Raw genomic sequence first — 72,089 nt, forward strand, 5'->3', positions numbered from 1 at the left:
TCTTACCTGAAGGCAGGTCGGACAAGGCAGAATCAGTTTCGTCCCTGGTAATCGGCTAGTCTAACTCAGTGGCCAAGGAGGAGGGGATTGTAGATAGCGTGACATCCCTCAAGAGCGGATGTTCTATCTCTCGGGCGATTGGATCTGCATGCGTATAGGTCTTGGTAAAAGGCAACAAAGGCCCTTAGGATATTGGGGGGGGGGGAAGGGTGACAAGCAGTGGTCTTCCTCGTCCACCAGTTGGGGTACTATTCTTGAGACCTTATAATGGGTGGCGTGCCCATAAAGGAGTTTCCCTAATTTGTCCCCATGCTCATATATATTTCTCTTCTTGTCCACCAGCATTGGCATGCCTACTTGAGCTGAAGCTGACATAGTTGGCCTCTGGCCAGCGAAAGTGGCTGTGCCTGGTCAGGGGCGAAGCATTCTGGAGCCCAAAGCTCCAAATTGTGGATCTGGGTCTCTAGGGCAGTAATTTGCACCAACTTCTCCTTCCCGTTCTTGCAGACAAACTCCTTTGCCAGTCCCCTAATCATAGCCTTGCCGGCCTCCAAAAGGGTTACCCGCAGAACCCACCAACACCTAATCTTGAAATATGAGTGAATCTCAGGTTCTAGGCAAGTCTCGAAGTGGGGGTCAGTAAGATACCAGGCATTAAGACGCCACACGAGTCTCTGGGTCTGGTGGGCAGAGCCAATCGTTATGGTAAGGGAAGCGTGGTCGGAGATACCCCTCCGAAGGATGGTCACACAGACCACCCGGCACACATCTGTGGCCAACAGCAAGAGGAGATCAATCATTGACTCCATTTTATGTGATGCTGAAGTGTGCATATAAACACACTCGCAGGGGTGCAAGACTTTCCACACATCGCAGAGCCCCATCCAGTCCGTAAACTGGAGATGTGGCCCTTGGGCGGGAGGTCCAGTTGCAACTAGTTCCGGGTTGAGCACTGTGTTAAAATCTCCACAAAGGACAGATACACCCACTGGCAGACCGGTGAGCAAGGAAGTCAGGAAGGACAGTGCAGCAGTGGGTTCTTGGTTAGGTAGGTAAAGTAAGAGGACGTTATGGTGGAGGCCTTGAGGAGGCCCTTTATCCCCACGTATGTCTCTTGAGGGTCTATGTGTGTGTTAGTGACTACCCGGGGGAATCCCCTATGTGATGGAATAGCCACTGCTCGAGAGCCTTGAGCGAACCCCACATGGAATACCCTGTTGTTACTGTAGCACCGGAGAAAGGGATAGTGGGTTCCCAGTAGTTGAGCCTCCTGCAGAGTAAGAACTGCGGGCTAGAAGCGTTTGGCAAAGTATAGGACTGTAGTGTGTTTAATGCGGTCCAGGAGTCCATTCATATTCAGGAAATTAGTTTAAATGAAGGCATCTTGGTTGCTGGTGGGATTGCAGGGCAGCAGCAAGCTGAGACTTGACCAGGGGCATGGGTAGCACCAGTGGAAAGGGGATGCCAGTGAGCCACTTGTGGGGTGCAGCACAGGTGTGAAACAACACTTTGGCGGACGTAACCTAAATAAAATATAAACCAGTGCAGCAAACCATTCATTTTAAACATCCCCCTCCATCTCATCCCCATACTTCCAGCCCTGATGCATCTGTCACCTAAACTGGATCTCAGCAGAGGTGGACGAAAAAGAAAAACAGATAAAGGAACAGGTAAGAAACGCAGGAAACTGAGAGGACCTCCTCCAAGTAGGATACAACACCAGCGATAACAAAAATAAGTGTGACTTACAGTTACCATGGGTTGCGATGAACCCCTTTGGGGTACACCCCCCCTCCCCATCAGCAGCAAATATATGCCTACGCATGCTCGGCCAAGGAAGTCTGCTCCCCTGGAGCCTGCACCTGGGCGCCTCATTCAGCCGTCCGTTGCTCCCCGTCACCCTGATTGCACGGGGTTTTGAGTCTGAGCTCGAGGAGCCCATCTGGCCACCCTCTAAGGTGTGGGGCTTGTAAGGTCTTGTCTGTCTCCTCCTCTGCGGCCACAGGAGCTGACCAGCAGCACCTCATGCAGCCTGCCACCAAGACCTGCACAGTCTGGGGGTACTGTCGTACGTGAGTTAACGCACGAGGCCGGAGGGACAGAGCTAGTCTGTCTTCTATGTTTAGACGCCTCATGACGCCACGACCAATCTGTAACGAGGACGGTCGTGACGTCAGGGGGCGGCGCGGCGGAAAGGCAGAGGCGCGAAGAAAGCGCGGTGTTGCGGCCGGCCGGCTGCTCGTGGGCCTTATTTCTTGTGGCAAGAATAAAAGATATTAACATGAAATCTGCCTCCTTCGCATCCTTCATACTTGCCACTACAAATGGCGACGAGGGTCACAGCTTCTACCAAGGCCCACGAGTGTAGCCCACCTTACCTGGTGTTTCGGGAGGCCAGTGGAAAGCGCTGATATCTCTTCACTGGGACTACGTGCAACCCCTAAGGCGCTGATGCTGCGGTCTCCACACGATTGACTTCGACGACTCCTACCGTTCTGCGCAGCCCAGTAGCCTCCCGCTTTCCGGCCATGTCGCAGACAGGTCATATCTGCGTACCTCCTCTCTTCCTGGACTCTCCCGGTAAGCCATGCATGAAGTGGAAAGGATGGCTGCGCGCATTTGAGAACTATATTATCTCAATTGATGGTCAGGGGTATAGCCCCGAACGGAAAAAGTCGTTGCTATTCGGACTGTTGGGGAAGGCTGGACAAGAGGTTTTCGATAGCCTGCCGGTATATGTGAATCCCCATGGAGCCACAGCTCCGCTGAATGAGTACCAGGAGGCTGTGCGGCGGCTTGAGCTGCAGTATGCAGAGGAGTGCAACATCATGGTGGGGCGCCATAAATTCGCACTGCGGAAACAAGAGGAAGGAGAGACTATCGAGGAATATATTGCATGTCTACGTGTCCTAGCTCAAGATTGTGAATTTGCAGTGATGACTGATACGTACATTAGAGACCAGGTGGTGTTCTACTGCCATTCAAAGAAAGTGCAGGAACGTTTGCTTTCACGCAGGAATCCTTCGCTGAAGGACGTAATTGCCATTGCAAAGGCAGTGGAACGCTCCATGGTATCTTCCAAGGAACTGGCGAACACTAGTCAGGCTTCAAATGTGTTCTATGTACAGGACAGCCGTAAACATGTGCCCGGAAATTCAGAAAGGGCAGCGAGTGATAGAGGGGGAGGCAGGAGGCAGCTCGTCTGTTATAGATGTGGGTCAAAAGATCACTTAGCGGATAGCAGGGCCTGCCCTGCCGTGCACAAAAGCTGTTCTAAATGCAGGAAGTTGGGCCACTTTGCGGCAGTATGCAAAGCAAAAAAATATAATACGGGCATGAAAGTGAGCTCGGTAAGCGAGAATGATACTGATGCGGATGCGGACATGGTGTTGTCCATTGATGGTGAGGACGGTAGAGTGAAGGGTCCCATTGGCTCCGTCATGATTGGTGTGATAAAATTGCCATTTACGGCTGATTCTGGTTCCCCCCTTACCCTGATCTCTGATAGGACATTTGATTCGAAGTGGCAAGATGTACGACTGCACGAGACGGATGTGAGTCCAAAGGCCTTCGGGGAACACGACATAGTGATGAAAGGTTACTTCTGGGACTCCCTCACCTTTCGAGGGCGCACTGTGAGAACAAAGATATATGTGGCTGAAAATGGGAGGAGCCTTGTAGGATGGAAGGACCTGGCGAAGCTAGGTGTGATGCTAGTCCCTGGGGCGGAAGATCCCATAGTTCTGAGAGATAACTGGGTCAATTATGTGCAGCCTGATGATTTACATGATGGATTAGCTGAGGTCCTCGAAATGTTTGACTCCGTTTTTGAAAACAAGGTAGGGTGCGTAAGAGGATTTGTGCATGCTATACGGCTAAAAAAGGGTGCCCTACCCATAAAACACAAAGTCAGAACAATTCCTCTTTCAGTAAGGGGGGAGCTTAAGGCTGTTCTTGATAAGCTGAAAAGGGAAGGAGTAATAGAGGAAGCAGGTGCATCAGAATGGGTGTCCGCAATCGTGGTGTCCAAGAAGAAGAGGACAGGGGACATTCGGTTGTGTGTAGACCTGCGATCACTGAACAGAAATATCCTGGTGAACTGCCATCCACTGCCCAACATTCAGGAGATATTGTCGGCCACAGCAGGATCGAAGTTTTTCACCCTGATAGACCTGAAGTCTGCATACCACCAAGTATGTCTCACGGAGGAATCCAAGGAACTTACCACCTTTATTACCCCGTTTGGAGCATACAGGTACATCCGTCTTCCATTCGGCCTTGCATCGGCCTCGGGCGTCTTTCAAAAGCTAATGGACCTCCTCTTCTGCGATATGAAGGGGGTTGAAGCATTTCAGGACGACATTCTGATACACACGGAAGACGAGAAGGGGCACTTAGAACTGCTGCGCAGAGTGTTGGAGGTGCTACAAAAAAGGGGGATGACAGTCTCCAAAGACAAGTGCAAATTCATGAAAAACAAGATAGAATACTTAGGGCACGTGCTTACCCCTAATGGCATCGCGCCGAAAGATGATTTAGTGAGGGCCATACGAGATGCCCCTTGCCCAGGAGACAAAGACACCTTGCGATCGTTCCTGGGACTCAGCGAATACTATTCCAAGTTCATGCAAGGATACGCAACCACTGTGGAGCCTCTAAGGAAACTGCTATGGAAGAACGAAAAGTATACATGGACACAAGAACAAAGCGCTGCCTTCGAATCCGTCAAGCAGGCAATCGCCGCGGCCCCAGTATTACGACCGTACAACAAGGACCTCCGGAATGTAATCACGGTTGACGCCAGTGCCAAGGGAATCGGTGCAGTATTTTGCCAATTCCAAGGGAAGAAGGAGAACACTGTTGCATTCATATCGCGGTCATTGAGCGAAGCAGAGAAGCACTACAGCACCATCGAGCGGGAGACGCTCGCGTGCGTCTGGGCCGTGGAGAAACTGAGAAAATATTTGTGGGGCAGGGAGTTCGAATTAGTCACCGACCACAAACCCTTGATATACATGATGGACGGTGAAGGACGTGGCAATGGCAAAGCCAGCTCTAGGCTCCTACGTCTACTGTCTAAGTTGCAAGAATATCACTTCACCGTCAGACACATCAAAGGGGGCCTCAACTGCAGGGCGGATTGCCTATCTCGCATACCGATCCCGGACGAGGAGAATGATTCCCTGGACGACACGGAGTGCGTTGTGGCAATGGTTGACGCAACAGCCATGTGCGAGGGATCCATATCAGAGGAAGAATGGTTGACGGCTCAGGAGAAGGACGGGACTATGCGGAGGGTGATGGACCACATGAAGGCTCATTGGCCCCCTATCCGGAACTTGCACGGGGCACTCAGAAGTTTCCAACAGATTAGTCCCGAACTCACCATCGAAGGCGGCTTTGTGAAGAGACACGAGCTGTTTGTACCTCCGGAAAGCTTAAGAGACAAGCTAATCAGGATTGCCCATAAAGGCCACCCGGGCAATACCGCTACAAAGAATCTCCTCAAGCAGTACTACTGGTGGCCAGGGATGTGCAGCGATGTCAGCAGATTCATTGATCGGTGTGGACCGTGCTTAAGGGCCGATAAGCACTGGAAGACGACAAAAGGAGAGTTGCAGCTGGTGGACATACCTGCCGGCCCGTGGAACAAGATTGCCATTGATTTTGCGGGCCCATTTACAAGGCTACCTGACGAGTGTAGACATCTCATCGTCCTTACGGATTACTTCTCCAAATGGATTCACTACAAGTTCGTCAGGGAAGTTACCACTGAACGAGTGATCAAGGCATTGACGAAAATTTTCGCGATTGAGGGACAGCCGAAGATCATGGTGTCGGACAACGGCACCCAGTTAGTGTCCAGGCGGATGACGGATTTTCTGTCCAGGTTGGGGATTAAGCAAGAGAAAACCCCGCTGTACAGCCCGAAGAGCAATGGGCAGGTTGAGCGTATGAATAGATTCCTCAAAGAGGGCGTGCAACAGGCGATCGCTTCCAACATGAATGTGAAAGCGTTTCTGGCGGACAAGGTGAACACTTTCCACAACACGCCCAGTGAGGTTACTGGACACACTCCGTTTTATTTGATGAGAGGGAGAAGATGCATGAGTGAGCTTACCCCCAAATTAAATAAGTGGTATGACATGAACCGGGAAATTGAGGCAGAATCTGATGAGAGATTGAGAGTCAAAGCAAGAATAGTGGCCAAACAGGAAAACAATAAGAGGTACGCTGACATGGTGAATAGAGCCAAAACTAAAAATATAGCGCAAGGGGATTGGGTATTGGTGAAGAAACCCAACAGGGTGATGAAGGGGGAGTCTGTGTTTCAAACCCCAGTGCGTGTGCAAGGAGTGACAAGAGGGGCAGTCTGCCTGGAAGGAGCGGGGTGGCGGAGCAAGGACGACATAGTTAGGCTCAAGGCTGGGCAAGAGAAAATCATCATGAAAGATGTCCGTGTGGATGGGGCCGAAGGCACGGATGATGTTGATGAGTGGCAAACTCACGAAGCCAGGGATGTAGTCATTGATGAGGAGGAATGTGTGAATACGCCTTCCAGGCCAGGAATAAGTGGACAGGCGAGTGCGGAGCGATGCGAGAAGGCATGGCGTGGCTTGACGGCTGCCTCAGGACAGAATGGCTGCAGGCCCGAATCTGTGGAGAGCGACAGTCACAATGTAATGGGGTCAAGCCTAGAGGATGCGTGCGCCGTCAAGGCGAATTCACTTCAGTATGTTACTCCGAGCAGGCCAATTAGGCGTATCCGAGCACCCAAGAGGTTCGAAGATTTTGTTATGAGGTGAAGTTCCTTAAGTTTCTTGTTATGTTGAAAAGGGAGATGTCGTACGTGAGTTAACGCACGAGGCCGGAGGGACAGAGCTAGTCTGTCTTCTATGTTTAGACGCCTCATGACGCCACGACCAATCTGTAACGAGGACGGTCGTGACGTCAGGGGGCGGCGCGGCGGAAAGGCAGAGGCGCGAAGAAAGCGCGGTGTTGCGGCCGGCCGGCTGCTCGTGGGCCTTATTTCTTGTGGCAAGAATAAAAGATATTAACATGAAATCTGCCTCCTTCGCATCCTTCATACTTGCCACTACAGGTACACACGTATTTCTTCTCCACGCTGCTGTACAACATGACTAAAACATATTGACAAAGCTAATGGCAATAAATACCAGCAGATTCGATTTAGACAGGAGACTCATTTTTTAGGCCAAAACAGGCTTTATTTTAGCTGTCTGTAGCCTAAAATAGCCTCTGAGTCAATATAAGTCTATGAGGAAAATGCATTCCCCCGATTCTTTTTTTAAACTCCCTCTTTCCAGTATTAAAATGTTGTCATGTATGCAATAGCTCTCACGTGGATGAGACCTATTGGCTTTGCCACTGCTTGCTCTATCTAAAATCCGCTTTCTCTGTCCAGGCTGTGCTCCCTGGGGGTGGTCTCCAGGAAGTCCTTCAGGAAGAGGGTCGGTCCAAGGGCCATTTCCTTTGGCTACAGCTGGTTTTGTCCTTTCGCTCCAGGTATTCATAGGTTTTTGCCCTGGGTTGCACCCTCAGGCCAGCAGTTTCTGCAATTCAATAATACTGCTTTTCAACCCTTCTTAAAAATACTTGGGGAATTTATATTTTTTTCCCAAAATATATCAGAACTGCAGTTAGATTAGTAAATAAGCCTCCTGGAATATTTAGGGGAACGTTGTTCTTTCCCTCACATATTCTAGGCCCATACATGGCAACCTTTCAGAAGAGGAAAAGGGGAGTTTTTGATAAAAACTAAAAGTAATCGGGAGAATACGTTCCCCCCCTTGACTTCTATTGAAGGACAGGAAGTTTCAGGCGGGAGACAGCCAACAGAAAGCCATTTTTTGTTTCCAAAATCTCCCGCCTGAATCGGCTCCATTGGCAAGTATGTAGGACTGGAGTTAACATTGTAAATTTGACTTTCCAGTGCCCACCACGCCTGCTCCTACACTGAGGCCGCAGTGTGTGGCACTTCCTAGTCATTTCTTTCACTTATTCTCAGGTGGTGGCAGTGATTTCCGTTTCCGGGTCAGCGTGAGCAGAGACAGCAGTAGTCCTGTTCCAGTCTCTGCTTCGGCATCCAGCTGCTGCGGGGGAAGAACGAGTTATTTTACCGGCCTGACGATGACGTAATTCCGTTTCCATGTCAGCGAGGGCAGCGACAGCACCAGCACTTGATGCAGTCAGTTTCAGTCTAAGCTTCTGTGTGAGGCTGCGATCTGGAGATGAATGAAGGTCTCTGTCCAGGTAGGAGTCAGGCTCTCTGCAGGGATGAGTCAGATTCTGGAGACGAATGAAGGTTTCTGTCCAGGTAGGAGTCAGGACCTCTGCAGGGATGAGTGAGAGTCTGGAGATGAATGAAGGTTTCTGTTCAGGTAGGAGTCAGGGCCTCTGCAGGGATGAGTGAGAGTCTGGAGATGAATGAAGGTTTCTGTTCAGGTAGGAGTCAGGGCCTCTGCAGGGATGCGTGAGAGTCTGGAGATGAATGAAGGTCTCTGTCCAGGTAGGAGTCAGTACCTCTGCAGGGATGAGTGAGAGTCTGGAGATGAATGAAGGTTTCTGTTCAGGTAGGAGTCAGGGCCTCTGCAGGGATGCGTGAGAGTCTGGAGATGAATGAAGGTTTCTGTTCAGGTAGGAGTCAGGGCCTCTGCAGGGATGAGTGAGAGTCTGGAGATGAATGAAGGTTTCTGTTCAGGTAGGAGTCAGGGCCTCTGCAGGGATGCGTGAGAGTCTGGAGATGAATGAAGGTCTCTGTTGAGGTAGGAATCAGGGCCTCTGCAGGGATGCGTGAGAGTCTGGAGATGAATGAAGGTTTCTGTTCAGGTAGGAGTCAGGGCCTCTGCAGGGATGCGTGAGAGTCTGGAGATGAATGAAGGTCTCTGTCCAGGTAGGAGTCAGGGCCTCTGCAGGGATGAGTGAGAGTCTGGAGATGAATGAAGGTCTCTGTCCAGGTAGGAGTCAGGGCCTCTGCAGGGATGAGTGAGAGTCTGGAGATGAATGAAGGTTTCTGTTCAGGTAGGAGACAGGGCCTCTGCAGGGATGCGTGAGAGTCTGGAGATGAATGAAGGTCTCTGTTGAGGTAGGAATCAGGGCCTCTGCAGGGATGAGTGAGAGTCTGGAGATGAATGAAGGTTTCTGTTGAGGTAGGAATCAGGGCCTCTGCAGGGATGAGTGAGAGTCTGGAGATGAATGAAGGTTTCTGTCCAGGTAGGAGTCAGGGCCTCTGCAGGGATGCGTGAGAGTCTGGAGATGAATGAAGGTCTCTGTTCAGGTAGGAGTCAGGGCCTCTGCTGGGATGAGTGAGAGTCTGGAGATGAATGAAGGTTTCTGTCCAGGTAGGAGTCAGGACCTCTGCAGGGATGAGTGAGAGTCTGGAGATTAATTAAGGTTTCTGTTGAGGCAGGAGTCAGGGCCTCTGCAGGGATGCGTGAGAGTCTGGAGATGAATGAAGGTCTCTGTCCAGGTAGGAGTCAGGGCCTCTGCAGGGATGAGTGAGAGTCTGGAGATGAATGAAGGTTTCTGTTGAGGTAGGAATCAGGGCCTCTGCAGGGATGAGTGAGAGTCTGGAGATGAATGAAGGTTTCTGTTGAGGTAGGAATCAGGGCCTCTGCAGGGATGAGTGAGAGTCTGGAGATGAATGAAGGTCTCTGTCCAGGTAGGAGTCAGGGCCTCTGCTGGGATGAGTGAGAGTCTGGAGATGAATTAAGGTTTCTGTTGAGGCAGGAGTCAGGGCCTCTGCTGGGATGAGTGAGAGTCTGGAGATGAATGAAGGTTTCTGTTCAGGTAGGAGTCAGGGCCTCTGCTGGGATGAGTGAGAGTCTGGAGATGAATGAAGGTTTCTGTTCAGGTAGGAGTCAGGGCCTCTGCTGGGATGAGTGAGAGTCTGGAGATGAATGAAGGTCTCTGTCCAGGTAGGAGTCAGGGCCTCTGCTGGGATGAGTGAGAGTCTGGAGATGAATTAAGGTTTCTGTTGAGGCAGGAGTCAGGGCCTCTGCTGGGATGAGTGAGAGTCTGTAGATGACTGAAGGTCTCTGTTCAGGTAGGAGTCAAGACCTCTGCAGGGATGAGTGACAGTCTGTAGATGACTGAAGGTCTCTGTTCAGGTAGGAGTCAGGGCCTCTGCTGGGATGAGTGAGAGTCTGGAGATGAATGAAGGTTTCTGTTCAGGTAGGAGTCAGGGCCTCTGCAGGGATGCGGTGGAAGGAATTGTATGGGCTATTGTGCGTCACTCGCCCTCGGACCTTCAAAATACACCCTCCCCTTCCTGTCCTCTTCCCTCCTCTATACTTGTCAAAATAAAAATGAGGGTGATATTTACTTCACGTTGGTAAATCCCCCGGCCTGGTGGTTGTTACCACGATGGAGGTGTGAGACCCCAGAGCTGCATTTGAAGGCACTTTTATACTTAAGAGTTCACTTTACAAGGTCGTGGGGAGGGGGTCTTCCCCAGGGAGTTTTCGGTAGCTCCTGCGAACCCTGCAGTCTCAGGCAGAACCGGCCTCTGCCTTAGTCAGAACAGACAGGACTCATGTTACTTTAGAAGTGCAGCCCGATGAGGTCCCTCAAGAATGTTTGATATATTTTGCTGGAAATTCATAAATGTCAATATTTCTATGCATTGGGCCACCAACACTGCTCAGATGTGATGTGTGTTAAGTACCAAAACGCAAGGGGCTTCAACTATTTCCCCTGAAGGAACCCGAGATTTCCCTGACAAATGTGGAACACGCTTCCTTATGCAGAGAAGAGGAAGAGGACGTGAGCATTACTTTTAGGCATGTCCTGCTGAAAGCAGGCAGTGTACGATTTCCTCACGAGCACAGAACAGACTGTTGTAGTTATAGCACTTAGAGTCGTATAACAGCACTGCAAGCCTCACTCACATTCACCAAAGATGCTTTCCCACAGTAGTGGCCACTAACAACACATTCCTTCCTTGTCGTCTCAGAACAGATACAGCACAGCCATTAACAATGCAGCCTTCCCTTCGACAGACAGAACCAGTGCTCAGAGACGTTTTAAGGCCTGTGCAAAGTGGGTTTTGGCCCAGGCCACCAGCCTTTCAGGCCCCTTCCCCGCCCTGATAGCACCAGCTCTGTTCTGCAACGAGTCCTAAATAATTCTTTAATAGATGTTTTAAATCGTTTTCCCTTAATTTATTTTTAATGTGGGTGATGTGTGTGAGTCTATTACAGACATTTTGCTGAGAAATGTTGTTTATGTTTCATGCAACATCCATAAAAAAGTTTATTTTCAATCAAAACATGACCTCAAGTATGCAAAATGGGAGGGGGTCGCAGAGATTATTTGCAGTAATATTAGGGAGCTGCTGTTATAATACTGAAAACACACATCAGCATACCTGAATATTAGATGTAAACACTTTTAGAATTTGGGCCAGTGCCTGTGCAGTGTTAGTGACCTGGTCAAAGTTGGCATGAAAGAGCTGAAATTGGATCATAAATTTAAAGCTGTTCCGAACAAGGACCCACAAAATACGTTTGGCCCAGCACCTTCAAAATCCTTTACTTGGCCCTGCCAGTGCTTTCTGTGCAGTGTCGAAGATAGCTCTTCTAAAAAAGAAGACATATGCAACGAGAGTAGCACATGCACCATAGATATAGATTGTGCAGCAGTGATGCAAACATCCCAGGTATATGACCAGGGGCGTAGCTTCAGGGGGGTATTTAGGGTGTTACACCCACCTACTAAAAGTATTTTCTGGAAAAAAGTTGGGTACAGATGCTTTCATTTGGGTATGGTGAGGCGTATGTCAGATTTCACAAGAAATTTTTACATAAACACAGACGAAAATGCACACAAACTCTCCCCCTCTCTGCTTTGAAAATATTAATTTTTTTTGTGTATTTTACAAAGTATACAGTTTTCTTTACCTAGTATCCCTGCTAATCCACCTTCTTCTCCCTTTTCGCTGTCTCTTCAGTCCCGCTCATGGGACCTGCTTGTCGTAAAATATATTTAGACATTGTACGCCATCGTGATTGTTGGAAAGTCTAAAACTCACACCCGACCAATCTTACTGACCAAGCTACGCCCCTGGATCTGACACTGACAAGAGCAAGCCTTAAGATGCAAAACACATTAAAACACATCACATGCGAAACCGATAAAGAAGAAGTGAAGTGCCTTTAGCCTCTATCTCCTAGCCTGAACATACATGCACATATCATGGTACATTTGTTTTCCACATAGTTAGGGCAGTGACCACTAGCTCAAAGCAGACGGTGAGTATCTCTGCCATACCCAGAGTACTTGTAATTTGTGCTTAGTTCCTAATAGGTCATACTGCTAAAACTGGGGGGCGTGACCCGCTTATGTTAAACTTAAACAGTCACTTTGTGCAGAAATCACTGATGTTTTATTTGGTGGGGCTAGTATAATCTGAAATAATCAACTGCAAAAATGTTATGTCATCAGCCTAATCCCACTAGGTATGATTACTACCCATACTGTTGGGGAGGAGTCAGACAACTTAAGTCTTATTCCTGGGAAATATTAATAAGCAAAGGAACTTCAAGATGGTAACTATACCTATTCCTTTTATCAGCAGTGCTTCCAGCAAAGACCAGCTGTAAATGCGTTATTTCCTGCAAAAAAATGCTGGTCCGTTCACCGTGTTTCTCAGCATGCAAATGAGGCCCTTTAACAGGAACACAGAATCCAGCTGGGCTTACCCAGCCGCAGTGTAATGTACATCACAGCTAAAGATGATTCGTGTTTTTGTTTTCTTTTAAACCAATAGCTTACTCACTTTATTTGGAATAAGCTGGAAGTTGTTTAATGCACCTCAGTATCCCTAACCTGGTCCCTCCCATCCCCAAACACGTGGTTTTAATGAACTGTCTCTCTCTCCAGCTCAGTCACACGGCTGCACTGTACTTTGGCCCTGCAAGCCAGGGTGCTGCAGGGACACAAGAGCCCCCCTTCTTGGGGTCCCCCCTTCCTCACCATACTTAATCTATCATTGCAAATCTTCAAGCAGGAATAGTACTGATGACTACTCACACCTCTCCTACACGGAAAAAGCTCAGTGTTTGGCACCATCTAGTGGTGGGGAGCCGTTAATACCGATCTGAACACAAATACATGGACCTAACCCTATAGAATTCAAAAATGTTTTGGTGCATGGGAACCTCTGAAGGTCTCTGTCATATGGAGTGCTGCAGGGCCTTTCTTTGAGCCCCAGTCCCTTCAATATCCGTATGGCCCCACTAGCCTCTGATTGAATCCCATAGACTGGTGACCATCTCTTATGCAGACGATACCCAACTGCTTTTTTACTTCTGAACACTCCGTCATTGATAACATTTCATTTTTTGTCATTTGCCAGAGAGATGTTCTTTACTTGCTATCTTCCGTGCAATGAGGACAAAACCGAAACACTTTTGTTTGGTAGGGCCAGAGACCAATGGACAAACTATAGTTGGCAGAGGGATTTTCTTTTACCACCTCGCCCCTCCCCCCCACAGTGGCAGCTAAGCAACTGGGAGTTGAAAAAGGTGACAAGTTATCTATTGAATCCCAGATTGTGTTAGTGGCAGGGATTTGTTTTGGCTTGCTGCAGTCTATAAGGACATTTCTTGAATTCTTACTGTTAGGTGCACATTGAAGAGTAGTCCATGCATTGATCACCTCCAGGCTGGCCTGCTCAAATTGCCTTTATCTTGGGTTTCCAGAAAATAAGATCAGAAAACTCCAGATGGTACAAAATGCAGCGGCACGTTTCAGAGTTTATCCAGAAGGGAATCTGTCTCTGCTCCCCTCAGGGAGCTCCATTGGCTTCACGTTGGGCAGAAGATTCTGTTCACAGCACTGACCATCATCCATCAGACTTTTCACAGTCAGGGCCTCAGGTGTTTAATTGGAAGAACTCTTCATTACAATCCTCCCAGATCCCCATGTTCTGCCATGGCACTGCTAGTAAAGATACCAAATTCTGCCTGGCTAGATCTGCAGGGCAGTTCTTTTCAGTACAGGCTTGTAATACTTGAAACAGGCTTCATTATCACTTTGCTCGATCCACAGGGAAGCCCAATTCAGGAAAGTATTTAAAACGTATCTATTTTTTTTTGAGTTGACAGTGAGTTGTGAACGGGGCCTTTTTGCAGTTTTATGGCAGAGGCTATGCCCCCCCCCATGTTTGTAGCTGTGTCTGTGTAGGAGTCCAGGTGAAAAGTGTGAGAAAGGTATCCACCTACATGCATGGCTATGTCCTATCTGTTTAGGAATGGTCTTCATAGGATTTGGGCGTAAGAGACACCCAGAGGTGAAACAATGCTTCCCTTGCACTGTTCAGTCTTGCAGTCTTTCATCACCTACTGCATGGGTACTCAAACATTTTCCCAGGTACAAATAGTATTGTCTGCGGCATGACGTTAGACTGCATTGAGCATTAAGGCTTGGGAAGGGGGCAGATGTATGTGGCCTAATGCAGTGGTTTTGGTGTCATGAAGTACATTTTAGGGGTTTCATCCTACTCCCCCACATTAGATCTGTCAGCCTGATGGTGACCTTCTCCCAAAGTTTTGCCTTAATGTTTCATTTTTGCTGATTTCATTTTTGTTGGCCTTAGAACTCTGCACACTTTACCACTGCTAGCCAGTGCTGAAGTGCTTGTGTTCTCACCCTTAAACATGGTAAAATTACCGTACACCCAACTGACACATTTAATTTACTTGTAAGTCGCAGCCCTAGTAAACTGGTACTACCTGTACCCAGGACCTGTAAGTTAAATGCTACTAGCAGGCCTGCAGCACTGATTGTGCCACCCACTTACTTAGCCCTTTAAACCTGCCCTAGGCCTGCCATTGCGGCTTCTGTGTGCAGTTGTAAACTGACATTTCAGCCTGGCAAAATAAATCTTTCACCAGACCTAAACCTTCCTTTTTAATACATATAACTCACCCCTAGGATAGGCCCTAAACAACCCATAAGGCAGGGTGCAGTATATTTAGAGCTGGACATGTACTTTTAAGTTGTACATGTGTTGGTAGAGAAACTCTTAAATTTTGTTGTACATTGCTGCAAGCCCTACCTCTCCCATAGGATAACATTGGATTACCTTATTACATTTAATGAGTGAAAACTTTAAATTGGGAGCAGGTAGGAATGTGGAGTTCTGTGTCTAAAGACTTGTAATTTAAAACCCTCTTTAATAGTAGAGTCAGATTTTAAGTCACAATTTTGAAAATGCAATTTTTAGAAAGTTGGAATTTTCCTGCCTCTCCCATTTGGTGCCTGCAGCCTGTATCCTGAGTCACATGACTACTTGTACCTGGCCGTAAGTCTTTGTGTAGTGCTCCCAGACAGTGAGACCAGGGGCGATAGGTGTTGGCTGGATGAGCCATCTCTGGCTTAATAGGGAGCGGAGCGGTCACCTACCACACTAACACATCACAAGGAATCTGCCTCAGCACACTCACACAAACTTTCACACTAGGCTTTTGTAGCCCCAGACACACTGGGACTATACACGGAGGCAGGAAATTCCAAACTCCTTTGGGGGTGGAATCCTCTAGAAATGTTTCCTACTTCAAAACTGGCACCAAAGATAAATAGTAGACCCTCAGGCCCAACTTGTCGGATCACTTCTGTACCTGTGGACTCTTCCGGGAAGAAGTACTGCTCAGTGTGAAGCCTGCCCTGCTGGCCTGCTTACTGACTGCTATGCTGCCAAGGCATGCTGTTGCTGCATCAGGGCTCTTTTGTTGCTGTGAGCCACCCTCCTGAATCCAGCCTGCCTGTGTAGACCCATAACTCCAATAAATCTCCAAGGGTCAGTTTCCAGGCTCCCTATTCAAAACCACACGGACATAACGGACTTCTTCTACATTGACGACGCAGGATGAAGTAGCCAGACATCCCATGTGACCCAGCTCATCCTTCACGCAGATGCATCTCATCACAAGTCCATGCAAGCTACAGCGGGTTCTTCAATGCCAAGGAAGCCTAACAGCAGCCCAGTGGGACACATTGCAAGTCGCCATAAGCCCCACCAGCTTTTCTGATGATGGCAAAGGACCTTGCATCGCAGCTCCTCGTCGATAGTCATCAACTTTGCTGCTGCTCGATGCATCTCTTTGAAATAAATTAGACTGCAAGATCTAGGGCAGTGTTTTGCAAAGTCGGTCCTGGAGAGCCGGGTCCATGCCAGGTTTTTAGCATATCCACATTTAGAAAAAAGATGTTTCAGAAATCTACATTTTTCTAAATGTGGATATGCAAAAAACCTGCCATGGACCCTGCTGTCCAGGGCCGACTTTGCAGAACCCTGATCTAGGGGAAGTAAGCACACTGGAAAGAGGAGGTGGCCAATGCTGATTTTTAAGTGCAAATGGAATATTACTGAATAGAAAAAAATGGACACCCAAGAACTGAGAAGATTTAATAAATGCATTGAACGGAAAAGCTTCTCATGATAAATGGCTAATCAGGAAGCTGCAAGAGGATCATCGTAAAATGCATGAATATCTCAAGAAGTGAATTTTGTATGCCAATTACAATATTAAAAGGAGAAATAATTATGATAACTATATTTGAGTTATGTATCAACTCACAGGGACTCATAAACAGTTTATTTATAAGCAGGTCATAAGGATGGTAATACGGTAATAGCAGAACAAACAAATTGGGTGTGAATGAATACGAACAATCAGGTATATGAAGAAATTCACAATGCTTAATAAGGTATTTAATCTCAAATACTCCACCAGCATGGGACTGATTATATTAAATAGTAAATAGATCATATTGTTGAGGTACATCACTGAACTACAATAGATATTGGGAACTATTCACAAATTCCATTTTGAAGTATCTTTAGGAGTACCACAATAATACTACTAATGTAAAACAAAGTGCTATTCATTAAAATATTTTAAGGTTTTATATGCAGTGATCTCCGTGGACTTAGGTATATGTTGTAGTAGTAAATCTGGCGGGGACAGGGGAGTGGCTGGAAAATGGCTAATGCTTACTGGAGTTAAGGGGGCATAGGGAGGGGCTTACGGTGGAATATGCACCCACACACGAGACAATAAGCCCACTCCTATTAACAAACTGTACTTCTATACTTACCACAGTCAAAAAGTAGTAAATGTACAGCAGCTTATTGCTGGAGTAAATCCAGCACCACAGAAGACCAGCCTCTGGTACTGCAACACCCTCCGAAATAAAATAATGGAGTTATGGACTTAAAATATAAACCTGTAGGAACTAGCATTAACTTAAGTTACCTTAGTTTATGTTTTAGGAATATAAATACATTGAATGTTTTCCAAATTTTATGTAGATAACACATAATTAGTGTATCATATGTTAATAATGTTTTTAAATGTAAACATCAAAATAGTAACTTTATTTTTTAGTGAGTTAATTAGTTTAAATTCATTTTATACATAACGTTTAATTCTTTTTACTACCTCATAAATAAATATAAAATGTTTACTGTAGGTAGGACAAGTTTTTTATTTAAACCAAAAGAAAAGTAGTTGTAATTTAATGTTTCAAAAATAATGATTTCAAAATAATTAAATATTTAATTCTAAAGAAGTTAATGCTATGGCACTTTAAAAAAATTTTTTTTTAATTTAAAAGAAATGTTTTTAATGAATGTACAATAATATTGATCTTAAACGTATTTGTGCTAATTGTATTTTAACTTTAATAAAGTTTTAACTTTTCCCTATACTTAACACCAAGGAGATCTCTTCCCCTCTGACGAAAGTTCTCTGCCTATGTGTGAAAAGTTACTAGGATTAACTTTACATTCATAAATTAGACTCGTCCCCTGATTTCAGAAGGTGAAGACATGTAAGCATACACTTTATAGTAATACACACTTGTAAATGGTGACTAGCATAAAGTAGTATAAGAGTAGATTGCACGTGTAGATTTACTCATGTGTAAGTTTGCCTTTGTAAACATACAAAATAGGAATAGTGACTGCAACAAAAAGGACAAGTATGTGAATGAAATTAAGTTTACATAAGGAGATTAAATGGAATCATCACAGAGAATATGAAGGAACATGTGACATAAGAACATACTTTTACATGACAAGATAAGAAACGTTAAGCATAAACAAAGAAAAATGCACTGAGAAAGATGAAAGGTTGACATCTGCTGTACTCAGAGGACAGGTGACAAAACAGTCATTTGACTGTAGGAACAGACAAGGTAAGATTTAGGAGGGATAAGTGTCAAAAATGACTTAGGTGGAAGCTTTTGCTTTTTATAAAATGAATTTATTTTCATGGTAGCAGCTCAAAAAAAGGGATCAGCATCATGCCTGCTAAATTCCAGCACACAGGGACTTGAGAGTGTTGTTTTTGGGAAAAGAACACTTTTTTTTTTTTTAATTAACACACGTTAGGAGTTCATAAGTGCATAGAATGGTGATATATCAAATTATCATAATATCAGGGGGAAAAAAGAACATCCGTTATGCTAGAATAATTGTGGAATGCGCATTCATACTGGTTTTATGTGCCTTTAATTAGTTATTCTTGTTGTGTGTTTTAACAGTATTATTCTTGCTGTTGTGGCATTATGGGATGCGGAGGGCTACTTTTAAAGATATATTTTTTACTTTGAGGGAATTTCCAGATTTTCTGCATTCTTTGCCGCTTTCCCCACAGATGCACCATTTTGGTTCAGATGCTCGTTAGTGGTTTGAATCTTGCTTCCTTTTTCGGCAAGAGGGCGTGGAGGACTACTTTAAAAGATATATTTAAATTCTTTTTCAGCATATAAGCGGGGCCAAGTTGCAGACGTGCAACGGTTTTTAAGTACCGGTAATTGGTTTTGCTTGTTGTATGCTTTAATTCTTGCAATTGTGGCATTAGGGGTGTTCAGGGATACTTTTAAAGATATATTTGTAACTGTGAGGGAAGTTCCTGATTTTCTGCACTCTTTGCTGATTCCACCATAGGAGTGACATTTAGGTTCAGACATGCTCTAGTAGTTGGAATCGTGGTTCATTTTTCAGCAATTAAATGGGGCCATGCTGTGTCTGGATCGCATCTAGTAATAGCCATGCTGCTGGCAGGCCTTGCCTGAGCTCCTCTGTACAGTTATATTCCTGGGAAGAAATGCATTATTTTCAAAATTCACTGTGTGTTTGGCGGAAGGGGTTACTTTGTCACAAATGTGACAGATATCCCATCCGCCATATTACCATCCCATTATAGCCCAAGGAGATTGTAATACGGCGCATGGGATATCCGTAACGTTTGTGATGGAGTAACCCGTCTGCCATTCATGTTCCTTATGGAAATATGAGTTAGGGACTCTACTTTACCTGACATTGCACTAGTTGTTCCCCCCAGGGTTTGTAATCCAGCATATTAAAAAGGGCATTGGTATGGCTGTTGTGTATTGTGCTAACTTTTCCTGAACAATTTCTAAACTGTGGAATATAGGTACTCTTGAAGTTTATCCTTCTCAATTGTTTTGGATCCCTCTTTCACTTTGTCGGGCCCTAATTTATAGATCGTAGGACGGCCCTAATGATTTCCCCTTTTTACTTACAGATCATTTAAGTCAGCTAGCGTTCTTCTACTCTAATTTCATAGTTTTAGGGGATTTTCATTTACAAGTATATGAGGCAAACAGTACAACTCACCCATTCAGCCAATTTATGTGAGAATCTCTCAGATTTATTTTTAAAGAAGAATCAAATAATTTATCAGTTCTCAACTCAGTGTGTAATTCCTCATATAGTGGACTTTAGACCTTCTTCCAGCCTTCTCTTCACTAATTTTAACCCTTTGTCTTTGAAGGATTCCACTGCTGAATTAGTTTAATGCAGATCTGGTTCCCTTCTTGATCAATATCCCCCTGACATTTTAAAAATGGCCTCCACTTATTATCTTATTCTGAATAAAATGAAGAATACTTCCTTGGAATCTGCATTAGTTCCAAGGAGTTGAAATAGGCTCTCCTACTCCCTTTACTAAAGAAACCTAATGCAGACCCTAATATTTTAAGTAATTTCAGACCCATCTCACCTTTGTCTGCAGTGGCGAAAATGCTGGAGAAGCTAGTTAATAGACAACTTTCTCATTTTCTGGAATCAAATCATCTGTTACATGATTTGATTCACAGTCTGGCTTCAGGTCAGAATTTAGGAGCAGTTAGGTTACAGAGTGTATTAAGGATAATCTTGATCAGAATTTGTTGGCGATGGTGGTTCTACTGGATTTATCTTCAAGGTTTTACACAGTTTCTCATTCTATACTTTTAAACAGGATCAGTGAAATGTGAATCCAAGGACAAACCTTGGCCTGGTTTATATCGTTTCCTGAAGATAGAACACAGGCTGTGTTTCTCTCCTTTTACTTCATCCCCAAAACCACTCAAGTGTGAGGTTCCTCAGTGCTCTGCTCCGAGTCCCAACCTCTTCAATGTTTACCTGGAACATTTAGCTAGCCTTGTTAAATTTTTGGGTTTACGTGTGATTTCCTATGCTGATGATACTCAGCTCCTTATGTTGTTTCAGGTGAATGATGTGAAAGCTTTTAGCTCCTTTAAACTGTGTTATAAATCAGTTGGTGAGTGTATGAACCGTAACTGTCTTAAGCTCAATTCTGGTAAAACAGAGATTGGTTTTTTTTTAAACTAAATATTGCCCTGATTTGTGCAGTTGGTGGCCTTCTGAGATGGGAGCCCCCTCCTACTTCCTCTATGACTGTAAGGAACGTGGGTATCAGATTTGATTCAAATCTCTCTTTTGAACCCCAGATTAAAGCAATACCTACTAGCTGTTTGTAACACTCAAATCTTTAAGGAGGATATTGCATTTGGTGCCAGAGGATCTTGCAAAACATTGTTCATTCAGTGGTGACTTCAAAGTTTTATGATTACGCAAACAGCCGGTATCTGGGCTTCCCAGAGTATTTGATTCAGAGTCTTGAGATTATTCAAAATCCAGTGGCTCACTTCATCTTGAAAATTCCTGTGCTGCCTGTAATTAAACCGATTCAATTTAAGGCTCTAACCTTTGCTTAAAGTGCTATTGAGCGGAAAGGACCCCTCTGTTTAAGGAAGAGACTCCAGGCCTATTGTCAGGCTGGAGCCTTGAGATCGAATAGTCTAAAGCTACTTCAAACTCTTCGGACTCGTAAAGTAGTGAAACTTTGTGTATCTTACTGGCCAGTGGCGGCTTAGGAACTCTCTTCCGTCTGATCTTAGTTTAGCCCCTTCTGAAGCTATTTTTCGAATAATCTTTAAGGCATTTATTTTTTAATTTCTGCTGGTAATTCCCCATCTAAGGGATTGGTCTCCTTGTTTGCCCCACTACTGGTCACACGCAGCGAGCACTGGGACGCCTCTTCGGAAACTTCTAAAGATGCCCCTTATAAAAGTTGTGTGTTTTATAAAATGTTATTCTTTTAAGGTGTGTAGCAGTTCTCAATAGAGATATTGAAACAGGTGTATGAGTGATAATATGAGTTTGGTGAAATCGATGGGAAGTAAATGTTGCTGCGTTCACATTTGGTGATATAGTTAGCTTTTTGCTGTATTAGTGACATTTCTGTTAGAATTGTAGGTATTAATTAATTATTTCTATTGAGGAAGCTTTAAGCAAAATCCATTATGAAAATCTTGACTACCCTCAGCTGGGATGTTTAGCTTCTCACAGTGTATGGAGGATAGAAAAAACCGATTCAAAGAGGGAAATTCTGTGATTTGCTAGTTGAAGACATGAAAAGAAAGATTATGAATTGATGGAAATAATCAATATTGAAAGATGATAATTGTTCTTTTGCTTTCACTGTTGAAATTTCGCAAGTAGATATTGTAGTAGATCGAGTAATATATCAGGGGGAGTGCTTGGTGCTTACCCCAGTAGGCCGACTTTGCTTGTGTATGGACGACTTTGGCTTTCTACAGGTTCATTAGTGTTGAAAATGCAGGGGATCCATCTGGATCTGGTAGCCTTTATGTAGCCGGTAAAGTAATAAGTGAGTATTACTACCCAGAGGAAGCATTTTTAGCAACCTTGGAATAATGAAAGACTGAGAAAACACAATGATTGTTCACTTAAGCCTTGCGTTTTGCATGTGTCTCCTTAATGGTGGTTCATAATTATGTGAGTGACATTTTAAGGATTATAACTTGTGACCCAACACATAAAGATCTCTGCAACAAAAGCAGTGCCCCACTGTGGTGTCTGCATAATATACAGATCTGTAACATGCATGTTGCACACTTTTTGCAGCAGGCACATTCATCCTCTATGGCATTTTATGATCAGTCAGACCAGTGACTATGCTGTACACAGATCTCTCCAGCACGTGCATTAACAACAAGGGTTGTCTTCCTGTTATTATACCCTGGATAATGCTCCGTACACAAAGATCTCTGCAGTAGGAGCATAACCACATAAGATACTTTAAAATGTTGCCTGTTTGTGCCAATTAAGTAAGCTAGAACTGAGTTATGATCACATTAGTCTTTGCTGCAGTGTACTTGGAGCACATATTTTTAAAAATAATTGCCAGATGTACAATGCGCTTTTGCAAAACCATGGGTTTTTCAGAATTTACTTCCCTTTTGTGAGTCATAAAATCTTTTCAGACTTGTGTGCACCCTTTGGAAGATGTTTCGACACTGCCCTGGATAGCGGCTAGATCCGGTTCACTTTGCTGTTGGGAGGTTTGGTCATACTCCTGGAAACAATATATGTTGGAATAAGTCTCTTGCTGGATGCAATAATACTCTAATCCTGTTGCTATATGATACCTAAAAAACTCAAAGTTCTTAAAAAACAATATTTCAGACTCTTAAAAACGCTTCTGCAATCCTTTCCGATTTGCAAATGGGGGGATTCGGAAAAGAAATGTATCAAACCGTTGATAAACTACCATGTTGGGGTGATAACCGATTCACAATGGGGATCGTGAATCAATCATGGATTTCTGAATCGTTTAAACATCATTTGGCTGCAGCAGGTAGTGGTCCAGAGCTCCACTTCCTCTTTCTCTTTTGTCTTCCAAAACAGTTTTGTTTGTTTTTTAAATGCAGCATCAACACAACTCTCAGCCCAGTAGTAATGCGGTGAGCAAGAACGAAGCGATGGAACCAGAAACCATGGTATTTAATTCCGGCCTCCCCATGTGAACAACTTGGGCGATTACTTTTGCAACATATTCCTCTGCTCCAATCTTTGTGCAAATGTAGCAGGTATTTGGATAACCGCTGCAAGAAAGGTTATAAGACAAAAGGGAGAGAACCAAACACTCTGGTTTTTCTACATGGGAAGGTAGTGCTTAATGTCAGTGGTGTAGTGGGAGAAGGATTGGACCTTTAAACAATGGATCTTGCACTGACGGTTTGGTATTCCTACTTCACCAAATTATTTTATTGTGCTCTTATGCATCTTACTGTTCTCTGCCATTGCAGTATGTGACAAAATCAAAACCTGCTCAATGCAGGAAGAGCAGCAAGGACATAAATACAATTAAAATATCCCCGGGACAGCCCCTCAGTGCCATTTTAGACCTACATGCTTATGAATTACTGATAGTGCCAAGGATTGACAATCTTTAAAATGTCACAATGCTATTGATTCTCATTCTGTCTGTGCTTTTAAATAATGAATTGCCGCAGAGCAATTCGGAAATAGATTAATTTGGTCACAAACTTACATTTTCCTTTTTTTCAGGCAGTAAAACTGGTGAAATCTGTTTTTGTCAACAATCCCTGGAAAGCACTTTAACTCTGCTTGCCTAGCCTCCTGCTGGTCTGTTGTAGCTCCCCTGCTGGTTAGGGGCCTCTGCCCCACAGACAGTCTCATGGAAAGGTCAGGCAGGCCACATGGAGCCCCTGGGCCATACAATGGAAGACCCTGATCTACAGCACATAGTCTGCTCAGAAGAGACAGGAACAACTCTTCTGAATGGGCAGTTTACAATGTGTCATGGTATATACTTCAAGGAGCCCACCCAGGAGTGGTATGAAGCAACCCATAGGAATGGCATTCTACAGCCATCCATAGTATATGTTTAGATGGGGTGGAGTGATGGCGGGTCAACCTCTGTGCTCTTAGCCATCGCGTAGGCCTAAGGAGGTTACCCTAGTTGTGCTGAGAGCAGATTATAGCAGTGGACAATACAACTTGATTTGGCAATGTTAAGGATACCAAGATAATGTGTCAATCAGTGAGGCCATGAAAGGAGTGTATTTTGAGTATGAACGAGGGGTTGAGGCCAGACATCAAAGAAAGATGAAGGAATAGGATGAAACGGCAGAAGGGGTGATATTGGCCATTTTAAGGATAGACAAGGAAGATGCAGCAGTGTGGTCCCTTCACCTCTTCACCTTTCACTTGAACGCCGAGAGATAAGAAGCTCTGTCACTGAGGGCGAAGAAGGGACTGAGACGAGGAAGGGTGGTAACGAGGAGAGGGTTTCTGACTTCACCGGATTAAGGATTTCATATAGTTTGAGCCAGGGTAAGAAGGTCTTTAAGCAAAAAAGGAAACTGGCTTGATAAATAGCCAGGAAGTTAGTACATCCCTACATTGGTAACTTGTTGAAGAAAATCAAAGCTTCACAAGTGAGGACATACCCTGAAACAGCAGACTGCACTGCCAGACCTACTCCAACAATACCAAACAGCAGTGTTCAGGCAGATTTGCAGGCTCAAAGTGCACTGCGTGTGCTGTGAACCACTTTAGTCTTGTCCAGCAGGCAAGAAACTGCCTTAAATGCGCGACAGACGAGGCTTCTGCGGCGGCAGAGGACTGAGATTACCTGCATGCAGTCCAGGCCACAGGATCCTGCCTCCTGCTTCCAAACATTGAATGCTTTTGTAGCAAACTGAAGGCTTCAAATGTATTCATTGTTCATAGAAGTAGTCTGAATTACCTCTCTGAAATGTAATGTCCTTCTGGAGATTTACTGATCAAGTGCTAGTTGTGATTGTCACTACTTTTAAAACTGAGAGCCTGATTCAGACTTTGGCGGAGGGGGTTACTCTATCTCAAACGTGATGGATATATCGCCTGCCATATTGCCATTTCCATAGGATATAATGGGATGGTAATATGGCGGTCGGGATATCCTTCACATTTGTGACGGAGTAACCCCCCCCCCCCCCAAGACTCTAAATCAGGCCCTTAGTTTCATCCTTCAAAGTTGTCATCTGATTTAATGGTGGGAAGTCTGCACATAAACAACAATTATTTTAATTCCTACAATGAAATTGAAATATTTATTTGTTAAATGATGTCCCCCCAATGTATGAATAGCACATTTGCATTTTACTCTAAAACTATGGAATCTGCGGCACCACCTGTCGCAAAACATTATTATCAAGCGTATTCATAGGTCAAAGGCCTGCTTTCTCAGTCCCTGGTTAGTCATCCTCTGGTCCTGCAGCTATCACTATTTTTCAATAAGATGATGTAGAATGTCCGCACAGCCAAAAACTGAGCGTTTGTAACAAGTCTTGATGCTGGCATGTGGCGTGTACCTGGGAACATAGATGCAGTTCACTGCCATACAATGAATCCTGCACACAAAATGGCATTCACTGGCATGTGACTGGGACATCAGAGCTCATGACCAGCATTTCATGGATATATCTGAGCCTAAATTGGGAATGGCTGTCATTTAACATTCCTTTTATACAGTATTCTGTGATATATGGACACATGTTAACACTAACTAGCGTATGATAGCGAATACTGCGTAGATGATGACAAAGACTTGCACAGGAGGGGGGGGGGGTGTTCTGTGGGTTTTGTGTAGTGTGACTCTGGGAAGGTAAACCACGTCCTGTTACTAGTGGTGCCCGTTCGAAGGCGCTCTTCTGGGTTTATAGTATTCTAACTTAACATCTGTTGCATTATCCCAGAGCATGTCTTAGTAACAGGGTTGTGTCTTGCAACCTTTCAACAGCATTTGCATGTTAAAAATGAGTTACCACTCTTTCAGATGCATTTTATGACACTACAGAAGTTATCTGAAGTATAGCTTCTTCTGGTCATTCTCATATGATCTTGAAAAGATTGCTGCCTGCTACCCCATTTTTAATCGTTTTTTCAGTTTCCCTTGTAAGTGTGCACTATACTCCTTTCTCTGTCTGTTTATGTGTTGTCTGGGGGAATGGTGGAAGGCGTTGCTATTGTTCAGGTAATTTGGGCCATTTCTGTGTAGTCCCATGAAGGTACGGGTGAGTAGTTTGAACTGAACGTGTTTCTGTATCAGTAGCCAATGGAGATCCCTCAGGTTTGGTGTGATGTGCGTTCTGTGTGTGAAGTTCAGGGTGAGTCTGCAGTGTTCTGGATGATTTGAAGTCTAGTGGTGAATTGCTTGCTGATTCCAGTGTAGAGGATGTTCCACGAGTCAAGCTTTGCTGGTGACAAGGTTGTGTATCAAGGTCTTTCTGGTGTGTTTTGGAAGCCATTTGAAGATTTTCCTCAACATCTTCAGGGTGTGGAAGCAGAATGCTGTGTCGGCGTTGACTTGAGTTTTCATGTCCAGTTTGTTGTCAATGATGATCTCAAGGTTCCTGGCAGCTGTGGTGGGTGAAGGTGTGCGTCCAAGGTCGGCCTTTCACCAGGTGGAGTCCCATGGTGAGATGTTCTTACTGAAGATCACTACTTCTGTCTTGCCAGTGTTGAGCTTGAGACAGGTGGACTTCATCCAGTGATCGACTGTGGTCATGGAGGTGGTGAATTTGTGCCTTGTGTTAGAGGTCTTGTCCAAGAGACAAAGTATGAGAGTGATAGTATTGCATGTTGTCAAAGTAAGAGAGGATTTTGATGTCATGGTGTGTGGATGAACTTGGCCACAGGGATCATGGAAGCGTTGAAGAAGGTTAGGCAAAAGGATGAACTTGGCGCAGTCCACAGAGGGCTTTGCTGGCATCTGAAGCATGTGGGGCCGTGCTGGCAGCTTGGGTGCTATCTGGTAAAAAAAAGAGCAGATCCAGCAGAGAGAGGGACCTTGGATGTCAATTTCATGTGGATGTCAGATGAGGATAAGGTGGGGCAGGGTTAAATGCTGCAAGAGAATGAGGGCCGCCATTTCTCTTCTGTCCAGAAACATGTAGATGTTGTCTGTGGTGGTAAGGAGTGCTGTTTCCATGCTGTGGTTGGGCTTACGATGGACTGTGTTATGTTGAGGAGTTGGTGGCTGCCTAGGGAAGTCTTGAGGTGTCAATTGATCAGTTGCTTTAAGACTTTGTGTCGCTATGGTAGCAGGGGGAATCGGTCTGTAGTTGACGAGTGTGGATGGGTCCACAGAGCTTCTTAAGCTGGGGAATAGGAATAGCGGTGGCATGTTTCCAGGCATCCAGGAAGGTAGCTGAGGTGATGGAAATGTTAAGGATTGATGCAAGAGCTTTGCTGATGGGTTGTACTCCTTTGGTGATGGGCAGGGGTCAGACGGGGTTCCAGAGCGGATGGACTCCATGGTAGCTGCAGTCTGTTTGTGGTGATGGTGGGCCACGAGTTTAGAGTCTGGTCTATGGCCAAGATGTGAAGTAGGATAGTGAGGGGGACATGCTTCAGTTGAAAGGGTCGAAGTTGCTCTAAATGAAGGTGATATTGTTGCACAAGAATTGAGAGAGTTTGTTGCAGGTGACCTCTAAGTGGTGATGTAGGAGGTGGCTGCAGGCCCTGTAAAATCTTTAATGATGGAGAACATTTGTTTGCTGGTGTTGGTGCCAGCATTGATACTGTTTGTGGGTGCTTTGCATATGCTGTTCTAGAACTGTTGGTAGTGGTGTCTCAGGGTGGATTACACCATACACAAACTAACTCATGCAAAAGAGTACTGATGTTACTGTAATATAAACTAGCCAAATTGCACAACAGCTCACATGAAGACAAACCATTCAATATGTAATGCACTATTCTGCACTACTATAGCACACTTACTACACATAACAGTAATTTCAACGCCATATATGGTGGGACTGTCCCGTGATCAGCCCCTTCTGGAATGAAATTTTAGCCCATATCAAAACCATGTTGGCATAACCGATCCCCTCTATGCCAGGTTTCACTCTTTTGGCTTGGGGGGTGCGTCGCTCAAGCATCAAACCTCAGGCAATCACTCTATCATGTGGCTATGCTTGGGAGTGGCCAAGACAACATTGGCGACTTCTTGGGAAAAAACAAGAGGCTCCCTCAGTCACTCAGTGGTATTCTAGGTTGTGGCAGGCCTTAACAATAGAACAAATGGCTGACAAACTTATGGATAACTATACAAATGTCAAATAAATTTGAGGCCCCTAGTCTCCGTTAATCTCCCCCTCACAACTTGCCCAATTTGTACTGTGGCTCTTCACCTCTTCCAGATATAGTATCATATGAGCGCTCTATACCCACATGCTTATAAAGAAGGTCCCAGGGACCTGGTTTCACACACCCACCACACCCCAAGTAGCTAAGGTATCCTCACTCATGGTTTCTGGTTTGGAGTTTTTGTGGGATGGGAGGAGGGGATTTTTGTTGGGCACTTGTTAAGACTCAATGCCATGGAACATTTGAAGACTGCGCTTTCATTACATCAGTTGATTACGAGGGAGAGGTCATTACAAATGCTAGTAGTACAGAACGTTTCCACAATGTAAGTTTTCTTCTGACATTCTTGTTGTGTTTCAATGACCTTGTGTAACACAGTGCCTTCTGGAATAGAAACCAAATAATGAAAGTTTGACGAAAAAATATTACACTATCTGAAAATTGCTGCTGGTTCTAAATCATATATAAACATTTATACTTCAGTTTCTCTCTGAATCTAGTGCAGCACAGTCCGAGTAGAGAGCTCGACCAGCCCAGAGTCAGGGCCCTGGAGGCCTGGAGTCTTTTCCTTGCTAAAGATCAGACAAAGCCTGCAGGTAATGCTTTTGGCAAGTGCTACCCTGGGGTTAGAGCCCTCACAGCAACCTGAGAACGCTGCCAGCCCCACACAGCTTGATGTCCTCCATCCAAATGTCCTGCAGTGTCTCATGTACAAATCCTGACCATCTGTCTTGGTCTTTCATTACATCTGTGGCTAGCTTAGCCGAGGCTAAGTGCAGCTCGAGCACTAGAAAGCTAAAATCCTTTAAAGCAAAGAGTATATGTTCTCTCAAACAGAAAACATTCCCAAGTGACTGCCAGTCAAGTAGTGAAAGTAGTGAGACTGACTGAGACGCCTAATCCAGGTAATGCAGGCAGGATGACCACCAGCATCTCTCTGTATGCCCCTAAATGCAGAATAACTGTAAGAACATACAGGGATTAGCAGCTCTGACCTCAGTCTTACATAGTGGTGTGTTCTCTACTCCTAGCACTGAGCACTGTTAGGTGCCTGGGAGTTATCAGAAAGAGCCTTTATGCATCTGTGGGGATATTGACAATTTTATTATATGATCATTTAGAATTTCTTACGGTTTCATTTACAGATAAGGCCAGGCTCTGTTAATCATTTTATACTCACAAAGTTTCTCCTCCCATTATCACTGTAGGCTTTCCACGATCGCCTCTAGAGTGGTGCTAGGTCTTTCCGGGCGTCTGGAATAATCTTGCCTCTGGACAAAACACACAGAAGGTAACAGCAATTAAGTATTCTAATGGCGAGAATTAATGTTTATTTCTTCCTTTTCTGTCCCTTTTTACATTTTCTTCCCTACTGCCTATGATTCCTCTCAGCTGTCATCTGTTTTTCTCGTGTTTATTAAGTATTTCTACCTCTCTCCCCCCCCCTCCCTTTTCTCCCCCTATATAGTCAGTCTGTTTGATATCCGTCCGGTTTTCTCACTCATATGGAGGGCATATTCAGTGCACCACAAATGGTGCTAAAATGGGCGGTGGGAACAACAATTGGCCCACAAGAGGAGCTTGAAGTACTTGATTAAAGCTAGTCCCCCTCTCCCTGCTTTTAACCTACAATCAGTCTCCTTCCATGCCCTAGTACGAATTGTTTGCTTGAATACATTAATCATTTCCCCTGTCAGCTTACACACATCACTTCTAGGGTTTCTGATTTCTACGAATACTTATGAATTGGTTCTAATTCCACTGTGTTCATTGTGCCAGAGGGAGGCCCAGGAAATATCTCAAATACCGAACAGCTTGTGGGTCCCCCACGTATTAAAGGCATCCTAGGTGCCCACAAACATATGTGTCAATGTCGTGCAATTCTCCTTTTTGCAAACTGCCCACTTATCATTATAATCATGATCCAATGCCGTGGTTCCCAACCTGTGTTCCGGGCCCCCCCCGGGTGTCCGCAAAGCCTCCTCTGGGGGTCCGCAACTGCTTAGAAGTTTGAATAATCTTAACAGATTATATCCCAAGATTTTAGTAATAACTCAGTGGAGGGTCCATGTATTCCAATAATGATTCAGTGGGGGTCCCCGGGTTCCAGTAATGATAACTGGGGGTCCGCAGAAGTCAAAAGGTTGGGAACCATTGATCTAGCGCACGCACTCGTCTAAAATAATTCTCCTTCAAATTGGAATTTCAGCTGGTAAAATATATCTCATAGCACAGGGTCTTTTTTAAAAGCCCTCAATTTGGCTTTCGATTGTCCCCGACTAGCACTACTGCTTTTTCATTACATGTGTAATACACAGGATATAGCTCTTAACTGAGCCAACCAGTTACGGAACCCCTGTCAGGAGGAGAAATGGTAAATGAGATAGAATTGACATGTCATTAATGTTTTTTGTTTTGTTCATGACTTGTTGCTAAATTATTTCTTGCACCATCCCTTGGATTTAAACAGTTCCTCGCTTTGAAATCCTGTGTCGTATTTACTGCAGATGTTCTTGTGTTTACAAGCCATACTAAGGTTTCTGTATACAGTTGCTGTTTTGATGCATTATTGGGATGTATCATGCTTGTGGTAGAGGCCTGTGACTCCCCCACCCGATCTACCGCACTGCTGCTATAAGTTCTCTGGGGGTTGCATAGCGGACACCTCTTTCTTTCTCCAGAAAATGTTCCCAAACCCCAAATCTGGCCTGAGAAGTATCTTTAGATGCACTCATAGGTTTATTTAAGTCACCCACATTATGATAAGACCAGCTGACTTATGGAATATTTCGTCTAAAGCCCCATCTGACATTTTTTTCATCTGTTGTTTTTGCTTTTGTTGCCCCAAGTGCAAAGGGTATGCCCAGACGTGGGTCCCGTGCTTGCTATGCCACCAGATTTAAGTTAGCCTGGCTGATGAAGGGTGATACCCTGAAACTGGTCCCAGGATGCTTTTTTCTAGTCCAGGGAGGACCTGGCCTGGCAGTTCAGGCTGGACTGTTCCCATGGGTAACAGGGTCAAGACTGATTTGCATATGGCTGGGTCCAAACTGGAATGGCATGGCAAGCAGAAAATGATGGATTAAACCCAGATCTGTGACTGGGGGTGAATGTTTGATTTGCTCTGCATTCCGACCATCAGCTGTTGTGTTTTATTTTTTTGTACTGACTTGTATAAAAGGTTAAATAGCTGCGATAGCAAGTATCATTCCTTTCAGTGTACTGTTTAGGAGGATCCTTCTCCCTTCCTTATCAAACTGTGTATAACGTTTCTCTCAGGCTTCCCACCCCAGCCCTTCACCCCGAGTACCCACTGGAACCCCCAGCCGAACAGAATTCAAGTAAGTACAAAGTTGCAGGATGAAAGGGGCACTAAGAAGTTTCCCTCATGCACCTCTAATGTCCCTTCCATCTCTGATTAGCTATTAGCTGTGGCATTGGGATGTGATGCAAACACCTGCGAGCCAATAACATTTCTATTCCTCACCTCCTTAGCACCACAATGCCATTCTGCTTCAAGCCTTTCTAATGGCCAGTAATGTAAGGCAGTAGTTATGTACAGTGTTATACTCTTCCCTTCATCTTCTTATCTCTACGTTATCGTGGAGCCCGTCCCGGACCAAAATTCCTACAGTTCAAGCTGACCCCAACCCCTTTATCCCTTAATGTCCGAGCAGTTTCTGGTACCACCATAATCAACATTGAGGAGATGTATTCTCCCTGGAGTTAATCAGGTCTGCCTTGGATGCAATACTTACTCTTTCCAATTGCTCAGTCACTGCTTCTTTCCCAGCCAGTTTCGAATGTGCTCCTCCCGTATCCCTCAGCTCACATCCTGCCCACACAGGTTGACGTTGTGGCAGAATGTACTCCTCTCTTCCTCTCGATTCTTGCGTTCGCTTGCTTTCTTGCTCAAGCCCCAGGATCTCCTGGGTTTCATTTGCTGATTTTATGGACCACTCCTTCCACCTAAAGTGTAGGCTGAATGGGTGACTCCATCTGCCCCTCCCCACCAATGACAAGTCCTGAAATAATTTCAGTGAAGCTTCATTGAATCATATGTCTCTCCCCTGCTCTAGCCTTCAACATAATACATTTTTGTTGTCAGAATAATGAACATGCACTATAATATCTGCAGGCAACAAGTTCCTACGGTGCCATCATGTAAGTAAATGTACTGTATCAATTTGAATTGGCAAAGTCTCTTAATTTTACAAAATGACCTGAAGCATCCATTGGGTACAGGCCTTGATGTTTCCATCCTCTGCTCCTTTACGGACACCTGTCACATGGATATTATTGCTCTAGGGTATGTTCTGCAAGTCCTCTTGTTTCCCCTGAAGGATCACATTTTGTTGTTCCAACAAGAAAAGTGGGACTCTACATGTCTCTTGGTCCATAGTGCATTCATCTATGGTTTCATCAGAAGAATGGACTTTGGTGCCTAATTCTGTCATCCGTTGTATTATCTTTGAGGTTTTAACTCTGCTCCTCTCTACAGTCACTGTTCTAGTTTTTTTTTAGTTTCCATGCTGTATAATGTATTTGGTCACCACACTGTTAGCATCATTCGTCAGGACATTTTCCTCCTTTCTCTGGGCCCCACCTCTGTTTATTTGTTTTGAGGCCCCTTCTTTTTTCTTGCTTCGTGAATTTGCCATCATCAGGGTAGATGCTTCCAGATGCTGCAGAGGCCACCCCCTTCTTACATTTCATACATGGACAATGTATCAGGTGGAAGGCTGGTTCTGTCATCAACATCTGTCAGAACCATCAACATTCTAATCACAGAGTTAACTCATGAAAACACACAGCCTATGTTGCAATGTCCCCCTCTAGAATAGTGGCCCATCCTTGCTGTTATGGCTCTTTCAGCCCTTCTTGTAATGTGTAGCACGTACTGTGCAGTGGGGGCTTCTCTACAGGGGCAGAAGAGAGTTGCCCCCTTCTTTGAGCCACAACTCCCCTGAAATGTTCATTTCTTGTGTAGATTTGTGTTTGCAGAACTGCGTACCATGGCAGGGTTGCAGCAATTACTTACATTGTTGTTGTCAGTCATATGCCTGAGGGAGGGGGCGTGGCTGTTTCCAGGGACACAGGGACAGTTGTGCTGACTGTGCTACGTAATTAAAAGTGTGCATGACAGACTGACCGGTCTCGGGAATCGGCTAGCCTGACATGCATACTTTAGGCTTCTGAGCAAGAACCCACTCTGGCTTGAAGGCAGGGGCGTGGCAGCAAATGCAACCCTCCAAGTCTTCAATGGGGCGCTGGGTTGCCTTGTCCATGCAATCCCGGCGCAGTGCTCATGCTATTTAATGTAATAAACATCATAAGAGCTGCATCAGGATTGGCTGTTAGGCACAAGGCAGCTTCCAAGCTGACGCACAGTCGAGCATGACAGGGCAGGGGCGTAAATAGCATACAACATGATCAGCTATGGTGCAACTTTAGCTTTTTTTTTTATTGTCTTCATTAGGTTTTGAGAATAACAATCAAAAACAAAAGCCAGCTGATATAGTTCACATCACTAACACATCTACGGAGCGCATTAGCGGGACAAGAGATAATCACAGGTAGTAATACAGTAAAAAGCAGTAGCCATACATGATAACACTAGGAGTATGTGGAATATGGGTGGCTATGAATCGGTATGCTTGTGGGGAGAGAAGATAAGTCTAGCTCAAGGGACCATGAACAAGGGTGCGGACGTAGTCTCCAAAGGGCTGCCAAATGTCTATAGGTCGAGACGTGGGGGGTTGGAAGAGACCATAATTGTCACTAACTCTGTCGCAGTATGTCATGCCTTTGAGCCATTTCGAGGTAGGTGGAACTCTGCAACCTCCCCAATGTAACTAGATCCCTTGTTTTGCTAACAAAAGGGCCATGGAGGTGAGATGACGCAGCAAGCGTGGGGCATTCCTTTTTGTAGCCCAGGAGAGCAAAAAGAGGGTTGGGTACCAACTCGATATCCAGCATGGCAGAGACATGCATGAAAACAGAGGTCCAGAAATCTCTGGAAATGTCCGGATCAAATGAGGGAAGTCTACACCCGGAAAGTAACACTTAGGGCAGTGGAGTGGTCAGTCTTATCTGGATCAAATTTAGCAATATCTGATGGAGAGAGGTAACAACAGTGGAGGAATTCAAAATGCAGTAGTTTGTGCCTATAGTAAATCGAGATATGCTGAATTTTGGTGCAGCAATATGTCCAAATCTTGTCGGTAAGGGGAATGCCCAGTTCCTCCCCCCATACCTCCCGAACTCGAGTTGTCGTGTCATGTTTCATGGTGAGGCATAAATGGTATATCGTGGAGATCACACAGTCACCCTCTGCATCTGTTACCACCTGCGTCAGGGGTGGGGCGTCTTCAAGAGCTAATGGGTATGAAGGGAGAAGGTATTGGAGATTATTATAAAGTCTTCGAAAGACGAAGAGATCCATGTTGGAGACATACTGTTGGTGCAGAGCAACAGTAGATTGCACAACATGGCCATCAGGAAATAGGTCCCCCATAGTGTGTAAATTAAGATGATGAAGTGTGCGCAGTACCAGTGTTTCCTGAGTGAGAGGGAGCCATGGGTTATTATGCAGGGAGAGAGCAGCAGAGTTGAGGAGTCCACCACCCAATCTGTCGCAGTCTGTGCAATGCCCAGCAGGTTGTGGACACAGTTTGGATATCATGGGGGTCCAACGGAATGCCCTTTGGTAACAGTTGGGAATGGAAAAGCCCATCCACCTGATCCTGCTCAGGCTTCAGGTACGGTACGCGGGCATCTGGGTGATACCACCAATGTGAGTATTGACACTGGGCAGTGAGAAAATAAAGATAAAAGTCGGCAATGCCGAAGCCACAATGGTCAAAAGGGAGGGTTAGAGTATCCCAATGGGCAAGGGGGCGACCACCCACCCAAATCAAGCGCAGGAGATGACTACGTAGTGTACAAAGAAGGCCAATGACAAGGCTATAGGGATATAAAATGGGGAAGAACCACTATTTTAATAATGGCCATCTGCCCTGCCATAGACAGTGGGTGTCAAGGTGTGCCATCGCCGGGCCATAGTTAAGTTGTATGATTTGATTCTTGTCCTTGTGGCGTCAAATGCTTAGAATTTTGGTGTCATCTGCAGCCCATCTGAAAGAATACACAGCAGGTACAGGTTGGGCAGTGTCAGTTAATGGATAGAGCTCAGATTTAGACCAATTGATCTGTAGTCCTGAGGGCATACCACAAAGGGTTATCTCCTGCATAAGTGGGGCGAGGTTGTCCACAGGATAACAAATGAAAAGCAGGATGTCTTCTGCATAAAGGAAAAGCAATAGGGGGGCAGTAGTAAGTTGGAGACATCTATGAGCATGGCATTCCTGCAGATAATGGACCAGCAGGTCTATCACAATAATGCAATGGACAGGTGGGTCTATTGCACCCCTGCCTAGTGCCACACATAATAGGGAATGCGTCGCTAAGCGAGATGTTTACCCGGCTGGGGGCCACCGGGTCAGTAAATAACAGCATGATCAAAGATGTAAAAGGGGGTGGGGATACCAAGCTTACAGAGGACAGCTCTCAAGAATGGCCACTCCAATTAGTGGAAAGCCTTTTCGCCATCCAGTAAGGCTACGATAGCTGGGATGGATGGAGCTATCCTGTGTAGGACTGCAAAGATAGTGCATAGATTGATAGAAGTCGATCGATAAGGGACAAAGATGGACTGGAAATGCGAAATGATCTGCTCCATCAGGAGAGACAATCTGGTGGAAGAATTTGGCTAATGTTTTATTATTGATTTTTAAAAGAGAAAGGGGGCGATAAGAAGCGCAGCAGAGAGGATCTTTCCAGGCTTTAACAATCGAGTGAGGACAGAGTCACGGAGCGTGGAGGAAAGTGTGCCAGGGGCCGTGGATTCATTGTACAGTGTCATGAGTTGAGGAGCCAACTGATGCTTAAAAGCCTTATAGAAGGCCCCGGTCAGACCGTCTAGTCCCAGCGCTTTGGAACAGTCTAGTGCCTCTATGGCCTGAACCACCTCATCAAGCTTGAGAGGTTCACTAAGAAACTGTTGCTGCCCATCCGTTAGCCAGACCAGTGCTACCTCGTCCAGATAAGAAGAGTAAAATGTGAATCCCGGGGTAGATGGGTTTTGGGTACGGCAAGTACACGCAAGTCGTAAGTGGCAGAGAATGTTCCGGGTATGAGGTTTATCACTAGGTTGTGAGCTACTAGAGTCAGTGTGCAAGCATTGTGGCATGTTAAGGTCACCCCCAAGCATCACATGATCAGTGTCAAGCCATCTCAAGTGGTCCTTCACCCCCTGAAAAAATTCGGGATTATCCACGTTAGGGGTATAGATGTTAAGTAGCAAAACACGCTTGTCACAAGTATGCCCTGTAGGAGAACATATCGACCCTCTGGATCACAGTGACTGACCTGGAGGGTACAGGGGATATTTTTGTGTATGAGAATGCAGGTGCCCCTGAGAATATGAGCTATAGCAAGAGAAGTAACAGTGTGTTCCCCAGGCTTTGGCAAACTGAGTATCAGTGCTGGGGAATAAGTGCGTTTCTTGGAGAAAGGCTAATCCCATGCCATGCCTAATTAGGTAGGACAAGACCTGTTTCCCTTTCCGTGAGTTAATTCCACGTATGTTCCAGAAAAGGAACATAAGATCGAGCACTCAGCTCATATTGAGGATGTAATAGCAGTGGAGAGAGGTGGCGCACAAAGGACGTGTTATATGTAGTGATGAGTAGGATGTGTGATGTGACGCATCAAGAATGCATAAAGGAACAAGTTAACATCAACTGAAACAAATCCATAATCCCAATCCCCTACCCACACCAGACAATAAGATATCAAGGGCATCCCAGAATATAGAAACAAGACAAAAAACAATCCCACTGAGACAAGTTTGGTGCTCACCATAGGGGCGTAACAACAACTCGACGAGCAGCGGCCTATCAAGAAAAAGAGACATGCAAGAGAGGTGCAAATCAACCACCATCTTACCACAGTAACAAATAAGATATATGCATGAACATTTAAAGTACCAAGAGATCAGAGCTCAATAATAAGATCATAGACAAGCAATGGTCATGTAGTGACAGAACAGTCCCCACAGTCATGGGGGGTCCGGAGAAGGTGACCGCTGAGAGGTCCCTGGGCTGCTGCGCTCAGAAGACCCCAAATGAGACGGCGATCTGGGTGGTGGCTTTCTGCAAAAGGTGACTGGGTCTGCAGGCGTTTCAAAGATTCGAGGTTTCCCATTATGTTCCACCCGGAGATGCGCAGGATAGAGCATGGCATATAGCAAGCCCAATCTCCTGCAACTGTTCTTAACATTGATGAACTTCCAAAGGGGCCTCCTGCACTGTGGGGGTAAAGTCAGGGGATAGTGACATGTTTGCTCCCTGGTAGTGTAGTGGGCCCCATTCCCAGGCAAGACGGAGGGCGCTGTCTCTGTCTTTATAATTTAAAAGACGAGCGATAAGAAAGCGAGGTGGGGTGCATTCAGGGGGTCCAAGGAGCAATGGGCATGCTCCACAGCGAAGGTGGAGGAGCAGTTGGAGCGATCAAAGAGGTCTAGGAGGAGTTTCTCCACGAAGGTGTCGGGCACGCCCATGTTGGTGGTCTCTGCGATGCGAATATTATTTCTGGGAACGGGCCTCCAAATTCTCACATTTGAATGCAGCTTGTTTCAACAGGCGTTCCATTACGTTTCTGCATGGTGGTCATGCCATCCTCCCGACTTCAGATCCTCTCCTCCACGCCGTCGATCCTCACCCCCTGACGGTCCAGGCGTTTTCCCATTTTGTCGATGCGGCCAGCAAGGGTATCAAAACGCACGCCCATTGCGTGGAATCCCTCCTTGAGCTCTGCCATAATGGTGGACAAGTCATTGGATTAGGCAGTTACAGTGTCGCAGTCAGTAGCTTCATCAGTGTCGTAGGGGGGACCCCGAGTCCCAGGCGTTCTGTGTCTGCCGAACGTTATTCTCCACTGTTTAGGATCTGATCTGCCCATGGTGGCGGTTCAACCAGTAGCAGCGAGAGTATCGGGTAGTGAGCCCCCGTTACACTGGATTGGAGGGTCCATGAGGAAGGCCTCCTGTCGCTAGGGTGGTATGTAGTCCGAGCCTGGAAGGCAGTACAGCCACAGTGCCTATAGTGGGGAACAGGCTCCCTTTGAATAAATGTGGAATGGCCTGTCAAAGCAGTGGATGAACCGAGAAGCCACAAGCTGTATGTCTGAGTTGATGGCAAAGTGGCAGCACAAGGGTGGTTGTGCACGCTCTACACACATGAGAAGGAGAGTCGGCAACCTCCAAGGCTCCCATGGGTTGTGCTCAAGTACTTTCAAGGTCAGGGGACTACACTGGTCAGTCATCATCACAACACTGGGCCAGGGGGTAATCTTCCATGCAACTGTGGACCAATGCAGCTATGTATGCGGATGGGGGGCACCCCAAAGACAGCCCAATAGCGTTTGCCCCCTCCCGCCCACCCCTGTGGCCATACAGGTAGGCAGAAGCGAGATGGGGGACTCTTGCTGATGAGGGGGTGCATACCATTGTTTCCAGAAGCTGCAGTGGAGTCACCCCCGTCGCAGACCGGTGGCGCGGGGCCTCCACCTTCCACGCTGCCAGGCCTGGCATCCAGCCACTTGAGCACCAAGAGTAGCCCACAGGTGCCGTGGCTCGAGCACCTGCAGCAATGTGTAGGAGATCCTGGCTGCAGAGGGCGATCACAGTGTGGGGATTCAGTAACACTCACCAGGATGGCTGCCGGACCCCGTGGGAATGCAAGCAGCATACAGGGGTGGGTAGGTCCCGGCACAACCCCGCACTGCCACCCATAGGGCGGACAGGAGGCGATCGGTCCAGGGGATGGAGTCGGCAGAGAGCAGTCCCCGCTCTGACTATGCAGGGAGGCTGAGGGAGGATGGCACAGCACCGGTGAGATCGGGTGATCTCAGGTTCACCCGTGGCCCCTGTCGCCGCAGGGCTCCAAGGTAGTGCTGGGCCATGAGGCCGCCCAACACCCATGGCGGCAACCTCACTAATGGTTGAATCCCTGCACTCCCCCGGGCCTCAAGAGCACTAGCAGGTTATCACCTGCATCCAGGAAGTGATGATGGCTGTGATTTGGTCGATAGTAAGACCGCCGCCGATGGAGCCTCACAAGATTGCGGTCATCTTGGTGGCGGTTGTGGCCACGCCCCCGGTGCAGTTTTATCAATTGACCATGTTTTTTTTTTATTGTCTTCTGACGGGTCTTCCGGTCTTCCAGTAGTGAACGCAAACATATGGAGCTTTATTCCTTGTGTGTGTGTGTGTGTGCACGCGCACCCCCGCCTCCCCCCATCCCCAACACTTCAGCTAAGTAAGGCGCCTGCAGTCGCTGCACTTATTTTTTACCATAGCAATAGTTGAGCTGGGTCCCCAGGCTGAAATGATTGCCAATCACCAGTTGTAAATTAAGGTGCTATCCCCAGAGCTTAATTTGTTAAAGATTAAGGGCCTCATTATGACATTGGCGGTAGATACCACCTACCGCCATGGCGACGGCCGCCAACATACTGTCACCGTGGCTACCAGCCGGCAACCACATTATGACCGTCGACGGAATACCGGGAGAAGGCTGGCGGTATTTCATTGACAGTCATGGTGGTGGACGGCGGTAAGGTGGCGCCACGCCAGCAAATCACCTCCTACCGTATCATGAGCCATGATATGGCCTGGCGGTGTATTGCTGGAGACGCTGCTGCTGGCAGCAGCGCCACGTCCAATCTCCTGCCTGAGGACCCCCTGCAAGCAAGCAAGTCAGGTTCTCCGACAGGAGAGGGGGTGTTGTGTGCGTGTGTGGAGGTGTTGTGTGTGGGGGGGGCAGGTGTCTGTTTTTGTATGAGTGCATTCAGGTGTGAGTCGTGTGAAATGTGTGTGTGAATGAATGAATGTGAGTGTACGTGCATGTTGTGTGTTGTGAATGCGTGTGTGCTACAATGTATGTTAGTGTGTGTTGCGGGGTGTGGGTATGTATGTGTGCATGCGTGGGTCGATGTGGGTATGCATGTGTGTATATGTGTGCATGTGTGGGTGTGTGGATGTCGGGGGGGCCGGGAGAGGGAGGGGCGGGGGAGGCCCCTATCAGTGCCAGGGAAGGAATTTCCTGGCACTGATAGTGCCTACCGCCATGGTTTTCGGGGTGGTAGCTTTGCCACGAAAACCATGGCGGTAGGAGGGGTCATAATCCTGAGGGTGGGACTGTGACGGCTGCCTGGCTGGAAACCGAAGTCTCCAGCCCACAGGCTGTTACCACCCTGGCGGACGGAGTGGTACATTGGCGGTTTGGCTTGAGCCAAACCGCCAATGTCATAATTTGGGAAAAAGTACCGCCAACCTGTTGGCAGTACCTTTCCCCAAATTACTGCTGTCCGCCAGGGTCGTAATGACCCCCTAAGTGCTGGGGCCCAGTGTTTTTTCTCAGAAGCCCACAGCTAACACTATTTGATATCTGTCTGCTAAATAACAAAACTGTGTAGTCATGATGTAGCCTCTTGCCTCTTTAATCCACCACCTGGCACTTTCAGCCCCTTTATCTCATTCTTTCAGGTTCCTGCTTTTTCCCTCTGAGATGTTTTTCCATCGTTCTGTTCCTGCTTCTTCCCCTTTTAGGTTTTTCTCTCTCTTGCTCTAGGTAAAAGTCTGATGAGGAAACATAAGTGCCGGTCCCCAAAAATGAGTGCTGGTGGGCCTCCCCTGCACCCAGTGGCTCAAATTGAGCACTGGTTATCCTCCTTGGGTGTTGGGGTTGTTCACAGTAGACTAGCCCGGGCGATGGGATAATACAGTGTGAACCAGCTGAGGGGTTCACACAGACTGGGTGCTGTAACTGCTACTGTGTTGGGTTCATTATCTGACAGCCACCTACCAATGGCAGGTCATACAGAGAGATGCAAAGTCCTAATGGCCCATTTTCATGCACAAAATGTGCTGTAAAATGCACCTATATGCCCTCTAATTTTCAGCATTTTCTAGGGAGAGATACCCCAGTAGCTCCTTGAAAGCTGGGCTGGGGTGCTTCACTCACTAAATCTAATACAGGCCATGTACTTATGCCCCATAATTTCTACTATGACCCTGAGTAGTGCACCCTTCAGCACTTCAGGGAGACATAGCTTTGGTCTTTTCACATAGGAACAAGCCTCGTCCGCCAGTCAGGAATCAGCTACTCCCACAAGAGCCCCTATAGACCCACACTCAACATACTTGTCATAGTAACATCGATTATTAACACACTGAAATACGTAAATACGCCAGTCCTCTTGATGGCATCTTGGGATGAAATCAGCGCCACCTGGTCACTGCCTTGGCTAATGAATGTCCTAAACTTTGAAATAGTGCACCCAGTTTTAAATTAGTCTTTGTGTTTTGGTTTTTGATTTGAGAAGTATTCTATTGTTTCTGTTTTTCAGACCGCTATATTGTATTTTGTTTTATACATTATATTTAGTGGTTTTCATACAAGCGTTATTCTTTCCTAATATATAGACGTGTTAAAGTGGAGATGTCTTTAATAATGGTCTTGCTTTCCTATAGGATTCAAGCTGTACCTCTCTAACAGGGCCTACCATGGGCAAAATAATTTTGGTGTTGCTTTTGTTCCTATTTAGAGGGGGCATGGCCTGGCAATTCAGGCTAGATTCTTCCTATTCGAGGAGACCAATGCTGACTTGCATAAGGATAGCCACTTTCTTTAGTGACACAGTGAACAAAACAATGGAGTGAATTCTGCTTACAGTTATTAACAGTGCTGAAAAACAGAGACTTTACTGAAAGTTATCGCATTATTATGTCTGCTGTGTCTTCATTTTTATGCAGCTTTTACATTTATTGATTACAAATCTTTTACATCCGCAGAGTGCAGATTCATAAACACACAATATGATGAATATTGAAGAAAAAAATGTTAACTGTGGAAACCTAACCGATATTCAAGAAAAAACAGAAATGATGCCATACAGTAATTAGAAACAGAACAACAAAGCAGGAGAGTAAAAACCTCATACAAGAATATACACATCCTCCAAGGAGCATCAAGCAAAACCCAGTGGCTTCAAGAGGCTGAGGACCACCATGTCACTGCACCCATAACATCAAAACCAGATAAAATCACAACAACAGCATTGGCACGATGTATCCAGTGTTATAAGACTCCAGATAAAACCATTCCTATGAATGGGTCTAGTCCACCGTAAACCATGCTTTAGCTGTGCCATCAAACCACAGAATAAAACCAAAGTGTAGAAAACATGAATTGTGAAACACACAGCGGGGTTTTCAAATAAAGAAGGGGTTGGCTGTTTGCAAAGCTGAACACTATCCGAGCGTATGCAGATATGGCAATGGGGCTTATTCTTTGCATGTTTTTCGTAAATATTGGCCCAAATTGAAGATACAGATGTCACCAGATGAGCCATGAGGCAGCAACGAGGCTATTGCTTTGTTCATATATTTGAAGTTTTTAAAGCATGTTGAAGACAAAAAATCCTAATTGAAAAACCATGCACTGGTTATCTGTCTTGCAATAATTCTGGCAAACATTCAGCATTACAATAACACATGGAAACACATATATTGGAAATATAGTACATATCTTGTAAAGACCACAATATAGTTAGAGGGTCAGCAGTCAAGACATTGAGCCAGAAAGCCCTTTAATGTGATGTATGTCAAAATATAACCAACCCTTAGACATGACATCCCAGAGAAAAAAAAAACTATACGCCCATCAAACATAAGAACAGCTCAGTACTAAAGCAGCTTCAACAAAAATGCACAATGGAAAAACCTATAAAGGCAAAGTAAACGTGGGAGGATTGTGCTTCAGCCATCGCAACTAAACGTCCTCTCGAAAGAAAACCATACATGTACAATGCATGAGAGCTTTATTCACTCAGTTCACCACAAATCATCAGCTCTAAAGATTTAATTAATAAAGACCTTCATAAGATGAAGAAAACACGGGCACTGATTGTGAAATAACTTTACATGTTCATTACTCTAAAGGAGCCATCACCAAACGCACTGAGGGGGAAAATCCCACAGATGTCATGAATGTGGAAAAAGCTTTACTTACTTGTCAAAACTAAATATCCATCAGTGAACGCACACAATGGCAAAACCATACCTGTGATGAACATGCAAAGAGCTTCATTATAACCAAGCATTTAGCAAGCCATAAGTGAATAAGTACAGGAGAAAAACCATACACATGCAGTGAATGTGGAAAGTGTTTTACTGTGTCATCAAATTTAAAGATTCACGAGCGGGTGCACATGGCAGAAAAATCACACATTTGCAGTGAATGTGCAAAGAGCTTTAATGGAATGTCAGACCTAAAGAGACATCAACAAAAACACACAGGAGAAAAACCAAACACATGTAGTGAATGTGGAAAGAGCTTCATTCAAAAAGTACAGTTAAAAATTCACCAGCGAACACACACAAAGGAGACACCGTTACCCATGCAGTGAATGTGGAAGGAGCTTTGCTCAATCATCAAGTTTAAAGCGCCACCAACGAAGGCACACTGGTGAAATACCATATAGTTGCACTGAATGTGGAAAGAGCTTTGCTTACTTAACCACCTTAAAGATCCATCATAGAACACACACAGGGGAAAAACCATACACATGTAGTGAATGTGGGAAGAGCTTCATTCAAAAACAGCAGCTAAAAACCCATCAGCGAACACACACAAGGGAGAAGCCATTCACATGCAGTGAATGCGGAAGGAGCTTTGCTCATTCATCAAGTTTAAAGATACACCAACGAAGGTCTCCCAGGTGAAAAGCCATACAGTTGCACTGAATGTGGAAAGAACTTTACTTACTTAATCACCTTAAAGAGCCATCTGAGAACACACACAGGGGAGAAGCCACACACGTAGTGAATGTGGAAAGAGCTTTATTCAGTTTGTACACCTAAATGAACATCAGCGAACACACACAAGGGAAAAACCATACACATGTAGTGAATGTGGGAAGAGCTTCATTCAAAAACAGCAGCTAAAAACCCATCAGCGAACACACACAAGGGAGAAGCCATTCACATGCAGTGAATGCGGAAGGAGCTTTGCTCATTCATCAAGTTTAAAGATACACCAACGAAGGTCTCCCAGGTGAAAAGCCATACAGTTGCACTGAATGTGGAAAGAACTTTACTTACTTAATCACCTTAAAGAGCCATCTGAGAACACACACAGGGGAGAAGCCACACACGTAGTCAATGTGGAAAGAGCTTTATTGCGTTTGGACGCCCAAACGGACATCAACATCAGGGAAAAATCATACACATGTAGTGTATGTGGAAAAAGCTTCACTCAAAAACAGCAGCTAAACACCCTCAGCAAATGCACCCAAGGGAGAAACCATACACATGCCATTACTATTAAAGGAGCTTTGCTCAGTCAGCACACCTAAAGGCACATCAACAAAACCACACAGATGAAAAACGGTTCAGTGGCACAGACAATGGAAGGAGCTTTACTGGCTTACACAACCTAAAGTCCCATCAGTGAGCACACACAGAGGGGGAAAAAAACAAACACATGCATTGAATGAGGAAAGAGCTTTTATCGATCATGAAAACTAAAGTACTATCAGAAAGTGCATACAGTGAAAGCACATGGGAGAGAAACTATAAACGTGCAGTGAATGTCAAAATAGTTGTACTTCCCCAAGACACCTAAAATGCCAATAGTACCAGGCACACAGGGGATTAAGTAAAACAGGAAAGAGTGAGGTTTATTCATTCCTCAGCTCTAAGATACCAGCTGCAAACCCATACCTGTAGTAAAATTAGGAGGAACTTCCCAAATTTACTATCCTTAATTGTCCTATTGCAAACACCTAAAGAAGAAAAATGTACTCTTGTAGTAGATGTGGGAAGAGTTTCCATAATTTTTAGGTCACTCCTGCCAACAGCGCAGGTGCTGTTGCTGTGATTGGTATTGTTTACTACAAGGGGTTGGAGCCCACCCATTGCTTACCAATTGTTGGCTTCATTGTCACTTGTATTTGCTGCCCCCTAATTGGCTAGTGATTGCCGATGTTCCTTCATGTTCTTTTGTTTGGAGCATGGACCAAGTACTGATTTGTTTAGTTTGATCAGTGTCCTTCCCCTACCTGTACTGTAATTCAAGTACGTTTTCCATTATCCGTGTTGCTTTCTTCCCCCTCCAACCCAATCACTGTTCATGATGCTTTATGCCCCCGCCATTGTTTATTGTGCCTTATTTTCATCCACCCTCTACCCCCCATACATTTTAGCCATGTTGCACATCTTCCACTGTGGAACATGGCTAAAAGCATTGAAAAAGCCAATCACTCTTGTAGGCAAGAAATACTGGCTTTCTAATACTTTTATTTTTTTCCCCTTCTGCCTCGCTCTTCTGACATGTTTTTCACTTTCTCCCCAACCACTTGGTCTTTCCTCCTCTTCTCCTCCTACCAGGTCTTCCCTTTGTTGCTGTGCGGTCTTCTATACATGTGGTGGGTCTGCATTTCACCACAAAAGACTTACAATTGCACTGGTGTGCACCTTCACTGCAGAGCAGATGAGGAAACAGAACTCTTTAATTTAAAACAAACTTACATTAACATGTAATGATGTTAAGGACATGCCCACTTGCCAACTATTGCTACAACAAAAGAAATCTCGTCTTGGTTAAATGTTGTTTTCTGCCCTTTTGCACAAAATGGAAATCCCATCCGGAGCCATCATGTTGGACAGTAACACTCTGTTAATGACTACATTGTATACAAACCAGAAGTGATCAGGTTCCTGCTTCATTTGTCAGCAATCCTTATTGGATGCCTTTGACTCTCTAATTAATATACCAATACATTGGCCTGGTGAGGTTAGCGAGCACGTCATTTACAGCTCATACATTGCCTTTTTCACATGAAGGGTGATCAGAAAACGTGTTCCTCTTCCAATGAAGTGCTTGGAATTTTTTGGCTTATATATTTCTGGTACATTTGTATTTCTTAAATTTGTACTAGTGTTATAACATAGGGATTGAATTCGAGTCTGCTCAGCTGATGTTGACATTTTAGAGGAGTTCTGAATTGCAGTTTGTGCTAGTGGTCCAGTTACTAAATAAGGGTTCTCTATGGTCTTCTGCAAAGATTGAAATGTTTACATCATAGGTCACAGGTTGTAGGTCACACATTGACAACATTAGAATAAAAAATGCACTGATGTATAATGAAGTCAGATACTAGGGTGTTTCCTCCTGGGAAGGTTATCAGGAATCAATCAGTTATCTTGCTTGCGTTCATGCTGTGATTGTCAGTAACTGCTATCATACAGATAGCGGTCAGTGACAATCAGCAGATTCAGGGATTTTTACTGCAGCTGTCAGATGTCTGCAGGCATCGGAAATGCTGCATTCCTCTTGTATTTGGTTGCATCAAAAGAAACACGCATTGGCAAATCCAATAGGTCTCGCCTATGCCTCCGGGTGATAGTACACTTTACAAATAAAGGGTCTGATTACAAAGAGGAGTCTTTGGAGTACATAGTCAACCATCAACGAACACACGCACACATCTAGAGATGAGGTTAGTATTGATTTAAACCATGTTTTAGAATTGTCTACAGCTTCTTTGACAAATACTTCTGTGGTGTCCCAAGGGCATATTGTTCATTCACTGCTTATCAAGCATGATTTAGGGATGCCAGCACTCAGCTCAGCTGGTCCTTGCACTGTGCCTCTGATAGAGACTTTTGGTAAAAGCCCTTTCCCACTCCAGCGTTTCATTGGCAGTGTCTATGGATCCTGGATTCCTTAGGGGAACTGTTGCTCTTGAATAATCTCTAATAAAATGGACTGAAACCCTAAATTCTACACAACCAAGGATTGATGTGAGGGAGGCCCAGGACTTATTATAAAATTATTTATATAGAGTGGCTTGTCACCACTCCTTCCGCTATTTCAGATTTATGTTATACATATATGAAGTGTTGACATTCTGTCTCTAACAATTTAATTAAGTTATTGATGATGCATGTCATAATTTCCTTCAATGATTATGCATAGATCACTCACAGCACTCATACGGCGACACTGGAAACAGGGTTTCAGTGAACCTCCTACCCATGCGGGATGCCAGGCCCTCTGCACAATAGGGGAGATAAGAAAGTTGCATCCACACTCTTTAGAACATTACATAAAGACACTCTACTCTCTCTTGACCGGTTGCGGACCCTCTGGCAAGAGGATATTGGGAAACCTATAGATGAACCTCAGTGGGGGAAAATCACAGCACATATACACACGGTCTCCAGAAATGCTCGTTTTAAATTGATTAATCTGTAAATATTTCACAGAGCATACCTCAGTCCCGCCAAGATAGCATCGATGTACAACACTGTGAATAGTGCATTCCCCCGATGCTCGGAGCCTGATGCAGACCTGATGTATATGTTATGGAAGTGCGAGAAACTGGAGCAATACTGGGATAAAGTATTACATAGCATAAAAACAGTAACTGATAGGAGAACTCGATCTTCTCCAATAGTGGCCTTACTGGGGAGATTCCCTTGATCCCACACACAGAGAACTACAACCAAATACATTGACTTTGCACTGATCCTGGCTAAAAGGGAGCTCACAATGCAGTGGAAAGACCCTAGGGGCCCGCAGCTACCAAGATGGCGGGACACGCTAATTAAATGGGCTGAGGCAGAAGGGAGGGTTTTGCATCGGGAGGCAGCGTAGGGGGCTGGGACTGTAGATATGGCGCAGCAGTGGGACCATCTCCTGGATTGCCTTAAAGACCCAAAAATTGGTACTCAGGAGCAAATCACATCTTTGGCGGACTCAAACACGGCTGTGGATCTCAGTCCCTAAAACATTGTAATGTGCTTGCTTTGACTCTGACTTTATTTTACCGTCCAGAAAGGCAATATTGGAATATTGAATGTAACCTGGAAATGGAGTTTGATATGGGGAAAGGGGACCAGGGAGGGGTTGTCTCCTTGAAAGTTGACTTCTTATACGTTTGGTTATAAAATACCAATAAATATATTTAAAAAAAATTAATAATAACAATAATTTCCTTCAATGATGCTCGAACGATCAGGTGGTCACTGACACGCCATCTAAATTTCATACTTCTGCCCTTTCTTGCATTGTAGTATTGGAAAAACAGTAGAACATGTTGGTGCTGACCTGAAAGCGGAGATCTGTCTGCTTCAGTTACTGGATATCTTGGTAACCTATGACACTATTGACTGTGGGACACTTTGGCCCTCATTAGGACCTTGGTGGCAAATACCGCCACGGCGACGGCCACCAACATACCGTTGCCGTGGCTCTCGACCGTCCATGGCATTCTGACCGTAGACGGAATTCCGCCAGAAGGCTTGCGGAATTCCGTCTACGGTCATTGCGGCGTACGGCGAGTAAGGTGGCGCTGCTGCCAGCAGCAGCGTCACACCAGCAAAACACTGCCTACTGTATCATGTTCCATAATACGGCCTGGCGGTATTTTGCTGGCGGACGCTGCTGCTGGGAGCAGCGCCGCGTCCTGTCTCCTGCCAGAGGACCCCCTGCAAGCAGGTAAGTCGGGTTCTCCGACACGAGAGGGGGTGTTGTGTGCATGTGTGGGGGGGGGTGTGAGTGTGTGTGAATGCGTGCATGCGTGTGTGCATGAGTGGGTGTGAGTGTACGTGCATGTTGTGTCATGAGATTGCGTGTGTGCCTTGATGTATGTTTGTGAGTGTTAGTGAGTGTTGGTGTGTGTATGAATGTATGAATGCATAGGTGAATGTGTGTATGTATGTGTGTGTGTATGGGTATGTATGTATGTGCGTGTATATGTTTAAATGTGCGAGGGTCAGGAGGGTGAGGGAGGACTCTGGGGAGGGGGAGACCCCTATCAGTGCCAGGGAAAGAATTCCCTGGCACTGATAGTGCCTACCGCCATGGTTTCAGTGGCGGTACAGAAACCACAGAAACCATGGCGGTGGGCGGGGTCAAAATGCTATGGGCGGCCTAGTGACGGCCGCCGGGCTTGAGACTATAGTCTCCAGCCTGGCGGTCGTTACTGCTGTGGCTGTCAGTGTGTTGACTTGGCGGTTTGGCCATAATAGTGGAGATAGGTACCGCCAGCCTGTTGGCGGTAATACCTCCACTATACCATCGACCGCTGGGGTCGTAATGACCCCCTTTATTCTTTCCCTCCATGAATGTAAGAGGAGTATATGAATTAGGTAAGTGTTAAGGTTCAAATGCATTTAACCAAATAACCATTGTTGATTTTTTTTATCTCATGTAGAATATAAAGTTGTTGTAGTATTAATGGGTTGTGGTAACCTCCTAAACCATGAAACCAAAGGGAGAGTGTTGTGTACATTTTACCAGAACCCCTAAATGACAATATAGATCGTATTGCATGTTAGCTTCTACATATTTTCTATATTATGTGTTATTTTGTGACTGCTTGAAAAGGATTTGTTTTTTCAGACAGGTTTTTAAAACCCTAAGTGAAGGCTGCAGAACGGAGAGATTGTTAAACCTGCTTGATGTAGATTTCTTGATAGCGACATGTGCTATTGCAATTCATCCATTATTTTATGTCTAGATTGTAGCTATTGCTGAATTTGAATTGAGCAGCTTTGTACTTCCGTAGTTTACAGATTGAGCAATCATGGAAAATGAAGAACCCCTTTGGTCTATTCAAGAATGTAGATGATTTTATTCTCTTGTCCTCAAGAATTTGTCGTAGGTCTAGTCCCCATCTAACCACAAAAGTGACCACAAACCCAAAACAAGGACTCAATACGATGTATGACCAGTACCCATAATGCAAGTTATCAAATCAGTAGAGTACTCAAAAACACTAGCACTTACTACAGTACAACCCATCTATTAGTGAAATAATTCCACCAGCCTCAGAGAACGCCGGGTGTTAGAAATTGTGGTGATCCCCTAGACTCTGAAACTTCCCATCCCAGAAAAGTGAGGACAATGTGTGATCTTAGCCAAAGTTTGAGGTTCGCAGGACATTCTGAGTGAGGAAATGGAATAGGATCCATGCAGGCCCCACCACCCCGGCTCCCCTAGGAACCTAGTTTTCAGAAATGCCTGATTTTACTAGGTTTTCCCTGGTGGTGGTTGAGCCCTGGGCCAAATGCCACAGCTACCCACATCATCAGAATGGATCAGTTTGCATGATAGAAACTTGACGTCTCCACATTTCCTTTTGGGGCTTTTCCTTTTGCGGCTTGATAGTCTCTCTTGCGGGAGAGTTGTGAGAAAACAGAAAAGTAACACATTAGTTATTTTCAATTGTATTTCTCTCCATTTTTGGCTTCCAGTGGGGATTGAGGAGGATACTATTAGAATGCTATGAGGCAACTTACAGCAGAGACGGAGAAGCTAGAAACGTCCCATACATTTCATTTCACCCTGTACTCTCCCAAGACTCCACCCATAGATTTGCAGTGGTAATACTTAAGAAAATATATACTCCTCCTCTAGAGGCTGGATCTAGAGGAAAGATTGAAATCCCCCATAACTGAGGAAGAAGTCAATGTAGTTATAAAGTCTGTAAAAACAAACAAGGCACCAGGCCCTGGTGGGTTTACTGGCAGATTTTATAAAAACTTCTCTATTTTATTATCCCCTTATCTTATTGGCCTCCTTAATTCTTTTGCAGAGGGGCAGGGAGTCTTGCCTATGGTGACTGAAGCAAACATTTCTCTCATACATAAGCAAGGGAAAGACCCTATAGTCTGTGCTTCATATTGTCTGATAGCGCACCTTAATTTGGATGTTAACATTTACACTAAAATACTGGTAGATCATATTCTCCCTGACTTGATCCACCCAGACCAATCCAGAATTATTTGAATGGGCCAAACACACAAGTCTTTAAGTGATGTGTCAGCGAAGAGATGAGGTGGGCTGGCATTCCCTCATATGAAAATGTATTATAGGGCTTTGTAGTTGAGGGTCTTGGCGGAATGGAGTGCTAGAACACATGCAGAGATTTGGTTATGTATGGACAAGGTGGTGCTTGGCCCGACATTGTGGGACCTTATCTGGAAACATTAGAGGGATGGTCCAGTTAACACCTACCTAAGCACACTGATGTCTATGACTCTTTGGGTCTGGAATAGAGGATGTTAGCAGCTGCAATTGACTACCTACCCATCCACGCACACACATTTCATCTTAATCACTCTTCACTTATTGGCTGTACAACTGGGCTCATTTTCAAGGTGGCGGGAGGGAGATTGCATTCTGATTTCAGACCTGTTCCACAACGGAGAGATTAAGACCTTTGAGCATTGCAAGAGGGAGTTTGGGGAGCCGGGGGTGAGAGATTTCGATATATGCAACTATGCCTCTGGGTTTTACAGCAGAGGCAGCTACTGGAAATTTTACACCCTTTGAGAGCTTTGTGAGACAACCCAAGGGGATAATTTCTCATCTCAACATACTGCTTTCAAAGGCCTTATCTCCTAGTGGCACTCAGTGCAGACTTAAATGGAGGGTCAGAATGGGCGTGAACCTCTCTGAAGTACAGTGGTTTTAGTATATGAAGGGACCTTCGCCAGCATGTCCATAGTATCCTGGGCAGAGAGGCTCATTATAAACTATTATTTGATTGGTATTACTACCCGACCTCTCCCCTTAAATATTATCTTGGGGTTAGTGACAGGTGTTGAAGGGGAAGTGAGGGGGTACGAGATGCTAGACAGATTTGGTGAGATCGTACTCAAGTTACTCCATTTTAGACAGACGTGTTACAGGCACGTTAACATATCTTGGGTAACCCCATCCCCCATGGCATTCCAAGTGTCCTTCTGGGGGTGTGATCACAAGGGTTGCGGTATCAAATGTGGAAGTGCCTGGGTGTGGCGAAAACTGTGATAACAGCTCATTGGAAGAAGGCTGGGGGGTCTGTTTCCCCTACTGTTTTATGGTTTACATTGCACCACAGCCACTATAGTGTTGAGGACAAGGTTGCAATATTCAACAGGGTTGTAATTAATGAGTCTTTGATATATGTTGCAGAGTATGTGCGCTTGTCCTGCCCTGAGAAGTGGTTTATTGTCCATTTCAAAAACACAATAAAATTGTTGATGTTAAAGGAAAGCTAAAAGACAAATCACTAACCAAGCTAGGGTACATGTTCATAGACAACCTCTTTTTAATGAACTCACAATTTCTCCACGATGCCTCCAAAACCTCTTAGCAAATATTAGCATATTACCAGCTAAACAGCTCCTTTTGGGAATGATATCGTAGGCTTCAATCATAAACTGAAGAATGGGACCGCCTTAAAATGGTTATTACAGCTCCAGCTCCAGTTACACTGGTTTCTAAAATGTGTCATGAAACATAACTACTGACTATGCCTTAACCATCAAGAAATGATCAACAGATCTAGGAATAGACCTCACGGAACAAGGATGGCTATTTTGTTGTCAGCAAATTCAAGACATTTCCTAGGCTATCTCACACACACACCCTGACCCTACAGCGCTGTGCCCTTTCCAATTCACCTAACTGCAGGAGGGGCTTGCGCCCAGAAGCTGGGTTCAGACACCTCACGTGGGACTGCCCCACTGTAGGAAGCTGGCACTTTATATGGTGGACCAAAATGAGTTATACTGTGCAAAGAGTCTACACGCTCAATACAGAAATCCGACACCAATTTATAAAAATAACCCATACTTTTATATAAACTTTGATATCAAGATCACAGGAGTCAGGTGAGTGCTTTTTGAGTTATGAATTTTTAGAGCTTTTAAAAGTCGACATTGCATTTTTCAGGAAGCTGCAATGCAATCCTATGGAGGAAAACAAAGACGGCAAACCAGGTAGAGTACAGCGACTTATGGGACCAATCTCCTGAACTTAAGGTGAGTTTGGAGCAAGGTACAAGGCCACACCAACAGGTCACCTCGGGAAGCTCTGGTGCGTCCGGGTGCAGAGGTGTGTTACTGCGTCTGGTGTCCCATTCAAGTCTATGGGAACCGGTCTGGTTACAAAGTTGCTGCAGGGATGGACTGGAAGGACAGTCCAGGGGAACCTACAGGAGAGCTTAACCCTTGAGGTCCTCAGGCACGTGGGGACACCGTCAGTCCCCTCCTTCTCGGGCTGTAGGGTGCGGGTGCAGGGGTGTGTTCTGGTGTCGGTCTGGTACTGGAGTTCCTTGGGGTTGAAGAGGAGGCCAGCAGAAACACTCAGCGTGCGTGGACTGGGGGTCCAGTCCGACCAAGCCAACAATTGGGCTAAGGTCTCACGAGGTGGGGAGACGTGGGGACACCCTTGGCTCTCTTCTCCTTGGTCCAGGGCGGACAGGTGCAGAGGTGTCCTAAGGTGTTGGGTCTTTGTCTCCCGGTCACTGGCATTTGCTGGGGGGCTTGCAGACGCTGTTGTGAAGTTCAAAGTGGGTGAACGCATGGTGGGCTTCGTCACTGGATGGCCTGGGAACCACGCTGATACCATTGTTCCACTTTGAAATTGGCTAGATGGCTCTGGAGCAGTGGTGATGTCCGGCATCGGGTTTCTGGCAGTCCCGGTCCTCACAGTTCTTCTTGGGGTGCCTGCAGATGCAGGGGAGCAGCTCCTCTACTCCAAGGGAGTTCCTCCTGGTGATTGGCGAAGCACTGGCAGCTCTCTCAGTTTCTTGGAGGTTGCAGCGGCAGGACAGGTCAGTTGAGGGTAGGGTGCAGGAGGCAGGCCGGTAGGGTTGGCGCCAAGTCAGTCGTCCTCCTCGGTTCTCGGGTTCAGCAGGCTTCTTGTCCACTCCTTCTTTTGGGTCCAGCAAAGATCTGATGATCTGGTATCAGGGCGTCCCCTAAATACTCAATTGAGAGGTGTTAAGGGGAGTGAAGGATAGTAGCCAATGGGCTGCTTACCCTTGGGGTCACTACACCTCCTAGATGACTACTTCCTGTGGGAAGTGGGCATCGCCCTGTCCAGAGTTCTTACGTTCCACCACACACAAGATGGCGGAATTTCATAAGTCGTATACACTTATGGTGGTGTTTCCAGTCTGGAAGTGTGACACGCCTCCTGCATAGCTGATTTTCCCACCTGTCCAGGTATCAGATGGGCCCTGGCGCAGAGGGGTTGACATCTTCCTCTGAGAAAGGCTAAATCTACATACCAAAGATGGTGAGCTTTTTTTAAGCTCCTGCCTTGGAATGCAGGTCATCCTGTGTGGAAGGGTGTGTAACACCTCAGCCTGGACAGGCTTTTATTTCTGATCTCTCGAGAGCAGAGGCTCTCACCCTGGGAGGCCAGATTATTTCTGTTGGTGGCAGGCTGGCCAGAACTGGTCAGTGAGCTCACCAGCAGTTGTTAAGCTTTTCAGGGGACACCTCTAAGGTGCTGCATGCATTACCAAATCCATCACTGGAATCAGTGAGGGTTTATTAATATGAGATGTTTGGTACCAAACATCGTTATGTTCGGCAAAGCCATCATGTAGCTGGGAAACTCGTAATGACCAGTGTCCAGCACATGTACTCAAAAAGGATTCACTGTTCACTTACTATGTCTAAGAATCGACAAATACATAGTAGAGGCATATTTGCTCATGCATTTATGCCTTCACTTGTACTATGAAAAACAGATCAGGCCGACTTCCTGTATCTGAGATGGAGGAGCCCCGAGGTGGTGCCATATTGGGCTGACGTAGGTAAACTGAGGGCCATGAGAAGGGTGTTAGTGGAACGCTCGATTAAGCTAAGCTTATTGGGGCTCGTTCCCTCCCCCAGGGATGGTAGGATGCACAGACAGTTTGCATAGCTGGGGCTCCTCCTGACTAAATGGCGAGTCACTAATCATTGTATGGCAAACGCAGGGCCTATGCTGGCTGCATGTATGAGAGACATGGAGGAAAAGATGGCGGCAGAAGAGTGCAAAATGAGAGAGGTGAGAACTGATGAGATGGCTGATGAAGACTGCAATGGCTGATGAAGACTGCAGGCTCAGGGCCGGTCTACTGCTCAGTTTGGTGGACTCTGGTGAGGGAGATTTGTCTCAATGGGAGGCATGTTGGACACGAGTTCTGTGGGGGGCCACACCCCTCCTGCGGATGGAGTGCCAGAACAGGTACAGGGAGCTGCCTCTGTGGTTCCCCTCCCTGGCAAGAGATGGTTAGGGGGAGGTGTGGCCTCTGGGATGCCCTGCTATTCCTGCCTATTAGGATAATTATGGACCGGGAGTCCAGCAAGGAGGGGGAACCGGGGAACTAAGGGCAGTTGAAGAGTACTGCGATGTGATAACCCCACATGGACATGACATTTTGAATGCTGAGATTGTACTTCTGATGGATTTTATTCCCGCACTGTTCAGAGGTTGAAAGAGGCAGGGCTTTGCCTCTGTATTTTGTATGTACGAATACATAGTACAATAAATAAATATGTTAAAAAATATATCACTACCCGTCCTCAATCCACCAGTTCTAGGGACATATGGGGTCCTCTTTAAACTTACTTACTGGAGAGTTTGGAGTCCTCCCCATTGTCAGTGGAGCACCTGGTTGATGTGTTCTTTGTCCCTGTATTTTGTTTAATGCATACACTATTCCAGTAGTTCCCAAACTGTGCGGCTCCTCGGTGCGCCACCAAACTCAGCCAGGGACGCCATGGTCACTACAAAACTATCAACGCAAGCACACATTGTTAAGCAGTGAAGCTTTGCGGATCATTTCAACAAACTGCAGTTCCTATAATAGCCACTAGATGCCAGTATGAGCACACACCTCCAGACTTTGGAACAGCGTCTCTAGTTGCATCATTGTGATTTAGATTTAGTTCTACTTATATTATCTGAGTTTCCCCTTTTGGAAGCCACCTCATCCAGACAAAAAATACAGTTTTTTCAGAAGAATGGTACCCCTGCCCTACACACTCAAAGTGACTCAGCTTTGCTGGAATACTGCTGATATTTTACATCAGGACTCTCTTTTGAAGTAGTGAAACATGATGGTGTTAACATGTTTTTCTACATTCAGTCCTGTATTTGTAACAGTCAGTCTGGCCTTTAAATTACCATAGTTTCTCAGGCTTATCCCTGTAACAAATCACGTGATATAATTTTGGATCCAGAATGTATGCAGTAGGGATTTACATGGGTCCTCTTTCAGTATCTGGTGGTGTACAGAAACAACAAGCTGCCTGGATTGCATTTGGTATTTTAATGTATTCTCTTTCCTTCGCTGTGAGCTGATGCTACATTAGCCATCAGTATATACGGTCTCTGCTAGAAGGCGTGTGAATGAGCATTACAGTGCACACTGTGCAAGAGCACAGTGCAGTTACACATAGTCAGGTGAGTCGGTGGTTGAAGTGGGCGTATGTTGTGCCCCATTCCATGTGTTGTGGTGGGCAGAAGCAAAATGTGTATGACACCACGGTAGACTAATAATGGATGAACAGGGCTGACAGAAAGCCCCTGAGAGTATGTATATTAGATATTTTTTGTTTATTATTAAAAACAAAAGGTTGACCTAAAACGTTCCTGGTATTGACAAATTAAACAATGCCGTTTCTTCTTATCCAGAAGAGGTGTCCAGTGCACTGTCATCTTCATATTTAAAGACCCCACTTGATTGAGAATATGGTCACAAAGCAAAGACTCGTCTAGCCATATAACAGCTCTTTTCTTGTACTTTTATATAGCGCAAATTGCATCTGGAGTACACAAAGCTAATGCACTTGCAAGGTTTGCATTTAGTTTAGTATTCATCATTATGAACTTCTAATGAAATAAACAGCTACCACTAAGAGACTGGAAATAAAAAAAACATGGACTGGAGTGGCGACACGGACACCAAGCTAGGAAACTTGATAGTTATGTAGTGTAGAAGATGAAAAGTATTAGTATAGAAACAGAATACATAGGGAATAAAAGAAGCATGAAAAATGCAAGAGAGCTGAGAAAAAGAATAGGAATGATTGGACGTAAGGAAATGTAGATGGACTAAAAGGAATAAAAAGGAATAGGGGAAAGTATGAGAGTGGGAAGTATTAGTCCAACACATGCATAATGGCACGACTACATACATTAGACATTCATATAACGTAGCTGATAATTATAACAACTTTTAGTCAGTCCTCATTTATTTCAGCCACAAAACCAACAATTGTCATGTGTCACGCACTCTGCATTTCCTGGCTTTTTATCGAACAATTCTTTGCAAGCAGGATGTTGTTTTTAAATAGTTAAGACTGACTAATGAGTTTACACATGGCATGGGGGCTTGCTGGCACCTTTGTCTAAACCAACAAAACCAAGGATTCAGAGATTTATAGATGTATACTCATAAAACAACAAGTGCAGCTACAACCATGCTGAGGGGTGTAGCCTGCAAAACACTTGCTAATCGTCACTCTGATTATACTGGGTCCGTTGACAGACATGAGGTAGGGAAGAGTAGTAACAATGCAAGTAACTTTCTGATGCCCCTCAGCTGATCCTTTTAGACAAAACAATAACAAGTTGTTCTCTATATAGAGGTGCTGTTTCTGAGAGTAGTAAATAAGAGATGTCATTTTTTACCCAATTTATCGTACTCATTTTACGGACCTGTGGAAGGTTAAGTGTGCCTTGCTGGGATTCATAAATTGTCTATGCTATTCTAAATGAGACAGACTCGTTTGAAAATAGAGGTCTGAAAATTAGCACAGAAGAAGTGGAATACAAAGAAATAAGACCAACATCGATTAATAATGTGGTCGCTCAAAGTGACCACTAAATTATTTTGTAAATGCGCCTAGGTACGAATAGGTTAGTATTCAAGTTAAGGAATTGGAGAGAGTCACAATCCATCTTACCTCATGAATATTAATAAGGTAAGTAGCAAATTGTGACTCACTTTGTTTGGTTGCCATCACAAGGATGCTACCACCATGTCTGTGATCACCTTTCAATAAAGTAAAAATGTTTTTACAAGCAGCCCGTTTTCCTTAAAGGAACCAGGATGGCGCTTACAATGTTTGCAAGTTGTCAGTGGTCCCTTGGACAAAATTTACCCAGGCCCTGGAAGTTAAATTCCACTATGGACTGCAACACTTGTTGTGCCATCCACAACAGTGGCAGCAAACATGGCTTCAGGCCTACCATTGTAGCCTGACTGTAGCAGAGTAAAAACTGAAATTTAACCAGTCAAAATAAAACATTTTTGATGGGTTAAAACCTCACTTTTAAATATGAAGAAGTCACCTGTATGTAAGCCTTGTAGCCTACGAACCAGGGTGCATGGTATTTAAAAATAGGAAATGTAGCAGTTTAATGTTAACATGTGCTTAAGTTGTCTAGCACCCATTTTTAAAAGCTATTTTTCACTGTGGCAGGCTTAACTGTCCTATGTAGAAAACCAGAATACAGATTAATATCTGAATAGTCTACCTCGGGAATGGAACGAGCTAGAAAATATATTTTTAATAGTTGATCAAATCCAATTCAGTGGTGATGTTCAATTTATAATAAATACTAAGGAAAATTTACTTTTAGAAAGTTATCTCGTCCCTTCCTGAAGTTCCTAGAGAGTAATTTGCAATTTATTTCCATCTTCCGCCAGCCAGTTATTAGCATTTGATAGGTTTGAAAAAGATGTGAAATGGCCCCCAAGAGCAAACAACAGGCTGACCGGAATGGCAGGGTTGGGGCTTTGGGAAATCCTGCTTGACAGGTCCGGAGGATTTAGTTTCAACACTTGAAAGGAAGAGACAGGATGCAAAGTAAATTCTTGTGGATCCAATGTCTTCTTGCTGGGGAATTTTACGTTTGTCCTACCAGACTTCTGTCTCTGGGTATTACATAGAACACTTTGGGTGCAACTGAAGGGAACAGGATGCCAAGACATTTCTTCGGTATCCAGTCTGGTTTCTAAGAAATCTTGCTTTTGTCCAAGCTATGACTTTCTCTAAGTTTCTTAGGGATACAGTGGCTGCTTCAAACTGAATTGTAGTGTTAGATGTGGGAGGACACTAGAATTACCACAGTACACTCCGCATAGTAGCCGCTCCCCCAGGCCTCAGAGCCCAAGTTTAGTGTGGCTGAAGACTTCCGACATCTTGAAAATGCTCAAAGTGAGTAGGGCTGCCCTCTGCAACTTTTCCCCCACTGGTTAGGGCATGTCCAAGAGTAATGCCAGACATTAATGTGGAAAATCCAGCCACCCACTTTATAACACTACATGGACCTGTGGAAGATCAGAAGAGGACTGGACCTGCTGCCTGTGATCTGAGAGGAATCTTGAAGGACTGGACCTGCCCCCTCTTATACCCAGGACAAAGACGTGGACCACAAAGCCTGTAAGACTGACCTCCTTTATTAAGCTAAAGGGACATAACAAGCTACAAGAGGCCTTTCCTGGGTCTGGACTTTTCCTTGCTGTTGGCTTTGCCTGACACCACGCGAGTCTCTAAGTACCACTCCTGAGGTCTTGGGGAAGCTTTAATAGTGTACTCATCATCGACTCCTCCCTATCCATGACCCGCCAGTTAAACTCTGTCGCCTCCTCCTGCTGGCACACACTCTGCAAACTTCTGAAGATCTTCAGATGAATCCCAGCAGACTGTCCCAGGACAGTCACCCAGGCCTTAATCACTAGCAAGCTCAACTACTGCAATGCCCTCTAAGCCGGCAACTCAACTAGGAACATCACAAAACTTCAACTCATCCAGAACGCTGCCACCAGACTCATTCTGGACCTCCCTTGCTGAGAGCACATCTCCCAACACCCGAGGACCCTCCACTAGCTAAAGGTCGAGAAGCAAATCACCTTTAAGCTTCTCACCCACAAGTATAAGGCCATACACAACGAAGGACCAGCCTACCTGAACCACTGTGTCATCTTTCACACCCCCGCCAGATCCCTCCGCTTCGCCAGAAGGCCCTGACCACTGTCCCTCTCATCTGCAAAACCACTGCCGGAGGACGATCTCTTACCTACACTTCAGCAAAGAGCTGGAACAACCTCCCCCTGCACCCCAGACAAAGCCCGTTGCTCACCATCTTTAGGAAGAACCTCAAGACGTGGCTCTTCGGATGAGGTCCCCAGCGCCTTGAGACCCTCACAGGTGAGTAGCCGCTCTTTACAAATAGTGATTGATTGACTTCTGTGGTAGGTTGGGACTTGAAGAACTACGTTGGAAGGTAAAATCTTTGACCAAGGCATACCTGGTAGGTGTATTTGACTGACACTCCATTGTGGCCAGCCTCCAATTGCACCGAGGTCCCAGTCTACCAGGACCATTGACTATCATTGCCACTTTGTGCTTCTTGGTGCTATTTCTATTTAAAACTTTTAGAATTCATATCTCCAGTTCTCCTTTTGAATTTTTATCATTTTGTTTATGAAACTTTACTCTGTTTTTCTAATTTGGTTCAGGATTTTTATTATGCATTTTGACTGCATTACTGCATAATTACTTTACACGTCTTTTCTGAAACAGCTCCACTGGTTACCAGTGAAGCATCACATTCAGTTCAAAATTTGTGGCTCACTTTTTAAGGATTTGCATGGGTTGGCCTGTATTTCTTGAGCAGTTGAGTAGTGAGATACACTCCAAAGAGAAAACTCAGCGCGTTTAAAGCTAATCTCCTGGTGGTGCTGAGATGCTGCAAATGAAGAGTTGGAGGTCGCAGGTTCTCATTGTTAGCCCCTACTGCCTGGAACTCCCTCCCACTGCACATCCGATCCTTCACTGAATAAAAAACCTTCAGGGCTGCTTTAAAAACCTGCTCTTCAAGAAAGCATTTCAATTGCACTCCTAAGTGTAACCTTACATTCTAGTACATTCAGCTCTCTCTCAAGAGAGGATGTGGCTTTACGGCCAGAGCTGCTGACTTTGGAGCTGGGATCAAGTGTAGGAGTTGGCTCAGCATCCTGTGATTCTGGGCAAATCACCTAATCTACAAAAAATAAGTGTGTCCTTGTGTAATGTAACTGGTGCTCGTATAAAGTGCTCCAATACCGTGGGGTCCAGTGTGCGTTACATAAAACTGTAAAAAAAAAAAAGGTTAGCGCCATGATATCTTCAGGTGAACAAGCGCTTTATAAATATCGGATAGCTTAACATAACACATTGCCTTAAGTTAATCCTGTCTGCTCTGTGCCAAAGTTACCACAGGGTTGACCGTGGGTTAATTTAGTAACTTTAGGGTTCTACCTGGCAAGGGTTGTGATTATTCCTTGAAGTAGGTAGTCACCCACCTCAAATAATAGTCCTGTTTTTTAACACTGGTTAATAACTGTATACCGTCAACTGCTTCCAGATAATATGCTGTGTCCCATGATGAAGGTATATATGTTCTTTGGCTGGTGTATATGTAAGACTCCCAGGTTTTCGTGTTTACTGATTATTACAGTTAAATACAGAGAGAAAGCTTTGTATTTTCCTGTTTGTGTTTGTTTTTTCATATGGATGACTACAGAAAATAGGTTTTCTTTTGGACAATACTCACTACTGTCAATCATGAGTGCTATACTGGTCCTCGACGTACCCCGCCGATGCCACATCTCCCACCACCTGAAAGACCTCCACTGGCTCCCTGTGGACAAGAGGATCACCTTCAAGCTCCTCACCCACGCTCACAAGGCACTCTACAACGCCGGACCAGCCTACCTGAACAACAGACTCAACTTCTATGTCCCCTCCCGCCAACTCCGCTCCGCCAACCTCGCCCTCGCCATCGTTCCCCGCTTCCAACGCAAGACCTCTGGCGGCAGATCCTTCTCCTACCTTGCCGCCAAGACCTGGAACACCCTACCAACCCCCCTGCAGCAGACCCAGGACCTCTTACCTTCAGGAGACTACTCAAGACCTGGCTCTTCGACCAGTAGCAGCACCCCCTCCCCCTCCCCCCTCAGCGCCTTGAAACCCTCACGGGTACGTAGTGCGCTTTATAAATATTGTGATTGATTGATTGATACCAACACCTCTGCAGATTAACAGGTAGGGGGGATGTGAAAAGAAATGAAAAAGATTTTCTAATGAAGTTTTTGACTGCAGCATAACAGCTGTTTAAGCTGTTTACAGTGCAAATGGTTTCAGATCACTTCATTGTACTGTAAATGGCTAAACCCTATTGGACACTCAAACAGGTAAACATTTGTCAGGTAAATAAAGGTGGGAGTACACCTATTTCAGCTTCATTTTTCACACTAAGCATAACATAAATACGGCTAAATCTATATAACATGGGCAAAAAATAAAAATGTATAAATACAGACAGAAATGTAAAAACAAATAAATATCATAAAACTGGGAGCTTTTGTCATATGGTTTGAATAGTAATTTCTACCAGCTAGTGATAATGACTATAAAAACATTAATATGGACGTATTAGCATTCCTTAGCTATTAAAGGTGTTAATTTGGAAATTAAACTATTATGAGCAGTACTCCCTGATGGTATTCCTTGTATTCTCCTGAGGTATAATTTAGAATGTTGGCCAACTATAATGGCCAAATGGTTGGTGAGGTGCCTATCCTTAATAGAGGTGATGCGTCCAACCCATACAACTATTGCCAAACTCTCTTTTGGACTCAGTAGGGAAAATATGTGGTAAATTAGATTTAAAAGGGGTAACCCAATGGAGAGAGTCTAGGGCTATATTTCCTTGGAATAGGTTTTATTTTGTCAAAATAACAGTAAGATGGATGGCCATTTTGCCTTGTGGTCTACGGCCAAAACCAGTCTTTGATCATGTCAACCAAGAAGTACTTTGGGCGGGGATTGGGAAAGGGTAAGCTTGAGATTCCTCTGGGTCTGTAGAAAATAATGATGGTACTCCATATGAATAATTGGGCCCAGGTTGGGTTGGCTACATGAGGGTTCTAGTAAAGATGAATAGCTATCTAAGGCGGTCTAAAATAGGGTTGTGGCTGGGCTCCTGCTCTGTTTAAGCTATTTTTGTTTAAATTAATCGCCTTATTGTTTAGTTTCTAATAATATGGGCTCCCATCACACTGCCTGTTCTCACTGTTTACTTTGGGCCTTATTTAGTATTTGGCTGATGAATCCTCCATCACAAAATGGAGGATATTCCATCTGTTTTATTACTAGTGCCATGCGCCATAATGCACTTGAAATACAGTGAACGGATCATCTGCCACATTTGTGACGATGTATCCCATCCGCCAATTTCTATATAAGGCTTTCAATCCCTAGCAATTATAAAAAATATTAGACAATTTAGAAAAGTAGACATTAACTTACTTTTGCAAGGTAAACAGATTGTTATTTAGTGTGGATAATATACAAAATTATGTTTTGGAGACCTTGAAAGTAATTGGTATTTGCAAGGAGCCAAATTATAACAAGTAACAACCATTAAGTATTTGGAAGTGTATTTCCGCTTTGATTGAAGTTGGGATTATCACCTTATTATGAGTATGCAAAAACCTGAAGTTAGTTTTGGGCAACCTGCCTAAAGTGATTGTTCTTATGGTGGCTTTTCATTTGCCCTGATTTTGAAAACTTTAAGGTTGAAATCTTACCAGTAGATCTATACAGGGCCAAACTTTTCATTCTGGATGTGCACATTAAATGGCATAGTTCAGAATCTAAAGTTGTCAAATAACTATTGGACCTCTTTAAAAAGTTCAGAGACTGGAATTGAGCTGGGCATCATGTGAGAATCTTCTAACCTTTTAACCAAGCAAAAAACAAACTACTCGCTTTTTGAGTACTTGTTTTTTTAAGTGCATACATTCTGCATGGTAGGAATTTTGTGTTACCAAACAAATATTTACTCAGTTGCACCATAATTATAGGTGTGATTTCTTGAAAAAGGGGAAACGTGATACTCCACACATATTTATATATTATATGTATAAGATTTTGGTCAGGTGCATCAGGCGGTTGGACGGCCGAACACTACCATCTGCGGATGGCCAACCACCTCTCTATTTGCACAACGTTCAATTGTGCCCAACAGGGGTCTGGCCCTATCCCCAGCCCACTGTAGGCAACCAAACCCCATGGTGCACTGTCTACAGTCTGCACAAAGGCAGCTGGTTGTAGCATCTGGTCTATGACCAGATTGTTCTATTTTTTTTGTTTTAATTTGTTTGGTACTTTGTTACCACATAGGAGGGCCTCGCTGGATGCCGTGGTTCCAGCAACCCGACAGAAAAATAAATATATACACATACACATTACCAAGTGGCAGTCGCCACTAGGGAGTTATAGTTAGGACCTCGTTTCTATAGAAAAAGAGTTGTTTTGCCAATAACTTTGGCACCATTTGATGAACCTTCACAAAATTTCCAAACAAGTACAGCGCTCCCTTCAGCATCTGTCTGGAAAGTTTTGGGGTGATCCATCAAGTAGGGGCCTAGAAAAAGGGGTGGGATCCCAAAATGCATTTTCTCCATGCATTTTGTAATAGGGATTTTGAACAGGAATAGCGCCTGAACCACTGGATGGAATTGCACCAAATTTGGCAGACAGGTAGCTATTGGTCCAGGAAATTGCTCTTTTTTTTTATTTGGTGTAAATCCATTCAGTAGTTTTTGAGAAATTAAAGAAAATCCAAATTTGTGTATATAGGGCTGAGAACGCACAGCGAACCCGCTCACGTGCTGAGATCTGATTGGCTGCCTGCACTTCAACAAGGAAGTGTTGGCAGCCATCTTGGGACTCGGCATCAGCTGAAAAGATATTAGAAAAAAATGAAAGGGGCCAGAGTAGGTACACCCTGACCCCTTAGCTCTGGTGCTGGGTTCCTAGTGGGACCTCCCCATAGCAAAAAGCATTTTGGCCGAATTCTTTATTTAAAGCACTTGTTTGAATGCCCCTGGGTGGGTCAGGTCCTGGGGTCACTGGAATTTTGAATATGGGTGGGGGGCGCCCGACCCCCCTGTAGCCTAGTGGACCACCACTTCCCCAGGGTTTATATCTAATTATAGTTACGTTAGGGCACGAGTTATAGTTACTTGAGAGAACACTAACAGGTGAATTTCTATGGTTTTGTACGTTTAAAATGTAGGCCTAACAATAATGTCTCTGTAAACTTTTGTTTTTTAAGGGAAATGGATAGATAGATAGATAGATAGATAGATAGATAGATATATTTGCTGAAAGGCTTTCTCCCGCACCACTCTACGTCCATCCAAAAATAAAGCAATTCACAAGTGGTTTGAAAAGACGGGCAGCACCGCCAGGTCGGTAAATAACACTAACCGCTTCCGTGCCTTGGACGAGGTGACCTCGTCCAAGGCTACTGTTCCCCTGTGCCTTGGATGAGGTCACCTCATCCACGGCACAGGGGAACTTGGGGGAGCGCTAGCGCCCCCCCCCGTGCACCCCTCTAACCCCCACTGCGGGGATGGAAGGGGAAGACCTTCCCCTTCCACCCCCGACCCCCCCACCCCCCTGTCACATCAGCGCGCGCTGATTTGTCCAGCGCGATTGAAAGAGAAATGCAAAGCATTTCTCTTTCACTCACTGGGGGAGGCCCGGAGGGGCTTCAAAGGGAAGGAAATGTATTTCCTTCCTTTTGAAGTCTCTCCCAGGGTTTCAAAAGCCGGATTGCTTGCAATCCGGCTTTTGAAACACCACTAGACACCAGGGATTTTTATTTTTATTTTACAAAGTGACATAAGGGAGCGACCCCTTGGGCAAGGGTCGCTCCCAGGGGGGGCCATTTTTCAGGAAGGCCTTTTCTGCCCCTCTAGGCACCAGGCATCATTTTTATTTTTTTTGTTATGTTTTTTTATTTTTTTTAGGTGGGGAGCGACCCCTTAGGCAAGGGTCGCTCCCCTAGGGGGCAAATTATAATTAGGCCGTTTCTGCCCCCCTTAGGGCAGATTGGCCTATTTTGATGAGGCCAATCTGCCCCCAAGGGGGGCAGAAACCACTAGACACCAGGGAGTTTTTTCTTTGCGTGAATTTCACGCAAGGGGAGCGACCCCTTAGGCAAGGGTCGCTCCCTGGGGGGGCAAATTTATTTTAGGCCATTTCTGCCCCCCCTGGGGGCAGAACGGCCTATTATTAGGCTGATTTGCCCCCAGGGGGGGCAGAAACCTCTAGGCGCCAGGGCAAATTTTTTTTTTCGTTTTTTTTTTGTTTGTTTTTTTAGAGATGGGTAGCGACCCATCAGACAAGGTTCGCTGCCCTGGGGGGCAAATTGTATTTAGACCATTTCTGCCCCCCTTAGGGCAGATTGGGCGATTTTAGGTCAATCTGCCCCCAAGGGGGCAGAAACCACTAGGCACCTGGGATTTGTTTTTTGGCGCCAATGTCACACAGGGGGAGCGACCCTGTAGGCAAGGGTCGCTCCCGGGCGGGGGGGGTCAAATTTATTTTAGGGCATTTCTGCCCCCCCCTGGGGCCGGCTGAGCTAGAGGCCAAACTCCACAGGTAGGCACTTTGCAAAAAAACACCTCTGTTTTTTGTGAAAAAATATGTTGTGTCCACGTTGTGTTTTTGGCCATTTCCTTTCGTGGGCGCTAGGCCTACCCACAGAAGTGAGGTACCATTTTTATCAAGACACTTGAACGCTGGGTGGAGGAAATTTGTGGCTCCTCTCAGATTCCAGAAATTTCTGTCACCAAAATGAGAGGAAAAAGTGTTTTTTTGGCCAAATTTTGATGTTTGCAAAGGATTCTGGGTAACATAACCTGGTCAGAGCCCCACAAGTCACCCCATCTTGGATTCCCCTGGGTTTCTAGTTTTCAAAAATGCGCTGGTTTGCTAGGTTTCCCCAGGTGCCGGCTAAGCTACAGGCCAAAATCCACATGTAGGCACTGTTTTCTATGAAAAAATGTGATGTGTCCACGTTGCGCTTTGGGGCATTTCCTGTCGCGGGCGCTAGGCCTACCCACACAAGTGAGGTATCATTTTTATCTGGAGACTTGGGGGAACGCTGGGTGGAAGGAAATTTGTGGCTCCTCTCAGATTCCAGAACTTTCTGCCACAGAAATGTGAGGAACGTGTTTTTTTAGCCAAATTTTGAGGTTTGCAAAGGATTCTGGGTAACAGAACCTGGTCAGAGCCCCACAAGTCAGCCCATCTTGGATTCCCCTAGGTCTCTAGTTTTCAAAAATGCACACGTTTGGTAGGTTTACCTAGGAGCCGGCTGAGCTAGAGGCCAAAATCTACAGGTAGGCACTTTGCAAAAAACACCTCTGTTTTCTTTCAAAAAATTGGATGTGTCCACGTTGCGCTCTGGGGCATTTCCTGTTGTGGGCGCTAGGCCTATCCACACAAGTAAGGTATCATTTTTATCGCGAGACTTGGGGGAACGCTGGGTGGAAGGAAATTTGTGGCTTCTCTCAGATTCCAGAACTTTCTGCCACAGAAATGTGAGGAACATGTGTTTTTTTAGCCAAATTTTGAGGTTTACAAAGGATTCTGGGTAACAGAACCTGGTCCGAGCCCCACAAGTCACCCCATCTTGGATTCCCCTAGGTCTCTAGTTTTCAGAAATGCACAGGTTTGGTAGGTTTCCCTATGTGCCGGCTGAGCTAGAGGCCAAAATCTACAGGTAGGCACTTCGCAAAAAACACCTCTGTTTCCCTTTAAAAAAATTGGATGTGTCCACGTTGCGCTTTGGGGCGTTTCCTGTTGCGGGCGCTAGGCCTACCCACACAAGTGAGGTATCATTTTTATAGGGAGACTTGGGGGAACGCTGGGTGGATGGAAATTTGTGGCTCCTCTCAGATTCCAGAACTTTCTGCCACAGAAATGTGAGGAACATGTGTTTTTTTAGCCAAATTTTGAGGTTTGCAAAGGATTCTGGGTAACAGAACCTGGTCCGAGCCCCACAAGTCACCCCATCTTGGATTCGCCTAGGTCTCTAGTTTTCAGAAATGCACAGGTTTGGTAGGTTTCCCTAGGTGCTGGCTGAGCTAGAGGCCAAAATCTACAGGTAGGCACTTTGCAAAAAACACCTCTGTTTTCTTTCAAAATAATTGGATGTGTCCACGTTGCGTTTTGGGGCGTTTCCTGTCGCGGGCGCTAGGCCTACCCACACAAGTGAGGTATCATTTTTATCGGGAGACTTGGGGGAACATAGATTAGCAAAACAAGTGTTATTGCCCCTTGTCTTTCTCTACCTTTTTTCCTTCCAAATATAGGAGAGTGTGTAAAAAAGACATCTATTTGAGAAATGCCCTGTAATTCACATGCTAGTATGGTCACCCCGGAATTCAGAGATCTGCAAATAACCACTGCTCCTCAACACCTTATCTTGTGTCCTTTTTGGAAATACAAAGGTTTTCTTGATAGCAATTTTTTACTCTTTATATTTCAGCAAATGAATTGCTGTATACCCGGTATAGAATGAAAACGCACTGCAGGGTGCAGCTCATTTATTGGCTCTGGGTTCCTCGGGTTCTTGATGAACCTACAAGCCCTATATATCCCCGCAACCAGAGGAGTCCAGCAGACGTAACGGTATATTGCTTTCGATAATCTGACATTGCAGGGAAAAGTTACAGAGTAAAACGTAGAGAAAAATTTATGTTTTTTTCACCTCAATTTCAATATGTTTCTTTTTCAGTTGTTATTTTCTGTAGGAAACCCTTGTAGGATCTACACAAATGACCCCTTGCTGAATTCAGAATTTTGTCTACGTTTTAGAAATGTTTAGGTTTCTGTGATCCAGCATTGGTTTCATGACTATTTCTGTCACTGACTGGAAGGAGGCTGAAAGCACAAAAAATTGCAAAAATGGGGTATGTCCCAGTAAAATGCCAAAATTGTGTTGAAAAATTGGGTTTTCTGATTCAAGTCTGCCTGTTCCTGAAAGCTGGGAAGCTGCTGAGTTTAGCAGCGCAAACCCTTTGTTGATGCCATTTTCAGGGGAAAAACCACAAGCCTTCTTCTGCAGCCACTTTTTCCAATTCTTTTAAAAAAAAACTAAATTTTCACTGTATTTTGGCTAATTATTTGGCCTCCTTCAGGGGAACCAACAAAGTCTGGGTACCTCTAGAATCCCTAGGATGTTGGAAAAAAAGGACGTAAATTTGGCTTGGTTAGCTTATGTGGACAAAAAGTTATGAGGGCCTAAGCGCGAACTGCCCCAAATAGGCAAAAAAAGGCCTGGCACAGGAGGGGGAAAAGGCCTGGCAGCGAAGGGGCTAACACCTTCATTTATTTATTTGTCTCATCCATGGTGCCAAAGCTACAAGTCGGGCAACACGTTTCGGCTCGAGCCTTCAACTGGCCATAGAGTTAGTTAAAGTGCAGAGTGTACTTAAAGGGAACAAAGCCCCTCCCCGCCACCAATAAAACAAAAATCTCTAGACTGCAAACGTATTTTATGAAGTGCTCCCAGTTGTCCGCCATTTTTCTCTCTCCACAGACTCCCTGAGAGCAGCCCATATGCAGTCCTGGCCATTCACAGATTCAAAGTTTAATTTCCACACCAGTATATAATGGTAAAGTACCCAACCTATTCAGAACTGCTCTATAAACCTGCATTCACAGAAAATGTATATGTGTTATCTCAGTGACATTCCATGCTTCTGTTCCATTATTTCAGCACTTCAGTGAAGGTACCCGCCTCATCATCATGCATCACATTTCTTTCACACCGCTCTCGTGTCATTTTACTTTTATAACACACAAAACACCTTGTTGAGTTTTCTAACAGTTTTTCACAATCATTTTGATGACTAAAGGCATATATACACGATACAATAAGTTGTTATTATATTAGTTCAAGCATGTGATACGACTGCTGTCTTATTTAAAAATATGGGTATGGAGCCCAAGAATACATCCACAACAAGATCCCAATTTTTCCTTTTGTATAGTACTACATTCCCTATTTACCTGTTGCGTCCCTAAGATTTCTTCAAAGTTGTAGGATATTGCATCATCTAATTCTCATATTGCAGCAACCTCCTCCGGAACACTGAATAGAATAAATGCTCTTAAAGCTTGTTAAAATTTGGAATGCCTTATGTATAGCTTGCACATCCTCAATGTTGAAGTGTGTAGTGCATGTGTCTATCTGTGTTAAAATGCTAAAGCAGGCATATCCCCCCAAAAGTGTCCTAAGAAAAACGTATCCCTTGCATATTGCTATTTGAAATATCAAGGTTAAAGTGTCTTGCGCGTATAGCTTTCTCAGTCAAAGTGCTAGAACTGGCATCTCCACTAAAAAAATGTTTTACAAACTTAGCACAGTCAATAAAAATCTTTCAACTATATACAAGCTTGTACAGCAAATTCAGTATGTTCCAAGCAATTTTGTCTAACTCTCAACAGCTCACCAAACGGTATGCTCCATTTAAATACCCGGGGATGCCCATTGTTGCCATGTAACAAACTGTTGCTGCTAGTTGGCTTCCTATGAATCCTGGTGCACATTTCGAAGTCCTGGATATAAACTTCTATGTCCAAGTTTGTTATTCCTGTGACTCTTATAGTATGGGTAAACTGCAACTTCTGGGGATTATTGTTCAGAGATTTAATGAAGTTCATCAGATCTGGTTCCTCTCCCTCCCAGATTAAAAATAAATTGTCAATATAACGTACCCATAATATTCTGTGTTCCAGGATATATGAGTTTTGCTCCATCCAGATCGTCTCTGCCTCCCACCACCCCATGGTTATGTTGGCATAGGTGGGAGCAAAACATTTCCCCATGGCTCAGCCTTTCTTCTGTAGATAATAGGTGTTGTCAAACAGAAATGCATTATGTGTTAAGTAATACTGTAACATATCCATAGGCATCTCTGTATGTTCTGAAAGACTGATGGACCATGACCTCAGAAAATATTTCCATGCCTCCAAACCATCTTTATGTTCTATGAAGGTATATTTAGCCACCACATCCACTGTGGCCATCAAATACCCCTGCTTGCAAGGGATGCCATTTATCCTGTTGAGGAAGTCCATTGATTATGTAAGGTAGTAGGGCAATGCTGGTAAATAGGAAAACAAAACATATCTATAAATCTGGATGTGTTCTCAAATAGAACTCAAGATTAGTTGCCCAGGTGGGTTCTGGGTAACCTTACTGACTTTGGGCAAGAAATAGATAGTTGGTCTGATGGGGTGGCCTGAGGTAACTATAACTTGCGCCCTCGCCATCCACCGTAATTACCCACAAATTATGGCACTTATGACATCTTTGATTACATCATTGATAATGTCAATGTAATATTTGCAGTAAAATATTTGATGAAAAAACTACATGGCGAGGGCGCGGGTTTTAGTTACCTTAGGGCACGAGTTATAGTTAGTTGAGATAACTAACTATAGCTAGCGAATTTCTAAGGTTTTGTACGTTTAAAATGTGAGCCTAACTATAATGTCTCTGTAACATTTGTTTTTTTCAGTGAATTATATATATATTGACTGCAAAAAACAAAGGTTAAAGTAACATTATAGTTAAGTGCGATGAAAAGATCTGTTTTTGCTTTTAAAAAACCTTAGAAATTCACTGAAAAAACAGGTTAAAGTAACGTTAGTTAGGTGACTGTCCGTGACAACATTAACGTTTTGAACTAGAAAAAAAAGAGAAATCCAACATTTATAGCTAACTAACTTGTGCCTCCGCTATGCACTACTTATGACCTCACATATTACATCACTCATGACTTACTATGACATAATTTATGACGTCATTGATGACAGCACCTTCTGATGTTGCTTATTTTAAATGAATAGTGTATTGTTTGCGAAGTGTTGCACAGAGTGTACACTATTCTTAGTAGATACTTTTTAATACTCTATAGTGTATTTCTCAAAGGAGTTTCACTGTCTGCA

General features: G+C 44.8%; 1 long non-coding RNA gene and 1 pseudogene across 1 annotated transcript; both read left to right on the plus strand.

Moving 5' to 3' along the window:
- Positions 1-8,177: 8,177 nt before the first annotated feature.
- Positions 8,178-42,699, plus strand: LOC138248915 (uncharacterized). The gene is made up of 3 exons (XR_011194662.1): positions 8,178-8,274; positions 29,518-29,600; positions 42,228-42,699. It is a non-coding gene; the product is annotated as an uncharacterized lncRNA (long non-coding RNA).
- Positions 42,700-43,558: 859 nt separating this feature from the next.
- Positions 43,559-48,372, plus strand: LOC138249629 (oocyte zinc finger protein XlCOF6-like; annotated as a pseudogene).
- Positions 48,373-72,089: the final 23,717 nt, after the last annotated feature.

This window comes from Pleurodeles waltl, chromosome 8, assembly GCF_031143425.1.
Source record: "Pleurodeles waltl isolate 20211129_DDA chromosome 8, aPleWal1.hap1.20221129, whole genome shotgun sequence".
Taxonomy (NCBI): Eukaryota; Metazoa; Chordata; class Amphibia; order Caudata; family Salamandridae; genus Pleurodeles; species Pleurodeles waltl.